The following is a 72,089-nucleotide window of genomic DNA, read 5'->3' as shown; positions in this document are numbered from 1 at the left end:
GGAACTGAAACGAACATGCTACCAAATTGACTACAGAGTTCTCAAGATAGAAACTAAAAATGGGAAACACATAAGAAGGATAAGAAAAAGATATTAAAAAGGACACAACATAAATTGACCCAATCCGGTTTTAACACTTGATTCCCTTGAGGACACAACATAAATAGACCTAATCCTGTCTTAATAATTTTTTCCTTTAGAAAGTGGAAGGTAGGATCAGCATAACATTCGGTATATCAAGCATTAATTAAACAGGTAATGCAGGAACTGGGCAGGTTTGTAAATCGGGTTAAAACAGCGCTGCAGCAGGTTCTTTTTTAGGGAAAGAAAGTTACTAGAATATTACACGTATATATAAATTCCATATGACCGTGAAGAGAATAAAATAAAGTTATCCGCACAATGTCCGTGAAGAGAAGATATTAAACTATAAAGATTACATTGAATCTTGTAATCTGTGATTATCTTCTAATATCTTCTCTTCACATATATTGCACGGAAACCTCGAGTTTCTTCTTTTCAGGGTCACCTGGAATTTATATATATGTGTAGTATTCTAATAAAAGCTATGGAACTTTAAATGACGAAAGTAAGATCAAGCTTGCATGTATATGTTGAGCAATTGTATTGAAATACCTACACCTGATGAAATCTTTATAGTGATCAAGCATATGAAACCTCTCAAAAGACTCGGACCCGACGGATATAATGTCTTGTTTTTCAAAAAAAGATGGCATATTATTGGTGATGAGCTAATTAAATTTATTCAAGACTGTTTTATATTTTTATTTTTCCCACTAGGCCTCAACTATACTTACTTAGATTTAATCCCCAAGGTTAAACATCCATCATCTCCAGCAGAATAAATGTACTAGAGTCAACTTCGTTTAGGTTAGACTAGAAAGTCTAGGAATGTTGAGACATTCAATTATTACCTTGAAGTTTCAACTACAATGAAGACATCATCCTTCCACTTGAGGTTAGTAATACTTAATTGACTTGTTTCCATTCCTACCGTTACTTTCAAGCCGTTTAAGATTGAAAATATAACATGCGAGGTTATATTTAATACTCTAGTATTAGACTTGGTCATTTCATTATGATCAAAGTGTCAAGGAAGCATACTTAATTATGAAGTATAACGTTTATCTTTTGAACTTCGTAAATGTGACATCAACATAATCTGTGTAACTCGTTACTTGATTGTGTATTGGATATTGGTGTGGTTTTCATATTAGGAAACTATGTTTGTTTGAAGGAAGTACATATAAGAAACTTGTTCGTAATCGAAAAGAAATCAATAGGCGTTTTGGTCCGGTATTCAATGAAGATCTATCGGATGACCAATCCGAACCTAATGTGGGAATTCTGGTAGAACCGATCTTAACTTATGTTGAAAGTTACTGTAGGACCGATCCCAACCTATTCTAGTATACATGGTAGAACCGATCTTAACTTATGTTGAGAGTTATGGTCGAACCGATCCTAGCCTATATTGGGACATGGTAGAACCGATCCTTGCTTATGTTGGGAGTCATGGTGGAACCGATCCCTACCTATACTTGGAAACTTGGTAGAACCGATCTTAACCTATGTTAGGAGTTTATAGTAGAACCGGTCCCAAGAGAAAAAACCGATTTCCAATATTCACATATTGCTTACGGTTTTGTGTGAGTTTGGAATTAGGGTTTGGTGAATAAGAAAGTTCTATTAGTCGACATATTTTGAACATGTATATAATTCTTATATTTTATTGTTCAAAGATATTCCTTGATACTCAAGTTGATCCCAAATCGAAATATTGAGAATTTTTTAATTAAGATTTTCGATTATGAATTGGATAACTCCGTGGGTCAAACACAAAATAACAACACTTTTCTCTAGAGAACTGAGCAACTGATAACAAATTCTGATCTATTTCTGGAACCAGTAAAATGTTATCTAACTTAAAGTCAACATTAGATGTGTGTAATATAGAGCTACCAGTTTGAGAAATCGGGAGTGACTTACCATTGCCAACTACAATTTTGTCTTTTCCAGTGTAAGTAGAAGTATTATGAAGTATAGCTTGATCACCAGTCATGGGACGAGAAGCCCCCAAATCAGAAATCCAAGTTGAAGAAGAGCCCGAAGGATCATCACTGATAGCAGTAGAATTAATATGAATACCACTAAAATTTTGTTCATTCTGAACACTAGCCACATTACAAGACTCATTAGTCAATGGAGTATGATACCTACAAAAGCATCTGCTAGCCAATGTCCTGTTTTCCGTCAAATTTGACACTTAACAATTGAAAAATCAAAAAATTGCTTCCTTGCAGCACCATCTGAAGCATCAACAGTAGAACCAGTAGAGCCAACACCACTCTTAAAGGAAGGTAGACCGTTCTTTGAAATTGGAGCACCACCCTTAGCATTCTTGAATTTACTCTTGCCATTTTCCTCCATTATTATTATGTCTTCCATCGAATGCTATAGGATTAGAAGAATAAAAATTAGCAGTAGTGTCTAAATGTTGATCACTAAGCCACTGTTTATGAGTCAATAAACGAGCTTTCAATTCACCATAAGAATATGAAGTTTCACGATTTTGAGCAACAACCACAAAAGTATCATACTCTCTCCCTAACCCATTAAGAACATACATCATAAGATCTGCATCAGAAACCCTGTCATTGATTGCTGCTAAAGAATCAATAATTGTCTTGAGATTGTGCAAGAAAACATAAATCGATAGAGACCCCCTTCGTAAACTATGTAACTGATTGCGGAGCATATTACGTCGTGCACCAAAATGAGATTGAAAACTAAATTCAAGATATTGCCATATTTGACGAGCAAACGACATACCTAATACATCTCATGAGATAGTTGGGGTAAATGTTGCTTTTAAAAAACTCACTAAAAACCGTTATGCCTTTTTCCAATATACCCATCTCGAATTAACACTCATAACACCATTAACGAAAAATTTGAGGGAGGTTCAACAGTTTCACCACTAACATAGCCATAAAGATTCGTAGAGATCAACACAGACTCAATTTGATCACGCCAAAGAAAGAAATTGGTGTGATCTAGTTTCAACGAGATGAAATTTCCAATATTATTGAAAGGTAAAGGAAAATAACCTGAATTTTCATTTATAGAAGCATCTGCAGCGGAAGAAACGTAAGCACCTTCTTGATTACAAAATTTTTGTGAATTTGAAGTATTATTCATCATTCCTCAAGTACTAGACATCGATCTGAATATGAAGCTTGATATTGATTATTGAAAAATTATTGAACAATAGATGGAATAGAGATTTCAAAGAAATCAAGAAATAAGAAAATAAATCAAAAAGTGAAAGAATGGTCATAAAATTATTGAATAGGTATTTGATCTTCGTTTTTGTGATTAAATCACAACTCTGATTTGAAAAAAAAAATTGAAACGTATTGACTGAGATGAAAAATCCTAGATCGACCTCAATGATACCATGAAAATGTTATAGAATGAGATGTATTATTACATAATAGAATAGTTTCGGTAATTTACAATCACATAGAAAAGATATTTATACATTGATCTTATGACAACTAGTTATAGGCAAGTCAACATGACTTGACCAGTATATATCCTAATAAGTGCCTTTGTTGTGGTATAAATGAAAATGTACTTTCTTTGACCGTTTCTTATCATAGACGAGTTACAACACAAGTGCAATGGTGGAGAAGAGCTTTCTTTGACGAACCGATTAAGGAATGAAAATTGAAACCGATAGTTTTTGCGCAGAAACTTATTCCGGCAAGAAATTTGCTTGATTCATGGATCCCCTTCCAGCCATGAATCTGTTGAGGATTGGTCCCACACTACTTACCTTCCTAGACTAGATCCTCCTTATATGCATGCGGACCACTCCACTCATAGCCAATTGATTTTGAGTTGGAAGCCCAAATGCGAGTATGGTATCAGAGCTAGGCCTAGACCCTGTATGTGAAGTAAGTCCATAAGACCCGACTAATAAAGGGGGCATGCACTCATACAGCGGTCCACATGTCAGGTACGCCCTACATGTGGAGAGGCCATGTTGAGGATTAGTCCCACATTGCTTACTTTCCTAGACTAGATCCTCCTTATATGCATGAGGGTCACTCTAATCATGGCCAATTGGTTTTGAGTTGGAAGCCCAAATGCTAGTAGAATCATCTTATGTTGTCCCCTCAAACTTATTGGAAAGAAAAATATCCTGAAGCTCATTATTTAGATGATCTCAAAAAATATCATGGAAAATCCATCTGGCCCTGGTTCTTAATACTGAATCAAGGACATGATTATAACCCATTTGATAAGTAGCTCTCTTAAATTACAGCCCACTCATTATTGTTGTCCTGCTAATAACGTTTTGTGAATTAACAGTTCATATATCTATATTATAAGGGACAATGATGTTTTTCCAGATGGACGGTTATCTACATTTGTGATACATAAAAGACGGTCTAGATTTAAGTTTTCAATCTACATTTTTTGCATATAAAGATGGGTTGAGATTGAGCCCCAGATTTAATATTTTCCATCTACATTTTTAGCATACAAAGAGCGATCTAGATTGTGCCACATATTTAATAAATTTTTTAATTTCCTCTCCACACTCTCACAATGTCATTTATTTGGGAGTTACTTTTCTCATTTAATTAATGTGAAACCGTTTCTCTTGTTCTAAATTAAATTCCCTTTTAACTTAATACCTTTCATAATCAAAACCTACATTTTTAGCATATAAAGAATGGTGGTGCCTCATGCCTAAAGTTTTTGGTCATATATGCAACTTGATTTCTTTTTGTTTCTATTCATTAATGTTGTATTTTGTGATCTGGATTTTGTTTCTTTGTTCGCAGTTAAAAGATATTTAAATGTGATTGTTCACTATTCATTTTTACTTCTATATTAGGTTTCCTAATACCCATATCATTTAATTTTTTTTTTTTTTGTGTTGTCCAATTTAACTTTGACTTCTTCGGCCAAAATCAAGAAGAATTTCATGGAGTGAAAACAATTAACGAAGAAAGCGCCGATTCCATTGTTATTTCCCTTAGAATTTTTTTTTTTTTGACTATATTGTTACTTCTACTGGAGAGTTTCAGCCTCTTATTTGGATTATGTCATGTACATGTTGGTATTAAATGGATTGGAATTTCTGATTAATATTCTTTTTCTTTATATTATATGAACATTGAAATTACATCTCTTCATATGGTGCAAGCATATCTTAAATATTTATGTTTTTGTTTTCTTTTTTGGGGAAATGACATAAAAAATACATTTCTCGAGAGACAACCATTTTGGTTTTTGGTATATTGTTTATGGTGTGATCGTTAGAAGCCTTCGCATTTGATTTATAGAGCATTATTGTTTAGGACTCTGACAATAAGAAAAAGTTTTAATGACACGAAATCTGAAGGGAAGCCGTTTTTAAGATCCATATTTTCCCACCCTAGATCCTAAGACTCCAAGAGGATGTGATCGGTTTTGAATTATATTCGATGAAACAAAATGTATTAGAACATGAATAACCATTAATTGACCATCTTATGCTTACTGATACCCGTATGAGGATTTGATTCGCACATCCTTCAAGTAGGATTTTAAAATAGTTAGAATGATCACAGAGCACCCTCTCATGTGCTACTTCACAGTCTTTGGTTGAAATCTAATGGTGTCAATCAGATTTTCACGTATCGCTTGAAAAATTTATGATTAATGAGAGTTTATTGAAAATTTCCATACACCAGGAGCATAAAAGAGGACTACAAAATACCCTGGAAATACATTATCTCCTCCTAGGTTGACCGCCGACGGAATAGGAATTTAAAAAGGCTACCATAATTGGAACACGTTTTAGGTTTAACGGTCGTTCAGTACCAATAGAATCTAACATACTGCACTAATTTTATTTGAAGGTTACACTAATGAACCCAAATGGAAAAACTGGTAGAACTATTAAAGCAGTGACAAAGGAAGCCTAAAATCGAATGACGGGAAAAGATGAGAAACCATGGGATTTCTTTGCTGGGAGACACGAATGTAGTTGAGTTTTCTGGATTAACGTATACGAATTGGCACTCTAATCTAATAATAATATTGTTGGAAATTCACTTTAATTATAAGTAGGAATACTAAAAGAACCACAGTAAATCGAAATAATTGAAATGCATTCATAGACATCATCGAATGATTGCAATAGGTAGAAAGGGTAAGTGATAATTTGGCGGTATAGCAATAATACCATCACATTCTACAACTTCAAAAACATAAAAACAATGGCGAAAAAAGGTTTTATTGCCAATTTCATTGTTGATTGATCGACCATCAGGTCCATCACACTAACAACTAATGATATAAAGTAACATGCATGATACAAATTCATAGTATTGTGAAATCATGACAATAACAATGTCTTAGTGCACTTTGAACTCCTAAGAAATATGATCTACTATTATATAACTAATCGAACAAGTAAAGCAAACATTCTGAACCAAAAACGGCACGGGTCATATATATATATATATATATATATATATATATATATATATATATAAGAATATGTGTACAACTTTTAATGAAGAGAAAGACGTTTCTACTTTTACTGTTTACCTATATCCTTGTATATACCCAAAAAAGCTATTGCTAGTTTGCTACCCCTTTTATCTGAATCGGTAGTTTTCACTTATAGCTTCAAGTACAGGATTATTCCTAGGTGTTCTATTATTAGAAACTATCCATTTTTCGTTTTTCTTTCTATGTACTACGTTACTATGTTAATTCTAGATATCCGAATATGAACACTAGTGACTTGTCCCTCGGCCGTGACAGAGGGGCAGTCGACGTCGTCACAAACGATTCGCAGCCTATGCATGTGCACCTAAATTCAAGTTGGTGGAAGTATTAAAGACACTACCCCTAGACCTCTGATATCTACACAAGTTCTAACTCTTAACTTACAAGTTGAAATTTGCTTATTCCAATTTTTTTGGAAAAAGTTTGAACCCAATATGAATTATAAAAAATTAATTCGGTCAAAATCATAAAAAGGTATGGGACCGGCTTTTGCTTGGTCGGTCAAGGTAGCATGCTCGTGTCACCATGTTTCCCATGACTCAATTCTGAGAATTTTGATATTTTCTGGTGCGCGTTCGAACAATATTTTGGATTTTCAGCAGAGTTTGATCTTGACTGAAACTCTCGATTTTGCTTGAATAAGCACGTAGAACTTTTGCTCGTGCGACCAATATTTTGAGAATATTAAAATAGTGATATTTTAATATTTACCGTGAGAAGCCTGGATGGTCGTGTGACCATTTGACTTTTTGGTCTTTTGGTAGTTTGAGCAATATTTGAGAAATATGGAAAAATTAGATTTTTTCCTCAAACGAGGGAGTTTCATGAGATGAGAGATTAAATAATAATAATAAAATAAGGAATTAAAGAGGTGCGGGACCGCCAATGTGCCCGGTCCTTTGCTCTTCGTTATTTTATATTTTTTAATTATGTGAGGAAATACGGAGAAACTAAGAGTTTTGCTCAAACGAGGAAGTTTGCTCAAACAAAGGAGTTTTCATGAGACAAGAAAAATAATAAAATAGGTTAAATAAAAATAAAGGGAGAGGCGGGACCGGCCACGATGGCATGACCGGCCGGCCGGCTGATGGGCCTGATCCCGTGCGCCTCTTGTTTATTTTATTTTATATTATTTTCTTTCTCTATTTTGCATAGGTTTCCTCGTTCGTCCATATTTTTGAATGCTCGTTTATGCATTTGGGTGCTCACTTATGCATATTTGGGTGCTCGTTCGTGCATTATTGTTTAGTACACTCACACCATTTTCTCGGGGCTGGCCTAAATGCCCGAAAAATGAATATCTATTACTAATCCATGGAATTCAGCTGAGAATAAGTCATGCAACAGAGTAATGAGATAGATTGAAGATCTATTACCAATTCATGGAATCCAGCTGAGAATAAGCAATGAAACTGAGTAATGAGATAAAATAGATTATTTTCTAGAAATTCGATGGATGAATATTGCGCTAGAATTAGTCTATGCTCTATACTAGCATGCAATATGTCTAGGAGCGTTTATTCGAGAACCGAGGTATGAGATGGTAGAGACATCATACTCGTTCTGAATATTAATTATGTATAGTCAGGGAACATTGAGACATCCTGAAGACGTTAACGCTCTATACTAGCATGCAATATGTCTAGTAGCCGTCCCATTATTAAGATTCTATACATACGTATTCTATATAGTTAGGGAACATTGCGACATCCTGAAGACGTTAACGCTCTATACTAGCATGCAATATGTCTAGGAGCCGTCCAATCATTTTCGATTCTATATAGAAGTGTTGATGAAATATGCGAAGTGTTTAAAGCTCAGTTGAGAAGCTTTAAGAATCACATATTCATGCATGCTCTGAGAGGTTGTACACTCGGTGAGAGGTTGTGAAATGAGCTTTCACGTATGAATCCTAAAATATGAATCTCCCATACATGTTTGAAGTCATGTCAGAAATTGCAAAATCACGATTTTACGATTTTTAGCCTTTGTTGAAAATCCACCATCAACAATCACCTATTAGTTAGTTGTTCCCATGCTAGAGCTGCCTGGAGAATGGTTAACTTAGATATTGATCAAGTCAGAGCCAACTGCATCTCAATTATGGAATGCTGGCATTTCTATTCAGAATGATTGGAGGAATACTCATGGTTGGCTGTTGGGTAATTTGCAAAGAAAGATGCAACTCTAACCCCTTCATCCAATGTTTCTAGAATTAATTATCATTAACATATCTTTAAATCCTGTTGATACTACAGTAGATACAATTCAGTAGTTATACAGGAAGATCCTTTGATGTTAAAAAGTTTATGCAGATGTCTCATTTGATAATGTTACTAATGAGATTGGCAGTGGTATGGTGCTTACTTCTTTTGCAGGTCAACATATTGGAATCAAAGGCACCTATGCAGTTGGAGTGATTGATGTTGAAGCTGGCGAGTGCATGGATCAAAAGCTTGAGTATTGACAGCATTCACCTGGTAGCTGATGCAGAAGTTGCTCAGTCACCACTGACAACATCTATGTCAAATGGGAAAATAACAAGATCCTTAATGAGATCAAAACTATTTTATCTTCTTTTGGTAATTGTAAGGTTTCTTTTGTTAAAAGGGATGGCAATCAACTAGCAGATGCCATCTCCAAGAAAGTCAGGTCTGATAAACCATGTGTAGAAGAGTACAATGTCTGTTATCAAGGCACTCTGTGCCTGAACCTCATTAGTTATTAATAAAATCGTTTATCCAAAAAAAAAAAAAAAACAGCCTTAGTATCTCAACATTGAGAGAGATCTTGTTTTATCAAAAATAGAAAGAAAAAATAGTTACATGTTCAACTCTTTACTGATATATTTGTCTAATGTGTATAAACTGTTAAAAGAAGACTAAATAGGTCGTCAAAATTTGCTATGGTTTGATAACAAACAAATATTCAAAAGAACTTACTGACAAAATGAGTATTAGGAACAGGTAAAGGTATGGACCGAACAGTTGGAAAAGGAGGTTGGGATACGGGGATGTGTAGGGGAAGGGTATAGGGTTGCTGACCTCCACTGGATATCAATGGTGGTGGAGCTACACAAATTTGCAATCCCTGCATTGCTCCAGTAATTCCTAGAAAAAAATGTAATACGAAGTTATCAGTCAAAACCTCTATCCTAATCTTTGGTGAGTTTAAGAATAAATCTCAAAAAATATGATAACAACAATAATAAAAATCTGGACTCCATGACCCATCTTGTTCAATAGAAAGGGGACCCTGTAGCATCCATAACTTGCAGCGGCATTCCCTTACTTTATTATCCTTGACATCTTCATTGACCCGAATGAACACTGAATGCCATGAAGTATTTACTCTGACCTCGAAAAATAACACTTCGAGGATCCAACAGATATTGACTAGGTTTTAAATTCTGCGGAAAGGTGGTAACACCTCCTTTCAAGTCTGACTATCTTAATAATAAGTCAGATGAATTTCTTACGGACCAGCATGAATACTCAAACACACAAGAATTTATGATGTTTCATGGTGTGAAATTCCATATAACAAAATGTATGATCTACCAATTAATCACATGAACTGATAGCAGAATCGACGACTCGTTCAGCAGTTATACTGGAGGCTAGTTCATCTCAGTTGTCTATTAATACTGATCAGCACTATTACGTTCCAGATTCAAATTCAAAGCAGAATCATTTATCATTTTGTAAGAATTCATATACTTTCAAGTTTCAACTCAAGGCAGGTTTACCTTGTTGCTTCGGCAGATGGGTCTGAGGGTGAGAAAACAGAGCATGTATGGAGGGAGCTGTGGCATTCTGAATTATATCCTTTAAACAATAACGGCAAGTTGAAACAGTCAGTGTATATCCAAAGTACAAAAGAAGCATTTCTAACTTCAAAAGTTAAGTTAATAATGCGAAGGTACAATATATTTTTTTTCATGGTGAATATTCACGTCAGGTGACAACTAACATTCTAAGTCGCTGGTACTCTGTCGAAGTCATGAACAAGAAGAAATGAAGCAAACTGTTCATTACTTGGTTTTAAATGGGTACTTCCACGAGTATATGTTCACATTCTCATCGTATTAAAAGTTGAAACCTCGTCTACTTTTATAGATTTGCAATATTAGTTCTTCATAGACCCAGTATGATTAACTGAAACCAGCATTTACTCCACCAAATATGAGAGAACCCCATCAGACACATACACCTATTTGCCTCCTCCTAACTTCGTTTATTGTAAACTAGTTTTCTCGTAGTTAGATCAATCAAGGAAACTGGCCAGAAGTAAACATTAGACAAGAGCCATTTGCATATTCTATGGATACTTAAGATTTGTAAAATTAGCCAGTAATATGGTACCATGTTTAGATTATTTAAAAGCCTTTGTGTCTTACATGTGAAAAGGGATGCACATAAACATGTTGTCCCAGTCGGCTAACGAAAACCTGAGAAAAAAAAAGAATAAGAAATCACAACCATCATTCAATGTCAAGGAGCAATTTAATAATAAAATATGTGTGACCCTCACACTTTCCCCTCCATAGAACACATTTACAAGCAATTTCAAATACTCACAGATTGAAAATTTGGGTGAACATATGTAGGTCCTTCTTGGAAAGGAGCGTAATGACCACCATATCTAACTGGCTGAGGCCTGCTAGTCACATGCCCACCAATCTAAACCAGGAAAAAGAACCAACAACAGAATGGGTCAGATAAATAATATAACCCTGATCTGTGAGGCAGAATAAGCAACAAAACCAAACTGAAAAGTAACTTATAACTGATAGGATGGACGAACAGACAAAATCGTAACACATGATTCAACTCAAACCCTGATAAAAACGGGATAAACCATTACTTACTGGTTGAGGATACTGAGAAGCATTGACATCATTTACAGCCACTACATTGTTGTAATGGACAAACTTTATGGGTGAGGATGAATGAGGTGCAAATGGGTTGATTCCTGCGTCTGCCTGTGCACCAGCAACTGGTACTACTACGGGGCTATTTTGGATGTAACCGGATCTCGTAGTTGTTACTGCTGCAGGAGGAGCTACCGATCTGGGGACGGAGAGTACCGGCAAAAAGGTTTTTGCCTCTGGATTAAGCTTAAAGTCCTGAACATGTTGAACGTTAAGTTCAAATTACAGTATTTTATCTGGTTAATTGTAAATGATCTAGTTAAGAAGCAAGTCCAATGACAGGATGAGCTCCAGTGAGATCAAAGGAAACCTGATCTCCAACAGGAAACCTGATCCCCGATTGTCAATCTGCCGTCATGATCAAAGTAATAGACAACGGCCGAACAACTAATTATATGCTCTTATGACTTTCTTCATCCAGTTGAACAAAATCCAAGGCCATTTCAAGTCCACAAGGCAGTCTACCAACTGGCCTATGTAGAAAAGTAAGAATGCTACATAAAGTTTTAACTTTTTGGCCTTACCTTAGAATTTGTGTTTACATCTGCTGAAGCAACTGAGACAGTTGGAGATGCCAGATGGTTGGCAGATGACTGCATATTTACATGTACAGCTTTTGTGGAAGAGGTTGAACTTTCTGGAGCATCTGCCACTACTCTCAGCCTCTCACAATCATGGAGGTCTGGCTGGCCGTCAGAAGAGACATTACCAAGAGATAATTTACTGTCTGCAGGTATGCTAGCTGATATCCCCAGAACCCCTTTATAAGCAAGTACTAGCTGAGGAACTTTAGTATCTGTAACAATTGAGAATATTGACTCACTTCACCAATTAAGCTAAAAAGAATTAAAAAAACTGAAAAATAGCACCCAGAACATTTTTTCAGGAAAGAATGAATCAGAACATGTTGTTAGCTGCCTTTTAAGAACTCAATTAAGGGGAGATGTAAGGTGGAAGCCATATGTGCACCACAGAAGTCCACGTATCCAAACTAATGTAAGTGAAAGCAGGACAACTTTTAGCAAAGAGCTTTGCTAAATTACACGGTATGTTGATTGGGCTTCAATTCTCCCTCACAAACCTTGCACTACTCAGGAGTCATCCTTATACTCTATGAACCGGGTTTTGTACTTCTAACTAAAACAATACTCAGAACCACAATGTAGGATGTTCTTTTAGTCTTAATGTGAAAATTTATAACCCTGTGAAGTGCAACAAATATGGGAATGATTGTTGTAGAGTGTGGAGCACTGACCATGAATCTACAAAAAAAAAAAAGGTTAAACTTTAGTTTACTGGAAATAATATATATTGACAACTAACTCTTACTTCAGCAAACACTCGACCTTATAAAAATCTATCCAAATTAAATTTGATTCAACATACCGTTTTGCTCTTATGGGCCTCAAACTTCTGCACAGATCCCTTTTCTTTCAATTGTGGCTCGTCTTCCCCAACCTGACTGCCAGCAGAGGATCAACAAAAAAAGTAAGCTTGAATAAGATTACGAGATATATGACGTCACAAAAAGACTAAGACTTGGAAGATTACAAATGTTGGTACAAAGTGTTCACAGTTAGCTAGGTGTCACTACTGTTGAGGGTAGAGAACCACCAGTTGGTAGCTCCCAAGAAATTTTGACAACAAGATATTAGTATTATAACCAACAATGAGCAAAAAAGAAGAGCCATCAGGTATTGAAAATTCTCACCTTCCCCCAACTATGATAACTGGTTCAGTGAATCTTTCTTCTATCTGCAATAACAAGCAAGGGCACATATTTAGCATACACAAGCTAAAAGGATGCCTTTCCGGTTTCAGACAATACTATGAAAGTATAACCCCCACCTTATTAGGATGTCCACCATCAATTTTCTTGCTTTCAAATTCCACTGCAGTACCCGCTGATTTTGCAGCAATTTCTCTTCGGATTTGCTTGTCACCAATATCACCATGTGTCAAACCATAACCAGACTTGTCTTTATTTTGGTTGGAACCCCTACATTAATTGATTTTGAAAGAGATGAGAAGAAAGGTCTTCAATGGCAAAATGGAGATTCTGCTGCGTAACAACACTGACATGGATGCTAGTATCGGTGTGTCCGACAAAGTCACCTCAAAATGACATACCTGGAACAGGTTGCTGGACACTTGACAACAAATAACCAGACCATGGAGATAAATATTTTAAGTAAATAAAAGGATAAATAGCTAAGCTTTACACAGTATTGGTGGAGGAGAGACTCTTAAAGAGTTGAAAACATCAAAAAAAAAAAAAAGGTAATTGATGTTTCATTTTATATATGTTCTTATGAAATCCTGAAGGGCAATGAATGCCATGTCCACCAGTCTCAGAAACGGGTAACAGTGTCGACATGTGTCGAATAAGGCAAATATTTAGGAAATGTAGTTCTCACATAGGTATGTTGTTAAACAATCCATCATGAAAGTTGATCCAAGTAAAATAATAGAGATTCCGAATTATGAGGTACAAAAAAATCAGAAACAATCGACCTGAACAAGAACATTGAGCATAGAGTTACATGAATCAGCTAAAATGTAATTAACCAACTGAACAACTCTAATTATCTTGCGCTAATGTAAACATGCATGACTAAATGAGTTGTCTAATAATCTCGCAAGAAAGTTTATTAGCATGAAACTAAACTTTGAGATCGAGTATCAGTACTAATCATCAACATAAAACTGCAAATTGCTATAGTAGTAATTCCGATATGATCCATACAATTACCTAAGTTGGCTACTTTGTTTCCTCTTAGCTGGAGCAGGCTTGGTAGATTTTATCATCTGTAATTCATTTCTTAAACATTCTGAGCGCCTGATAGACCCACTGGCAGCTTCAGCATCCTCAGCGGCAACATTGCTAGAGATTCCATCAGCTGGAAGCATAACTCCCTATCACCAACATGACAACATGCAAATCAGATTCAAATAGAAAGTTACACTAGAACCAAAATACAGAATACATAAGAAACAAACCTTAGCAATTACTTGGACAAGATCACCCGAAAGTATAACAAGTGTGTCTATAACAGACCCATGAGCCAAACTGGTACACTTCTTCCCTTTCTTAATCATCATCGCTTTCTTTAGAACAACGCCTGAACAACTACAACAAATTAAACAATCGTTCTTGCGAGAATGCTTACTAAATCCCCAAAACATAAACTAACAGTACAATGAATCTTAACATAAGATTCATTAAAAAGATTGAGTAATAGCATTCAGGGATCAAATCAAAAATTAATTACCCTAAAACAACCTTAAACACTTGGAAATCAAAAAAATCCAGACCTAATTGTGTATTATAATTGAAACCAAGAAGGTATTCCAATATCCAGATTAAAAAATAATCAGAATAGATAATAGACTTAGAAATGGTGGAATGGGGTACCGTAATCCTTTTCAACAGAAGCAGTATGAAAGATGCCTGAATAAACAGAACCATCCTTGACTTGAACTTCAACTTCAAACCCTATAATGCACATAGTAGTGAAAAGTAAAGCATCGTTAAGTGAAGACGAAGACATTGTTGAAGTTCCCTCTGGCAGATCTCTCTCTTTGCAACCCATAACACTCTCCCTCTCCCTCTCAAGATTTCTATTCAGCTTCGAGAAAGTTGGTTTCGAGACTTACAGGGATCCGAGTATGGGCGGATTTCTTTCTTTGTATTGCCTTTCTTGCTTTAATTTGCCTAGCATTTTTAGGGGCCACTCAAAAGGAATTAGGGGCTATTTTTTTATTCCCATCCATTGAAGGGTGTTAAGGGGTGTCTTAAAATAGAAATTGTTTGTATTGTCCTTCACCTTTATACTAAATCTAAACTTATATCTTTTATTTTCATAATCATATCATTCCTCTTCTTTTCTTTTTTTTTCTTTTGCTTAGCATTCCTCTTCTTCTTCTCTTTCCTACCCATTGAAGAAAAAAAATTCATCGTTTTAATTTTGATTGAAACCAAAGATCGTCGATCAAACAAATTTTATGATTGATTGTTTAAAATTAAAACCCAAAATTCATTAACTTTAAAGTTGAAACTTAGAACATCAAAAAAAAACACGACGTAAACAAACAAAACGGATAGATGATAGTAGTTGTGATCCAAAATTAGGATTTGATTACTTGAAATCAAAAAAAAAAATCTGAAAATTTTCTTGGATTTACAATAGCAGAAACATAATCGGTAGATAATAATCTATTTTACCTACCGATTATGGTTGATGTTCTTGGATTTACAGTAGCAGAAACATAATCCATAGATAATAATCTATTTTACCTACCGATTATGGTTGATGTACCGATTATTCTTGATTCAAAAAATTCTATTTCTCTGTACTAAAAGTTAAGTACAATCGGTAGATAATGAACACCATTAAGGCATTAACTACGGATTGTGAAAGTATAAAATTTTGAAATTTTATTAAGTTTTGAAATTTTGAATTTGGGGCCATGAACACAATCGGTAGATAATAAGTATCACTTATTAACACAATTTACTGTCGATTATGGTAGTACCAAAATTAGAAAATTACAGGATTTTGGAAAAATCTCATTTTGGGGCCAATGTACATTCAGAAGTTAAATTAACACAATTAACTACTGATTATGGTAGTACAAAAATTCAAAAATTGAATATATTCGGAGGTTATAGTAACACAATTTACTACAGATTATGTAAGTACCAAAGTTCGAAAATTGAAGGATTTTGGCAACATCTCATTTTGGGGCCAATATACATTCCGAAGTTAAATTTACTATCGGTTATGGTAGTACAAACATTAGAAAATTGAATATATTCGGAGGTTATAGTGACACGATTTACTACCGATTATGAAAGTACCAAAGTTCGAAAATTAAAGGATTTTGGCAACATCTCATTTTGGTGCCAATATACATTCTGTTAGAGCATTGCTCGGTCGAGCTCGCACGCGTTACTATCTCAAGCTTGTTGTCAAGTTTAGTTGCCAAAACTATAAGTCTTGATTTCTAGTATACTTATAGCTAAGTCTCGGACTAGGATATAAAGTGTAGTTGAGCTCTAGACTCCATGACGATCATCATACAGAGACGAAGAACTACTCAAGGAACTGGTGGAACTTCATCGACTAAAAGGTGTGTGGAGACTCGAACTTATCTATCACTCAAAAGTCTATCTACTCTATCTCCTATCTTGAGAAAAAAGTCGTATTTCTATATAGACTTTGATTATACACATTTGCTATTTCGAGCCGAGTTTATCTCGCTTATCTATTTCTCAAAATATGTGTTGGTAAGCTTTCGCTTTGGCCAAGTTCATCTTTACTATTGACGAAAGTCATATTGGTTTCAATTACTTGAAAATCGCTTTGATGAAAAATAGATTGTGAACAACAACTATATAATGTCCTCTAAGAATGTTTCAATGATTGAAATGAGAGTTTAGAATATATAACATTGAATGGATATAAACATTGTGTGACAACTGATACGTGTGTAAGTCCTTATTCCTTGAACCAAAGTATGCGTACTTTGCTGCTTAGGAAAACCGGAACTGAATCCGTGTAACAGTACATGCACTGTCGGAAGTTCACATCCCGCGAATTTCTACTGGAGTTTGTGAACTGAAAACAAACTTATTCCGGGTACTTAAGTTCGCGTACCAGTATGCGTACTTAAGTGCGTTAGTTTCTAAAAACGATTATTCGTGAACTTAAACTTATATAAAGTTCATGAATTAATTCGACTGAATCAAATCGTTTTTGCTTCAATTGTGTCTTGTATACTTCTATGAGATCTAAGCAATTGATCAACTCTATAACTAGTTCTCTTGAGTCATTTGAACTATTTATGGTGAAGATGAATATGGTTGATATGAAAATGCTCATATGGCTAACCATTTGGTTAACTTCTGTTGAACCAACTAAGTGTACATGTTTATGTACGGTTACACAAACCTAAATAAACGTACATTTCATTTTTGTGTAACAAGCTAAGTTCGATCTAACGGTTGAAAGATATTAGCTTGAATCTAATCAGGTTTTCATCTAACGGTGAATATTGAATACTTTGTTATCAAGGTAACTTAGATTGAAAACCCTGATTTGTATTAGATAGAGTCGTTTCTCCTTTAACCTTAGGTTTATATCGAGACCCTGTAGGTTAACGACTTGAAGACTTCATTGGGATTGTGAAGCCAGACCCAACTATTTTATCTGTAGTTGGGTGATATGATCTTGTTGTTTCTATCGTATTAAGTCCAATCGTAAGATTGGCTTGAGATTCATTTCTCCGATAGGCAAGATATAAAATAAGTCACAAACATATTCGTCTCATCGTTTGTGATTCCGCAATATCTTCTTTCGCTAGTCGATTAAGATTATTGTGAGGTGATTGATAATTCTAGGATGTTCTTCGGGAATATAAGTCCGGGTTCTCAATTGGTTCCTGTTCACCTTAATTTATCAAAAGACGAAAAAAAACTTGTAGGTATTTTTGTGGGAGACAGATTTATCTATTACTGTAGACTTTTATGTGTGATACAGATTTGTTTATTAAAGTCTTCGACTTTGGGTCGTAGAAACTCTTAGTTGTGGGTGAGATCAGCTAAGGGAATCAAGTGTGTAGTATCCTGCTGGGATCAGAGACGTAAGGAGGGCAATTGTACCTTGGATCAGTGTGAGATTGATTGGGGTTCAACTACAGTCCAGACCGAAATTAGTTTGTAGTAGGCTAGTGTCCGTAGTGGCTTAATACAGTGTGTGTTCAATCTGGACTAGGTCCCGGGGTTTTTCTGCATTTGCGGTTTCCTCGTTAACAAAACTTCTGGTGTCTGTGTTATTTCTTTTCCGCATTATATTTTGTTATATAATTGAAATATCACAGGTTGTACGTTGAATCGATCAATTGGGGAATCCAACCTTTGGTTGTTGATTTAAATTGATTGATCCTTGAACATTGGTTTTTGGTACCGTTCAATTAATTATTTTGTATTCAATTAGACTCGCAGATTTCTATTTTCTTGAGTAAGTATTGAATCGAGAAAGTGATATATAACTCTTTGATATACTTTTATTAAGATTGAGTCTTACTGTCTAGTTGATTCTCTTAAAAGTATATTGGAGGTTGTCCATACAGATTGCTAAGAAAAATATTGGGTGTGGTTGTTAGACCTCCGCTTTTTCAATTGGTATCAGAGCAGGCAAACACATTAAATGCCTTATAAGTACGTATTTGTAGCGATCTGACTCTATGGACAGGAATTCTATCTCCATAAACGTACCACCAGTCTTCGATGGCTCAAACTACTTATGGTGGAAAATCGCTATGCGTGCTTTTCTTCAAGCTCGTGATTTTCAAACATGGGTACGTGTTTTTAATGGATATGATCCTCCGGTTAATACATAAGGCCTTGTATCTATACCTAAGGATATTGGTAGATATAGTCCGGAAGAAATCCTTGTTGCAAAGCAAAATTCTGACGAGTTAAATGCTATCATACATGCCATTACCCAAAATCTTCAGCACCATGTGACTATGTGCACAAAGTCTAAAGAAGCCTGGGATATCTTAGGAACCGTATTTGAAGGAAATACCAGTGAGAAAGAAGCTAGGCTTCAAAACCTAAATTCTGATTGGGAAAACCTTCGTATGGCAGATGAAGAATCATTTGAGTTTAATCACAAAGTGTCTGAAATTGTTAATGCATGTTTTGCATTGGGTAAGACTATTCATGAAAAGGACATTGTGATGAAAATTCTCAGATCATTGCCATTTAGATACGATTCTAAGAAGCGTTCCATTGTTGAAGGAAATAATCTCGCAACGATGTTCAGAAATACTCTGGCTGGGAAGTTAAAGATCTTTGATCATGAGCATACGTCCAAGTCTAGTAAGGATGTTGCTTTCAAAGCACTAAAGAACACTAAATTACTTGATAAAAGTAAAAGTGTTTGCATCTCTGAAGATGATCTTTCTGAGGCTGATTCATCAGATGAAGATCTTGACAAGTCAGTCTCGTTGATCACAAGACAGTTTAGGAATCTTCTTTTGAAGAGAAGTAAACGGTTCTCCATAGATAAATCCAGGTCACCAGATAAACCCCATAATCGCGTTCCTCCTAAAAATAGGGATAATGATGAAACTGATGACGAGGATATGCCTTAGTGCTTTAAGTGTAAAGGTTTTGGTCATTTTTCAAATGAGTGTCCAAATCGAAAGAAATACATTGGGAACAAAGGTCTTGCTGCAACTCTTGATGAAATGTCTAACAACTATGATTCCAATGAAGACGAAAAATCAAGTGTTGCACTTCTTTGTGAAAATATTATTTTGATAATTGTAGAAATACATACATCAATCTTGATATTCTTTCAGAAGAAAACTCAATCAATCTGGAAGATAAAATTGACCTTTCTACTGGAAACTCTTTGTGTAATGTTTCAGGTTCCACTATGTGTCTAGCAGCTTGCACATATCAGATGCCTTAATTATATCAAAGGTTGATGTGCTCGTATTGTTCACTCAAAGGTCACGAACTATCAAAGTGTTACAAGTATAAACACAAATTTAGGCATGTCAACAAACTTCAACGAAGAGCAATTCGATTAGCAAACAAGCTCAAACTTGCTCAAAATACCACCGAGGTATGTAAGATTTTATCTTCGTCTGAGAAGTTAGTTTCCAAGAATAAAACAAGACCATTGAAAATAAAGTTGTGGTCTAAGAACTATGAGAAGCAGGGTTCTATGAATTCCGATCAAAAGGGATATGATGAACAGATTATTGTTCATCCCAGCACAACTTAAATTGTGTTGGTAAGTGCATCTTGTCTCATGTACCTGATTAAAAAGAGACAAGATCTTGCACACCTCAGTCTTTAAGAAAAGAAAATTCTTTAGTTGTTTTGGTATTTTTCTTTTGTTTAAACAAAGTCTGGAATTCACGTCTCTTTTCACATCTAATTGATTTTGGAAAGGACTTCCCTGATTAGTCAATAAAAAGAGGGTTAAAACAGACAATTCTGCCTTTTATAGGGTTGAGAGTTGTATGTTCATGAACCTGTGTGTATAAAAGTCTCGTAACCCTACATATCTTTTTCCTTCCTTAAAACTTCTTTTATCTTAAGACTGCTTGTTGAGTTAAATTGTGATTTCCTCTCACAAAACTGTACACTCATGAATACTCTAAGCATCATGTATTCTGATGGAAAAGATGTTAATATGATTTTTAAGCCATCAATCATGAAGGAAAAAGAAAAATCTCGGACACCTCCGACCTTGAAAAGAAAAAGAAGGAGTGTGAGGAAGCCAAGAGTTGTTCCTTCAAATTCTCAAAAGTTTTCTGATGTTCTTGAAGTGTTGAAGGAGACGCGAAAGGAGATTTAACAGATAAAGGATTTTTTACTTAAGACATATGAGATTCAGAAGGACCTGGTTCGGTATCATTCAAGAAGGTTTATTGATATTAACTCCTATTTTCATGAACCTCATATCCCAATGGTTGTTGATGGCAAGGAGTTCGGGGACGATAAAGAATTATTCAAAGGTCTTAACATCTAGTAAATCTTCTGATGAGAATTTTATTTCTTGTGTTTTTTAAGAAGAATAACTAGAGTTTGGAATAACCATTATTGTGATTACACATAGCTATGTCCAACTTTTTTCATCTTTATTGTTTTTAGGTTTATTTGTTTGAATTCTAAAGTTGTTTGGAAGATGATTTTTGCAGTATTAATCTTTATGGTTTTATATATTGCAATGTGTTATGGGATATGTGTGTTTGCGTCCGTGAACTACGATTGTCCCATACTTTGTCAAAAGTTAAGTCTTTCATATGTCGATATGCAAGTATTGATAAAAGAATGAATGAACTTTTGACATTACAAAAGTTTTAAGCCTATTGTATGTCATTATGCAAATATTGATGGAAGATAGGATGAACTTTTGTTTACGAGGATTATGTCTATTGTATGTCATTGTGCAAATAGTGATGGAAAATAGAATGAATCCTTGTCTATTCCGCATTATTGATCTTCCCTGATCCATATTTTTATTTATATACTGTGCGGCTCCGTAAGTTCTCTTATGTTGAGCATTTCCGATTAAATTAATCATGGATTTTCTTGTGGTTAATTTAATTGAGTATTTTAGATTGAAATTCATATTCGTATGTAATTTTTTATGTCCAAAGAAATCCTTCTTTTCGAATGACATTTTATGGGGGAGAGTTCTTAATTGAACTTGTGCTTGATTGCCAAATCTTTGTGGGGAGTTCGGCTATGGAATATTATAGGGGTTATCTTGTATCTTTATAAACTCCTTGATGAATGCATTTAGCTTCGGCTATATGATGGCATCTAAAAAGTTGATATCTGCTTTCTTTCGGTCATGAAATGTCTCTATGGAAATTTCATTAGGATCCCGCTAGTTTTCGTACCTTTGACAATTTTATTGACAAAAAGGTGGAGAATTAATGTGTAGTTCACACTACAAATACATATGGTTTTCGGATCATTATGTAAAGGGGAGTGGTTTCCATGTGAGATGGAGTATTGACTAGGGGGGTGATACATATCACCATAGTATTGTTGTCGAAGTTGTGATACAATTGAACTTTGATGTTGTGTAATAATACTATGACATTGTCTAACAATGATTGGGAACTCGTGTTTTCTCATTATTATAGCTACGGATTTTCAACAACGATGACGCTAAACTTACAACCTTTGGAATTATTGGAGTACTTGGAAGTGACGAAGATTTTGAGTAGTGTTGAAGAACCAGGGAGATCATGCATGTGGAAGATAAGCTAAAAAAGTTTATTTATTTATTTTGTATTCCATATGTATTGATAGTTTTGTGACCAAAATTGACAAAAGGGGAGATTGTTAGAGCACTGCTCGGACGAACTCGCAAGGTTGCTATCTCAAGCTTGTTATCAAGTTTAGTTTCCAAAACTATAAGTCTTGATTTCTAGTTTACTTATACCTAAGTCTCGGACTATGATAGAAAGTGTAGTTAAGCTCTAGACTCCATGGTGGTCATCATACAAAGACGAAGAACTACTCAAGGAACTGGTAGAACTTCATCGACTAAAAGGTATGTGAATACTTGAACTTATCTATCACTCAAAAGTCTATCTACTCTATCTCCTATCTTGAGACAAAAGGTGTATTGCTATATAGACTTTGATTATACAGATTTGCTATTTCGAGCCGAGTTTATCTCGCTTATCTATTTCTCGAAATATGTGTTGGTAAGCTTTCGCTTTGGCCAAGTTCATCTTTACTAGTGATGAAAGTCATATTAGTTTCAATTACTTGAAAATTGCTTTGACCGAAAATAGCTTGTGAACAACAACTATATAACGTCCTCTAAGAATGTTTCAATGATTGAAATGAGGGTTGAATATATAACCTTGAATGGATATAAACATTGTGTGATAACTCATACTTGTGTAAGTCCTTATTCCTTGAACCAAAGTATGCGTACTTTGCTGCTCAGGAAAACCGGAACTGAAGTCAATGTACCAGTACGCGCACCGTCGGAAGTTCAAGTTAATTTGTACTTATACCATGGCCTTTTGTACTTGTATTTTTGTTTTATCTTATTTGTTAATTTGTATTTTATTTTTTCTTATCGCAAAAAAAATGAAAAAAAAAGAGACAAGAGAAAATTTTGTTAGGTTTATAATTAGTTTTATTATTTTGTATTTTTTTTATTTTTATTGTCTCAATTAAAAGAAAAAAAAAAGAAAAGGAAAAAGATAAGAAAAAAAAAAGAGACAAGAAAAATGTGTTGTATCATATTTTGGTTTGTTTTTAGTTTTTTTCTTTCAATAAAGCTAGTGGAAAGAAGAAATATTCATAATGAAGTTTTAAGCAAAAATAAATATCCAAACAGTTTACAAAAGAGATCATATCTGAATTCCTAGTCTCGTGACCAAATAAGAGCCTTTCCCCGATAATCTCTCTAAGTGTTATAAAGTTTTTAGACCCCCAGCGCTTTTCGCCTGAAAACTGAACAATACTTAACAAATGGGAACATGGAAATCAGTATCACATGCAGAACATGATTTTTATCTTTTTTATCTCAGCACAACAGTGAGATTTGATCATTCAGAGGATGGTGTTTACAGTATAAAACACTAAAGCCAGGTCTCCTCACCCAAATCACTAGATTGACCACCAATAACCTTGATACAATATGTGTTCTCAGACAATACTAAGACCACCATCAATGTGCAGGTTACTTTACCGTAAAGCAAGCTTTAAAGGAGGAAAAAATGTTAAACAATTTATGACTCTAAGCAAACCAGTATCTACTTAAAAATGTAAGAATACCCGCGCATTTGGTCCACACGATCTACTCTAATTGAGCATAAATTATCTTATTACCTAAACACCAACTGAACAATAATACATACCCTAAACACTAAATTTGAAACAAGCAAACAAAAACCACTAAAACCTTAGATATTTTGATCCATAAACACATCATATACATACAATAGAAATTTATTAAAAAAAAAAAGATCACACCCTAAAATCAAATAAAGAGATAACATTATAACATACTCAGCAAGCACTCTATGAACTTCGGCCTTAAATAATTTGGGTCGTCCTCCAGAAAGACAATCATGTCTGTAGTCAATGCATGTGAACTAAAACCTTGTTCGATGCAGTAAACAGCGACGCCATCAGATTTCTGTCAAATATGGATAAATAACACTTAATTTAAAGCTGTAAAAACTAGGATAAATCATAAACAACACTTAATGTTTGTGAAAACCATCAAACTACTTACTTCAACATTATCAAACGATGGTTTCACAGCTTATCATAGTTTCTGCAACTATTAGGATCTGGTTCCCAAAATTCATCATAGTCAGAATCTCGTAAAACTTGAGTCAGCGAAATTACCCAACCCCCATGAACACAGTAAGGTCGTTCACCATCTTATTATTATTATTATTATTTTATTTTTTTTCTTTTCTTTTATCTTATTTGTTAATTTGTATTTTATTTTCTCTTGTCTCAAAAAAAAAATGAAAGAAAAAAAGACAAGATTTTTTTTTGTTAGGTTCATAATTAGTTTTATTATTTTGTTTTGTTTTGTTTTCATTTTGTATTTGTTTTCTTTTTCTTGTCTCAATAAAAAAAATAGAAAAAGAAAAAGAAAAAAATTAGAAAAAGATAAGAAAAAAAAGAGACAAGAAAAATGTGTTGTATCATATTTTGGTTTGTTTTTAGTTTTGATCTTTCAATAAAGCCAGTGGAAAGAAGAAATATTCATAATGAAGTTTTAAGCAACAAGAAATATCCAAACAGTTTACAAAAGAGATCATATCTGGATTCCTAGTCTCGTGACCAAATAAGAACCTTTCCCCAATAATCTCTCTAAGTGTTATAAAGAGTTTAGACTCCCAGCGCTTTTCGCCTGAAAACTGAACAATACTTAACAAATGAGAACAAGAAAATCAGTATCACACACAGAACATGCTGTTTTATCTTTTTACTCTCAACACAAAAGTGAGATTTGATCATTCAGAGGATGGAGTTTACAGTATAAAACACTAAAACTAGGTCTCCTCACCCAAATCACTAGATTGATCACCAATAACCTTTATATAATATGGGTTCTCAGACAATACTAAGACCACCATCAATGTGCAGGTTACTTTACCGTAAATCAAGCTTCATAGGAGGGAAAAAAATGTTAAACAGTTTATGACTCTAAGCAAACTAGTATCTACTTAAAAATGTTAGAATACCCGTGCATTTGGTGCACATGATCAACTCTAATTGGGCATAAATTCTCTCCTTACCTAAACACTAACTGAACAATAATACATACCCTAAACCCTAAATTTGAAACAAGCAAACAAAAACCAATAAAACCTTAGATATTTTCATCCATAAACACATCATATATATACAATAAAAATTTATTAAAAAAATAAAAATAATAAATCACACCCTAAAATCAAATAAAGAGATAGGATTATAACATACTCAGCAAACACTCAACGATCTTCGGCCTTAAATAATTTGGGTCGTCTTCCGTAAAGACAATCATGTCTGTAGTCAACGCATGTAAACTAAAACCTTGTTCGATGCAGTAAACAGCGACGACCATCAGATTTTTGTCAAATATGGATAAATCATAAGTAACACTTAATTTAAAGCTGTAAAAACTAGGACAAATCATAAACAACACTTAATTTTTGTAAAAACTGTCAAACTACTTACTTCAACATTATCAAACGATGGTTTCGCAACTTATTATAGTTTCCGCCACTATCAGGATCTGGTTCCCAAAATTCATCATAGTCAGAATCTCGTAAAACTTGACTCAGCGAAATTACCAACCCCTGTGAGCACAATAAGGTCGTTCACCATCTTGGTTAGAATATAACACATCAAGTACACCTTCATGACAATGTCGAACATGTCTCCTTTCGCAACCCTCGTTGTAGACTTTACAACATCTCAATCCATTTATCACATTTTCGTTTGGGTTGAAAGATATTTCGAGAACTCTGATGAACAAAGGAAATTTTTGGAATTCAAAATTTTACCAAGAAAAACGGGTCGTGCGCGGGTCAAACGGGCGAAGAAGATGAACTCGTAGAACAAATGTCAGGCGATCTAACTGTGTCATAGAAGAAGAGCCCATAAAAACTCAGCGACGCTTATTGTCGTTGCAAAAGAAATTATTTTTGTAGGCCACCACCGTGGGCACGATCATCTAGTATAAACTGATCTTCAACAACATCCATCTCTTCTAATGAATTCACTTGTTATACCTCCATACCTAATTTCTGAAGAGTGAAAAATGACCTAATTTATGAAGAGTGAAGAGTTCTGTAGAGTTAGCGATTATTTATATGGGAAAATTAGGGTTAGGCCCCCACCCATGGGTTACCCATAATATGAGGCCCATAGTTAAAAGAAATTTAAACGCATATTCGACCCATACCCGGTTAGTATCCTTTTCGTTAGCCTATTTAAATTTTTTTCATCTGTAAATAATTCTTTGCATTCTCATCACTCTGTAAGAAATTAGTAGGAAAACCAACAAAAAGAGCAATGTTTAGCATTCTGGCGAGCTCTAGCTTGACATCCTTTTAAGATTACCAACGAAATCGGTATTAGCTAGTAAATGTGTCTGCAAGAATTGGTATGTGGTAATTTTTAGGGTGAAAAATAGATATAGGTCTGTTTTTTCCAGGGTTACAACCATAGGCCCGTATTTTTGAAATTTGCAAATCTAGGCCGGTTTAGACCGTTTCATTGAAAAAATGGCAAACGGTGGTTATCCATTGATAGGCATCCTAAACACCTTGATATTTATCTATTTTTTATGTTTTCTTTACGTGTTTTCTTATAAATCATGCATCTTATGTTTACTCTGAGTGTTTAGGTACTTTGAAGTCATTTAGAGCAAAATAACGATAAATTGCCCATTTTGAGCGTAAAGAGTGAAAGCATCATTTCATCTGCACACGCGCTATTGGGAGCATAGGAGGAATACGGACCGGATGTTATTCTCAGGTGGCCCTTATCCAAAACTGTAGTGACTGTATCAATTTCAAATCCTACACTTACCCTGAAATTCATATAGAAATTAATTCTCTTATCACTCTGTTTTTTCACTTATCCACCTGAAACGAAGAGAGAGACGACGGCAATATTATGAAGCTGAGAAATCGAGAGATTTAGAGATTCATGAACCAGAGAAGATATTGAGTTGGTTTTGACCGGGAAGTGATTGTGTGAAGCCAGAAACGAGAGCTGGATTTATTGATGGTTGAATTTGAGAAGTAGAGAGGAATTTAGGGCTTCTGCTGTAGAAAGTGATGGTGGAGTTGCTGTTAATCGATACGATGACGCAACTGGAGCTTGGGGAATAATTGAAGAACAAGGTGAACAGTATGAGTTCAGAGAAGATTAAAGATTGTTGTCGTTGGCTGAGAACAGATCGAGAAGGAGTCTAGGGTTGAAATAATGATTGAGCTGTGAAGTGGGTTTGTGTTGAATATCAAATACTTGCAGGGAACTGGGAGCAAGTAATTGAACCAGATAGAAAGAATACGATGTCCAGTCGAGAGACATATTAATTAAGTGCTTGAGAAAAGTCCCAAAAGAGTTTTGCTAGCTTTATGCAATTATAAACCATGGTCTGAGTGAGTCTTGGGGATGAATGAAGGGAAGAAGAGTGTATGTCGTTGCTTGTAATATTGATAGTGCAGATGAACTGTAGGTGGTTTGTTTTTTCATGCAATTGGGTTGTTGTTGCAGTTCCAAATGGAGAAGATGTTGAGAAGATGTGGCTTTTGCAACTGATGATATTATGAAATGGTTGCTGCTGTTGAGTTTGAGCTTCAAGGATTTGATGGAGTTGGTGGAACTGCTTAAAGCTTGAACTGATGCAGTTGGAGATGAATGCAAATGGGTTTTGTGGTGTTGTGAAGCTGCAGGAAGAAATGGTGGCAGCTGAGATGCAAGTGCTGGTTGCAATGCAACTGGTGATGGTGGGTTGTGATGCAGGAATGGTGATGTCCAAGGGAGATGAGTTTGTAATTGTTATGGAGTTGGATTGCAAGGCAGGATGGAGATTGCAGGTGGGGTTGTGAACTGATACTTGAGTCGGGTCTGAATTGCTGAGGTAGTGCAACTGGAGATTGTGGTGGATGTATGCAGAAGAACAAGGAGATGGAGTGCAGGTTAGATAGCTTGTCTGAGTTGAAACTGGTGTTGCAGGGAGCAAATGGGACTGAACTTGGATGGCTAAGGAAATGGTGATGTTTGAGATGTAGAATAAGAATGAGTTGCAGCTGCACTACGGCACTGGCAGGGGGAATGGCTGTTATGTATTAGTCCTGGGCAGAGATGCAGCTGGTTACAAGTGTTGCTGTGATAGGAGTTGAAGTTACTGTTGCAGTGAAGTTGAGTTCTGGCAAGTACATGAAGGTCTGCAAGGTAGATGGGGCTGAGTACAAGACATGGTAGATGGTTTGAATTGGTTCAGGTGATGGGTTGGTGGTGAGCTGAAATTGCAGGTTGTAATGTGGTTGTTGCAACAGTTGGTTATGATGTGCAATGGTTAGAATGAAATTGCAGGTGCGGTTCTGGTGGAGTTGAGTACAGTTACAGGGAAGATGGCGGTGATTGTCTGAAGTTAAATGGGTTTTGGTTCAGTTGGCTGAATTGGTGTTGAGAGCTGTTTGCAACTGTTACAGTGAGTGATTATGGGGTTATGCAGGATTGAGTTGAAATGGAAAGACTGCAAAGATGGAAGTGATGAAGTTGAAGACATGTGAGTAGTTGAGCACCAGTTGGTTGTGGTTATATGAAGTGCTGTGCATATGGCTTGGTGATGCAGTGGAAAGCTTAGTCTGCAGCTGCAATGAAAGAAGGAAGTTGCACGGCTAGAATGGAATGGTGTGAGGTTATTGAGTATTTAGATGTATGCTAGGAATTTTACAGTGAAGAAGTATGGCCAGAAATTTGGCCGGAAGTCACACAGAAACAGGGGAGACTCGACTGGTCTCGGAATCAGACGAGTTGACTCACCAATTCCGGTCTGACTCAGATGGACTTGGGCTGTTTTTACTGGGCTTCACTCATGGGATGGTTCAGCAACACTTTTGGACGTGACCTAAATTTAGAGATGGAAGATGAAGTCAGAGAAAGTATGTAAAGGAAGAGTTCTATTCTATTATCTTTGCTATTACTTTTGTTTTAGGGTTTTACAACATGAAAGATTTTCTTTTTCTTCTTGTTATGAATTTCATGAATATGAGCTAGATTATTATTATTGGTTATGGAATAATTGGATTTCATATAATATGATTTTTGATATGATAAATTAGTTTTGTCTCCATATTATTGATTATCATTCACTATTTATATTGTTACATGATTTTAATGCTTGTTTGATAGAGTCGCGAATCGGTTGAGTTTGTTTTCAATTCTATTGATAGATTAGAATTCGTTATATGCAAAAATGATAAATTCTTGATTACAAGTAGCATGAATATGGTTATAGCCTGTAGTGATGCATCCTTGTAATCATACGCGAGCCATAACCTTTGTTAAATTGAATTAGTGCGCGTTTCACGTTCAATTGCATTGATTAGCCTTATTTCATGAATCTTAATGCTCTCCGGGAATTAAACTTGATTAATGCTTTTACACGTTAGGTTGTTTTCGTGGTAGAATTCATATTCACATATTTTAATGTGTTTGTTGATGAAATCAGAAAATTAGCGGGATATTCTCGCGAACAAGGTATCCTAGGGCTTTTGATAATGAGAGATTAAATATCAATTCTATTTATTATGAAATGAACATGTTTGTGAATGAAAACGAATCCTTAACCAATATCTTTACATCCTTGATTCGATTTATTTACTTTTAGTTGTTTGCTTTTATTTTAATTTTAGTTTATAAAAATTAGAAAAATCCCCCTTGTTACTTATAAGAAACAGAAATATATTGACAACCCAAGACCTCTCTGTGGAAAATTTATTTTTGACGCATACGACAACGATCATCCACCTTTTTGGCACCGTTAGTATACTAGAAAAAAACTTTTAAGCCCTTCGAATGATTAAATTCGTCGTGTTTAAGTTTAAATCATCGATTATGCACAGCCACCCGGTGTTGACTGTGTAAATACGTGTACATTGTGCACGTTATAATTTCTGCCACGTGTTAGTAAAAATGTGGCCCCCACAGTACCCAACGGCAGGATTATCTCCAATAAAAGCATATCTTCTTCTCTGTCTCATATTCTTCTGTCTTTTTTTCAGTCAGATCTAAAAATGGTTGGTGGTGTTCATCCTTCATCAAATTGCAGCAATATCCGCATCAAGGTGCAGTGTGATATGTGTGACAAAGAAGATCGTGAAACCAAGATTTGTCCATGGGTATATTCAAGGTGCAAACATGTACTTTGTAATGGAGTAAGAGCATTGTTGAGATCTAAAACAGATCAAACAAATGGAAGGGCCTTCTTCAAATGTTTGAATCCCACCTGCAACTACTTTGAATGGTTTGATCTTGCTTCTTCTCCAACTACATCACTTCAAATCAAGCTTCCAAGACTATATAGCTGCATTGCCTGTGGAGATAAGAACTATTGTTTCAATAATTGTCCATTAAACAATCAACCCTGCTTCAAACAAAACTGCAATTCAAAGTTAGAACTAAAGGTTTGTAAGAATCAAAACAATCTCAACATAGCATACCTGGTATGTAAGAAAAAAGACTGTGATGATTTCAGATGGGCTTCAGATGCACTTGTAATTGAAACAAAAGATACATTGAAAGGAAAAGTACTAGAAATATATAATGAGTTTAAGAAAAATCTGAAAATGTAATGAAATCAGAAGTTGTGATTGAACATTTCATAATTTGTTATGCAAAAGAAACTGCATCCATTCAAAGTTTCAAACTTAAACTGCACCAATCCAAAGTTTTGTCACTTCTACACAAAAAGAAAGATAAACTGCATACATATCTTCTAAACAAAATGAAACCCAATCAACAAAACCAACTCAGATCTTCATACACTTATTTGTTTTTTTCTTGCTCTTTGGATCTAACACTGTAAAGGTGACTTTGTTGCTAACTGAACCAACCTGCTTGAAATTCTGATTCAAACATGAGGTTTGAGAAGATCCAACTTTTGTTGTTGCCTTTCCCTTAACACCTTTTTCATATCTTGCAGCAGCTTGCTTAGATGATTCACCAACACAACTCTGGTTATTGGATTTGGTCTCAGTTCCACCCCTTACACTGGTACTTTGACCTGTAGATGAACCATGAACAACTTTTGCAGCTTTCTTGTTCCTCTTTGATGGACCAGATTCATAAGTTGTGTAAGTATCTCCATCAACACAGTATATAGCCTTTGGTACCTTTGGATTAGAACCAACCGCCCCTCCAGCACAAGTCTTTTCATAGTGACCTGTTTCTCCACATCTCTTGCATCTTTTAACCTTCTTTCCTTTGGTTGAGGTTCATCATATGCTCTAATTCTTTTTCCCCTTGGTCGACCTGCATTCCTGATGTTCACTGGAGGTTTCATCATTTCTTTCAATGTTGTCTGGATAAGAAGAGGGAAACAAAAAAAAAGTATAATATATAAATGAAAGGCTGAAACCCTAAAGGAATCAAATATGGATACTATATTTATTGCACAACAAATGATAATGACAAAAGCATGTCTGGTGTACCATTTCATAATATTCTGGGCCCAACAATAGGTTGAACTCTGGAGCATCTCTTGTAGCTATCTATCCACAAATATTGGTCACAATACCTACAACAATACCCAACATGTAAACAAAGAAATGAGTTAGGACAAAGAAATGGAAACAAATATTATAAGGACAAAAAAATGAAAATAAATGCAAAGAAAAAAAACCTACTCGGCCCAAACATTTCTCAATTGCTTTAAGGCACATACAACATGCTAGCAGACAAAACCCCTTAATTGTCATTCCATACATATACAGGTCTTCTTTGGCAAATCCACAACAAATATGGCTCCATGACAACTTGTAACCTCATATACTTTCCCCCTAACAGCACCCCAGTTGAAAATTAGTGGTCAAGTCACACATCTTCTCAATCAGCTTCATTGCCTTTGGAACTAGGTCACCATCCTTCCATTTTGCAGCCTCCTCCTCTTGTCAAAAAACCCCATCACCAGTTGTCTATACATCAAACCCAGCTTGCAGATTGGCTTGTCTCTCAACTTCTTGGCTATATTGTTGAAGGATTCTGAGAAGTTGTTGTTTATGTGCTCACATTTTCTAGTAGGTGTAAAATGAGCCCTAGACCAGGTTTCAGGCCTTTCATCTATGAGAAATCTTGCAGGCTCATGACTCTCAACTGTGATAGCATCCATATGTTGCTGAAAAAATATTACATTAAAGTATAACTTGTAAGTATGGATACTATAATAAAGGCTGAAAAAACATTACATTAAAGTATAAGATGTAAGTATAATAACATTAAAGTAAGGCCTTAAAGTAATGAAGCATTACATTAAAGTGTTTGATCTTATAACACTTGGCAACATTCCAAAAATGAATCTGAATACTGAACCCATTGTAGTATTTATTAAAGTTAGCCATCAAGTGCCTACAAAACCAACCAATGATTAACAACTGAAACATAAAACAGAACAAAACAAAACGAAAATAAAATGATTAAAACAGAACAAAACAAAAAATAAAAATGAAAATAAATCACTTCACTTGATACATTGTCTGCGCTCAAACAAGGGAAAATAATAGTCAATAGCTTCTAAAATCCCCTTCTGCTTGTCAGAGATGAAGGTAAACTCAAAATCATAACCAAGCAGCTTCTGCAAATCCTCCAAGAATATCTTTCAATTCTCTATTGTCTCATTCCTGCATACCATTATACCTAATGGAACTAATCCATTTTGACCATCCAATCCAATTGCATGTAACAACACACCACCAAACTTCCCATTCAAATGGCATGCATCCATACCAATAATATTTCTACAACCAGACATAAAACCCTCTACAGTGGCTTTGAAACAAATAGTCATGGACAAGAAAGTTGATAAGACGAGGGTACCCAAATATACCTCAATCTAAAAAATTTCCACCTATAAGTCCTTTCTCCGAAAGTGATTGTCTATGGACTAAGTCGAGACAATACAACAAATCGGTTCACACTTCGTGTGATCGTCTATGTATACGAGATCTAGACAATACAACAACGAAGTATGTTTACTTGATAAAAGGTTCGGACTTAACCAAACACAATAGGATTACTTATCAAGTAAATAGGAATTAATATTTGTGTAATTTACTTTAAATTATAATAACAACAATTATAACATCGGAAAATACAAGTAAATGACACAACAATATTTTGATAACGAGGAAACCGAAAATGCAGAAAAACCCCGGGACGTTGTCCATAATTGAATACTCTCAGGATTAAGCCTCTATACAAAATCAAACCAACTTCGTATAGTTGAAACCAAGCAACTAAACCTATATTCACCTAGTTCCGTCTGTTTTCCCACGCCTCCGACCCGTAATAAGTCATGTACTTGGAACAATTTCTTTGGTTCGTATTCCAAACAGTAAAGGAACAACAAATATGTTTGCTATCAAATCTCTTCAACCAAGTGATGTGAGTTCGACAAAGGCTCTTATGTTTATCTCAATAAACTCCTTCGCCAGGTTCTTAGATCTATCTTATTATCAAATACCAAGGTATCTGTTAAGAATTTGCAATCAATACTTCTAATCACAAAGAATTGTATTGATGCCGATCTACACAACTAATCAATCTAATAAACCACAAGGATAAACCAATTATAGTTGGATCCTCTTATACCGAAACAAGTATTGTGCACACCAAAGATTATGAATCCCAAATCAGAAATCTTCAAAGTCTTCTTTGTCTTCAATAAACACCTGCATACAATCAACTTGAATCTCTTGTGATCAATCACGCACAGAGCGGAACCTGTTAACAATGGATTATCACAAGACGTCTTTAGATCTCCAAACAGTCTAAAGATCCCCGTCAAAAATTCGATCTAGTTTGAGTGAATCTTATATCAGAAGAGAAGATTCTCAAGCATAAACAAATTAGGTGCAATCAAAGTTCAACCACCGTTAGTCAATCAAATCAATCGAAAACAAAAGATAAACCGCAATTATCTAGTTTCCCACCAACGGTACTAATATAGCTTCTCAATCCCAAAGAAGTATTTAAACCGAGCGGCCGTAAGAGATTTCTCCTAATTAGGTTACTCTCCTCTCCGAATAGGCGGCTTCACCAGTAGCAGCACAACTGAGATAGTTCTTGTTGTACGAATGATTAGTTTGCTCGAAATGCAAACTTTCATATTTATAGACCAAGGAAGTTTGGAAACCAAGGAATTTCCAAAACCGTATGCAATATATTCCAGATTCGGTTTCCATAGTTCCTGGAAATGCTTTGTCCAAAATATTGACCGAAAATCTCTTGGAAAATATACAACTAGTAAATGCACATTACTAATTTTCATTTTCCTAAAATAAAATTAAAAACATTAAATAAAAGATTATCAATTTATTTTGTTCGATCCAGGATTTTCTTCCTTTAGATATTAAGGAATAACTTTGAACAATTAGAGATTACCGTTACTGCACATGTTGAAAGTATGTCGACATCCTTACTTTGTAAGTCCTCTTTCATACTTACAATCTTGAAACCGATTTGCCTCACTTCCAAACAAGTTTAGAATCTGTTCATCTGACTTTCAAGAACTATGTGATTGATCAAGAACACTCAATCACCAATCATGGGTTTAACGGTTCTACCAAAACAAGTTTCGGTTCTACCTCCATTTGAGTATTGTGCATAGTCACGCTAGCTTTCCAAAATTCGGTTGACTAGGTACTAGGATTGGTTCCCCACATATATATGGCATCTAACTTGTACTTGCTGCACATGTCCATAGGATCGGTTCCCCTTTGCCTAAAAACGTGTTGCACATGTCCATAGGATCGGTTCCCCTTTCTGCTAAAAACTTGCTGCACCTCATACAAGGATCGACTCCCCTTTGTGATAGGTTGCACCTCTTACTAGGATCGGTTCCCCTTTACCCAGAGTCGGTCATACTAATAACACAAAATCGATCATACCATCTCAGGTGATTATTTAAGATCGGTTTCACTAATAAAAGTCATACCAATACAAAAGTCATGCCTTTGTGAATAGTTTTACCAAGAACATAAACAAGTCATGAGCGGTTATACTAATCACACATATTGGTAATTCAAAATATATGCAATGAATAACAATACCGATAATGCCTGGCGATTTCCTTTTCGATTCACGAAACAAGTTCATGAATTTACTTCCTTAAAACAAATGTAAAACATTGTTTCCTATGATGAAATCTTCACCTTATACCCATACATAATCACAATATCATTCAAACGATTATGTTGATGTCTTATCTACAAAGTTTAACGGTTAAGCAACAAACCTCGTATTGTATTCCTTAATACTATGTCTAACTAGAGTGTAATCATCCATGCTTCGCAGTTTTATTTTCAATACGCACGACTTGAAATATACGTTAGGGAATGAAACAGTTCAAGTGAAATATCACTAACCTCAAGTGGAAGGATGATGTTGTCATTGTAGCTCCTTACTTCTTCACTTCTTCAAGTCTTCACAATACTTGTAATGTCTCATATCCTAATACTTTCAAGCTAACCTATACGAAGTTGACTCTAGTACATAATCAAGCGAATCTTAAAATAAGTTTTGGCTCACTAAAATATGGCAACCAAACTTGACATACCAACGCTTGGTGGGTTCAACCGAACTATGATCTAACAATCTCTCGCTTTGTCAATTTTAGTGACAAAACTCTCACGTCATATGGATAAACAAATTACAAGAATTCATTACACATACACTTGATTCCCGAATTAAACAACACATTAATAACCTGTATACGTTCAATCCATAAATGTCGTTGTTGACATTATAATAACAAATCTAATACTCCCCCTAAAGGTAAGATAGGTATAGATTTTTTATCAATCCGCGCGTCTTTGTTATTTCCTTTGTAGTCTATATAACTACAAGTATATGATATGTTACTCCCCCTTAGTCTATGATTTTACTCTTTCGTTGGATAAACGTTTAAGCACCAATATCCTTTCCCTTAGTGATACCAATCAATATAAATCAATACCAACATCACTTGTTTACTCCATATATTTCTACCCCTTTTTGTCACAAAATGATAACTAAACAAAAAAATAAAGAACAAATCGAAAGGATCTTACAAATCTCAAAATAGATGTAGCGCAACCAAAGTTAGCAGCTGACTAATCTAAGAGATTAACTAAATACAGAGGAACTAAAAATCTAAGTTATAAACTTAAGCATTCAATTAAGAAATTTCTACAAAACCTAACCCAAAAACTATCCCCTCTCTGAAATATATATACAACAACTACTCTCAAGTGATACATATACAATAGTTATTTGGTTTACAAAAATAATATACAACATAATAAACATAGTAGAAGTTAAATAATTACCGGAGTCAACTCCTCGAAGCTTTCGCTGAACAACTCTGATCTGTCTCTGAAACTTAAAGTGGGAATGGGTCAGCACATCATCCCTAGAAGGGTTCCAAGCAGGAATAACATTTAACTTTAAAGAAATCATGAGCAAGATTTGGAAAATAATACATGTTTTCCCAAACATCACAGTGACTAAGTCACTGAAAATGCACAAACAATGTACATGGACAAACTCCTTCTTCAAACAATATATATTAGTGATGTCGGGTTTTTCCACACCTACATAGCTATATTGATGCCGGGTTGTTCCACACCTAATAAGCATAAAAGCTGAATTCATGTAGATATAAATGAAGGAGCGTATCCTATATACCACACGTGGAAATTCTTATTTCCCATAACAATTCATAATGACATACACTACAAGTCCTTTCCAATTCGTGGAAAGATTCAAAGAATCAACAAAACAATCATAATACAAACTAAACAATGTATGAAATGCACAAATAGACAATGCACGCGTTTGTGAAACATAGGATTTTGTAAAAGAAACAAATAATGGTTTCAAAAGAGTTAAAAGTATTCCCACCTCTTTTGATGACAAGCCACGCCTACCTCGAGATCCACGATCCACTGGTTCGTCCTTTGAATCCATCGTTGTTAATATAGACTAACTGTTAATAACACAAGAACTCTAAGAATCTAGCCAAAATGGCTAACACAAGAATCATACAAGTCTTTCTAGTGATTCTAAGCCCATTTAAGGTTCTACACCTTTTATTTATCTATCTTTAGCAACTCAAAGGTTTACTAATTCAATTAGTTTGGTTCTATAGTCTATTAGCTAACTCTTACGATTATCTACAACTTTGTAGAATAAACCAAAGGTCAATTCGGACCATAAGGGTCCAATAAATCAACTATGAACACTAGCCCTAAACCCAAGTATACTCACCAATCCCATTACAAAGATATGGCCCAACTAGGTCAACTAACGGTCACTGACGGTCAAAGGTCAACTAACAGTCAACGTTCAAGGTCGGATCAAGGTTTAGGGTCAATGGTCAAAATTAGTCAAAGAGTTAAGTCGGGTCCAGGTCTACTGAGTCAAGCTGATTCAATTCAGGTTAACAGGGTGAACTCAGTTCAGTCAGATTGATTGAATCAAATAAAAGGTTAAGTCAGCTATGACTTACATGTCTAATTCCATTGATCTAACAACGGATTTCCATTCTATCAGATTTGGTGAAACATTTTCACTAAACAAAACAACAACTCAAACATTTATCTTAAATAAACTTCACAACTCAAGTACAACAATAAACTGAGTTTACCTTGATCCGCAGTTGCAGGCTTCCATTACGGCTACTGCTAAGCAACACTATAACTATTCTCTTTCTCCCAATTCACTTTACATATACCAGTTCATAAATCCTGTAATTTCCACATCTAAGCTTCAACTCAGACCACACTGTCTGTCTGCATCTATAAAGATTCATCCATTCTAAATTTGCTCAACTAGCAAACGCATAATCCAATTCTCATAACTTTCAACTCCATCCACAACATCACCAATGCATACAAACAGTTTAACTCCCAACCTCAATTCGAACTGTAATTCCACATCCATAAATAGCTCATTCTTACTTGCGATTCAATACAACAACACCACAAGAAATCCAATGCAAGCACTCCAACAGTAACACTACTAAACTTCACTGCCAACATTAACACATCTTCAAAGCATCCAAACTCAGATCACCTAAAGCACCACTATTCACTGTAACTCCACTGCCACAGTATACCCCACTATCATACCATTGATTTTACATTACACTACACCAAATTCTGGGATTAGAAACATAATGAAGTCGTTACTAAAACGGGTTGTAACGGCTCTTGCCTGTTGCAAAAGTGGGTGTTACATGTTTTTTTAACGGCTTTGTGGCCGTTACGAATTTTGGTTGCAACGGTCCTCGTAACAGCTGTAAGCCGTTACGAATATTCCACGTGGTAACAGCTCCTTGCCGTTACGAATGTTTTTTATAACAACGCTGTCGTACCGTTACAACGTGGCACATTGTAATAGTTTGCAGCCGTTACAACGTGGAATATTGTAACATCTAAGAGCCGTTACGAACTTTTTGTAACAGCAAAAAAATTACTGCCGGTCAACCTTGACCAGGTCAATTTTGACCAGTTCAAGGCTAACCGGCAGTAATATTTCTGCCGGAAATACACCGGAATTCAAATTTATTTAACCTGCATGAACCTTTCATTAAGTTTAATCATACAGTATCACCCATTCGATAACAATAATTTCTTCTATTCTTTCTACATTCATTCAAGCAGTTTAGAACTTGGGGAGAGTACCAAAATTCTTCTAAGTATCAAATTCTAAGTTACAAAATTTACTAAGTTCAATGAAACTTCCTACATAGAACTTGGGAGAGTACCACTAATGACTTCTTTATTCTCGAACCTTTCCGATCTCATAACAGAACATCATTAAATTAACCTGCAAACCGAAAAACGATAAATAATGGTTATATACTATAAGGGAATGCACTCAAACATCATTCAGCTAGCTAGTTATAGTACTAATTATCCATGTTTAGAACACTCCATCCAATAATAATAAAATTTGCGTAAAAATAGAAGTAGATTCACCAGATTAGTTAAAGAATTAGAAGTAGTCCCCCCAAAGCCTTCCAAATGGCCTGAAATACAATCAGCCATGTAAAATTAGGTATCACATTAGTATCCTGTTATAAATATATCGAGATGTCCCCATCAGTTTCAAAACCAACAATATGGAATTTAAGCAAATTACAGGCAGAGAAACCAGCTTTACCTCTTGTCCATCAGGGCCAACTTCTTTGACTTCACGTGTGAGGGAATCAAGAATGGTACCAGGATCAGCCACGACCAACTTGAATGCCTAGTAAACAATAAAATATCAGATTAAACTACACCAAATCTATATAAACTCCTGGATATATTGAATTGATAAAATTGAACACTTGAGCAGATAAGTCGAAATATATAGAGATGCAATTCTAAGTAGCCTCAACCGTCTCATGTGCAAGGATTAACACAGAAAGGACACAAAGAGTACTATACAGATCAATTCTAAGTAGCCTCAAATTCTCTGTAAACTTTAGAGGGATAATAGGGTAAGTTATCACCTTTCCATCGTTTGGAACAACAATATGGTCTGCACCTTGACTGAATGACATCGATTCTCTTGTGCCTGATACCTTGGGAAATTCAGAAATCTACAAAGCAATCTTCTCACCATTCATACTTGTTGCACCAGTCCTCATATTTGCCAGTCCCTGTATTACAGATCCATGAACCTTACCTGCAACAAAATCACAACAAATAGTTATTAGATTCACATATACAAAATAAAAAAAAAGGGTGATAGAATTGAGAAATGAGACATGGTTCTCAGAACTTCATTATAATGCTCAAAAGACCCCAAAGAAGCACAAGCATGTGCGAGCAGAAAGTGACCAGTTAGCTGCTTAATTTAAACAGGCTCTGGAAGATGCCATGTCTATTGTTGACTTCATGGTCGTAGCTCAGTTGTTTACTTGTAAGGTTTTCTTCAGCACCTCCGCAGCCCTCCCCGCTTTACCAGGTGAATCTGGTCATAAATAAAAAAAGTTGAATGAAGAAATTATTCAGATGACTGAAAACCAGAAGATACGATAATACAAGGAAAAACAATGCATGTACGAAGAGTTTAGTACAACCCTAATGGCAACATATAACCCAGAAGTTTCAACAGATCATATGTTGAGTGAGTCTTTATAGAAAGTTGTATTATCAACGCTAAAATTATGGATATTGTGAGGCATATACTTGATAGAAAAACACTTTAGACCGATGATTAATCGGAACTAGGCAGAAAATTAACAAAATCCACCATAAACCTTTATAAACTAGTATGACGGTAGAAGTAAGCCACTGAACTAATTAGGAAGCACATGTGAAAGAAATGATTACCGCTCTCGTGCATAGGAATATTGTTAGTATCCTTACATTTTTCTGTAGAGGTTCTGGAGGTCCAATGTTCAAGGGGACGTATAACAAGAGCTCTTGGATTCTCCCTTGGAATAAAAATGGCATCTTCTTTTGGTGTGCTAGGAGCTTCGTTATCATCACTGGAAAATGGTACCTATAAAAACAAAACCAAAAAAAACAAACTAATTGTTAGTAAGAAAATACAAGATTGGGTGCTCAAAATAAAACAAATGTTACAACTGATAGGAACCAAATCCAATCTTACCCTTGCGCCGTCGTTCTTAGGATTGGATGTCCTAGCAGGTAACCTAATCTTTCTCTGAGGGTTGCGTAGGCTAAAAACAATCAGATTTCTTTTATCTGTTTTTCCAACAACCATCAGAGGATATTTGACAGAGAGTCTGTAACAACATTCTGGAAGCTGTTGTGTATGGATTTGCGTTTGCTGCCTACCTAAATCAATCAATTAGCGAAAAAAAAATATTAAAACACACATTATTAAAAAATATGTTTAAATTATAAGGAATAAGTTAACCTAACTCTTACTTGATAACCTTATCCCAGCTTACTGTAGCCAAAAGATTCATCTCTGGTATCCAAGCAACTGCTTTATGGTTCAACATCATATATAACAACAGTCACAGGCTGACCACCAGATGTCAAAGGCCATATCTTTACTTGTTTATCAAACCCTTCCAAGAAAACATTCATTCCATAATCTTTCCAAGACAAACACAAAACCTAAACCAGATAAATATACCACCATTCAACACATTAAAGCAACATTTCAACCAAGAAAGCAAGTAACAAAATAGTCAAAATGTCACTACCAGTTGGGCATCAGCTATTGCTGCTTTTGCAAAACTTCCTGTATTAGTTCTTAATCTTTGTATTTCCCAACATCTAACATGTAATTTCCATCAATACATCCCAAATTTGAGCCTTCACTCGTTCATTATTTAACAAAACCACACAAACATTAAAACTAAGGGTAATTTAAATCGAAAAACCAAAATAAACCTGATTATCCCATGAAGTAGCAACAATATAGTTGCCTTTAGAACTAAAACATTGACTGTATATAGAATCTGTAGGTGGTTGAACAACCTACAAAATCAAAACATCGAACACACAGTATCAGACTTCACCATCATCCATAAATACAAACCAAAAGAACAACAATAAAAAGGATTATTAGAAAATAAATTACCTCATATGATTTGTTAGGGTTTTGATTCGTAAGTCCATCGATGCCAGACATTGTGTTAACCTATGCTTCAGAATCTACTTAACCCCCTACAGAACCACCTCCCCCTGAAGCTGTTGCAACTCCTCCAGAGAACACCAAGCCTCAAATACCAACACTACTACCAGCCACACTAAAACATAGAAAAGAAGAAAAAAAAATTTATTAAGTACCCAGATCCACATATCTAAACCCTAAATCAGCAGTGGAAAAAAACGTAAATTAAGAAATTGAAATTAGAGGATGCAATAATGTTTGAATACCTTGGAAGTAAATATTTCAACATCATTCTCATCACAAACCTGAAAAATTGAACAAACCAAAATCAGAAGAATCAAATTTAATGAGAAAGGAATCTTTTTAGGGTTAACAGAAATGAGTGAATTCATAAATATTAATACCTATTTACTTCAATGGATCAATTCGATTACAAATCTGAACAATCCGATTACAGATTTGTTTTACTGGGTTTCTAGGGTTTATCTTTTCGATTTCAGATGAACATATTTTGAAACCTTAATACAGATCTAAAAATGATGAACAAACAAGAGATTTTTGAGAATAATCGTGAGAATCGTGATTTCAGTTCACTCCTAATACAAATCTAAGCTTTTCTTGGCTAATAGTTTCACTAGGGTTTTTGTGATTTCAATTTAGGGTTTGAAGAGAAGAGAGGCAGAGCAGAAAAGAGAAGGAGAAAGAAAATGAGAAATGAAAAAATTCGATTCATCTGCATCTAGTATATTCTCTAGTATATCACGCATGTGAATGGCACAGGCAGGGTAGGAAATATCCCCTAGCATAACCCATATTGGGCGAAAAAATAATAGTAAGCGTGTGAATGGCACACGCACAAATTCCAAGTGTTACGATCCAGGTGTGACCAAGCGTGTGAGTGGCACGCCTATAAAAAATTTAGTAACGACCTGGCCCTATTACGAATTTTTTTAAATTTAGTAACGGCTTTATCCTGTTACGAAACTTTTGTAACTGACACTTGTAACGGCCCATAAGCCGTTACGAATTCCTGTTACTAATCCGAAAATTTGGTGTAGTGTTAATATCATTAAACTCTTCTCTAACAACATCATTAACATCACTAGAAGATCATTAACTTACATCAACTCAGTACACTTCATCGCCATCAATTGTAGCTCAACATATCACTTAGAACAAACCAACATACATCTGTTATTGTGACACAACTGCCAACACTACTAGCTATCCAAGTTCACTGCTTTATACACCAAGTCCTTCTCCATGTAATACCTTTATCCTTGCCTTCCAGACTTCAACCAACCTCAGCACCAACTACAACTTCTTCTTCTGAAATCCACTACAGTCCATGTAACTTATATTCATCGTTTCAACCATAACGACATCATCACTAATTGCAACTATACCATATCCCTGTTATAAATTACATTCATCTAACCTCAACTCCAACTCCTCAAATACAGACCCATCCCATGTTCTTCAACTCATCACCAAAATATCGTCAAAACATTAACAGTTCAACACCCTTATTTCTTAGTCTGAATATCTCAATTACATGAACCTCAATTCCCAATTTAGGGGAGAACACGAGGAACCCTAATTTCATATGAATCAAAATTAAACTTCACAGAACATCTCAACCTGATATTTGACTAGAACCCATCTCTAATCAATCGAGATATAACAATTTCACAAAGAAGAATCAATCAATTACAAAACCCTAATTTACCTTTATTTTGATTCATATTCAGAACGAATTCGTCTCAATACTTCATCATTAACCCTTTAGTTTTATATTCATCAGCAACCCGATCGTCTTATCTATTTCTCATGAACATCAATCAACTCCAGAAAACCCTAACTTTAATTTGCAGCTGCAACACTTCTTCTCCTCCCGAGATCAAACAACCACAGAAACATCATCACCTTAGGATCAACATACTATCGAGCTTCTAAGAATATCTCACAAGAAATAGCCCAGTTCTCTCGAATTGAGAATCGGCAGAGAAACAAAGAGAAAGAACCGAAGAAAAAGAAAAAAAAAAGAAATAAGAAGAATGAAGAAGAAATAGAAAGAGAAGAAAAGAAGATTTATCTTCTCGATCAGGGATAAGACCAACTACAACTAATAAATGCACCCTCCAAATTGATATGGGTATTCAGGGTCTGTCCAAAGAAAAAAAATACTATTTTACCCTTCATATCTATCCAATGATAACTACTTCGTCCAGTATCCGATTAATACGTTCGAGTAATCCATTCTGCATAAATTTTCGAGACCTATCCAACAGTACTAGTTTCGTATCTAGATCGTTGTTAGATTAATTCCTATTAATTAACGTTCGTTTTAAACTATTTGAGATATTACTGGCTAATACGTCTCTTGACTAGTCTAATAGCATTGACGAGCTTGAGGGTCTTTACATTCTCCCCACCTTATACATTTTCGTCCTCAAAAATCAAACCATCCTTCCAGTCTTCAAAAAAAACTCCCCACCTTATAGAATAATCCCATCTCTTGTCTAAGCGCAAACAACATGAAACAAAGCACAAACCCATATGGCTCTACGACTAAAATCTAAAATTTGTAGCTTTAGGTTAAATTACGCTGATTTAAGTTCTATCAAATAGAGAATTCTAAGTGTCTTAAAATAATTTCTATTTTATAAGATACATGTCTCTCTAACTACAAGGAAAAATCCTCCAGATCTTTCTAGGTGAAGTTGTATCTATAAGTTTACCAAAGAATTAAACCAAACTTCTATGATCGGTCATCTCTGAATGTAGTTGCCCTGTCAAGGTTGGCCAAGCCCAACAATGCCTTCCTACGAACAGAGAAAACACAACCTTCACTATTCCCCAGTGCTGGATTAACTAATTATTAATTTATTAAAATTAATTAGTTTCTAAAATTTTATCGTAATTGGTGTAAGTATTATAATTTATTTCGTAAAATATATAAATAGTTCACAACATTTTAAACGATTTAGTTATCTAAATTATTACATATTATCTTCAATGTATATATTTGTTTATTTCATTATGTGACTGGATATAAGTAAATAACCACTAACAATTTGTCATAATCGTTTGGTATTAATATTTTATTATCATTATAACATTTATTTCTTATTTCTTAGGCCGATAAAAGTTAATCGTAATTAAATTTTATATTATTGCTAAATAATCCTTAAGTTGTACTATTAACAAAAATTACATTTTGTTGTTACTATCCTATAATTATTATAATAATATTTTTATTATTAACGTCGATGGTCGAACTCTTATTCTAACTAGTCTTCCAATTATTATTGAGTCCCAAAAGTATGATTAACATTTATGTGATAATAAATTATTGACCCTACATATAAGTCAAGGTGCTTAAAAAGTATATATGTGACTTTCAAGATTTATCAATAAAACTAATCTCATTATTTTTAGTATTGAATTGTGTAAGTGTGCATACTTTTTAGATTAATTATTCTCAAATCCTTATTAGCTAAGGTTATGGGAGTACCCTACAATTTTTACTTAATTACACAAACAAACAAACAAACAAATCATCAATCAAATAAATCTTTTAATTATTGATGGTTTTTAGTGATTAAGATTTATCTCACAAACCAACCTAGTTCTAAACTAATCTGGTTCACTAACTAGCACTGGCTAATTCTATATTTTCCCATATAAGATTTAATAATGAGCTCTGATACCAACACTACAGCGCCCCCAAAGCTAGCAGCTGACTAATCCAAGAGATTAACTAAATACAGAGGCACTAAGAATCGAAGTCATAAACTTAAGCATTCAATTAAATGATCTTCTACAAAACCTAACCCAAAAACTATCCCCTCCCTGAAATATATATACAACAACTACTCTCAAGTGATACATATACAATAGTTATTTGGTTTACAAATAGAATATACAACATAATAAACATAGCAGAAGTTAACTAATTAACGGAGTCAACTCCTCGAAGCTTTCGCTGCGCAACTCTGATTTGTCTCTGAAACTGAAAGTGGGAATGGGTGAGCACATCATCCCTAGAAGGGGTGCCCAGCAGGAATAACATTTAACTTTAAAGAAATCATGAGCAAGATTTGAAAAATAATACATGTTTTCCCAAACATCACAGTGAAATGCCCAAACAATGTATATGGACAAACTCCTTCTTCAAACAATATATACTAATGATGCCGGGTTTTTCCACACCTATATAGCTATATTGATGTCGGGTTGTTCCACACCTAATAAGCATAAAAGCTGAATTTATGTAGATATAAATGAAGGAGCGTATCCTATATACCACACGTGGAAATTCTTATTTCACATAACAATTCATAATGACATAAATTACAAGTCCTTTCCAATTCGTGGAAAGATTCAAAAAATCAACAAAACAAACATATTACAAACTAAACAATGTATGAAATGCACAAATAGATAATGCACGAGTTTGTGAAACATAAGCTTTTGTAAAAGAAACAAACAATGGTTTCAAAAGAGTTAAAAGTATTCCCACCTCTTTTGATGACAAGCCACGCCTACCTCGAGATCCACGATCCACTGGTTCGTCCTTTGAATCGATCGTTGTTAATATAGACTAACTGTTAATAACACAAGAACTCTAAGAATCTAGCCAAAATGGCTAACACAAGAATCATACAAGTTTTTCTAGTGATTCTAGGCCATTTAAGGTTCTACACCTTTTATTTATCTATCTTTAGCAACTCAAAGGTTTACTAATTCAATTAGTTTGGTTCTATAGTCTATTAGCTAACTCTTACGATTATCTACAACTTTGTAGAAGAAACCAAAGGTCAATTCGGACCATAAGGGTCCAATAAATCAACTATGAACACTAGCCCTAAACCCAAGTCTACTCACCAAGCCCATTACAAAGATATGGCCCAAATAGGTCAACTAACGGTCACTGACGGTCAAAGGTCAACTAACAGTCAACGTTCAAGGTCGGGTCAAGGTTCAGGATCAATGGTCAAACTTAGTCAACGAGTTAAGTCGGGTCCAGGTCTATTGAGTCAATCCGATTCAACTCAGGTTAACAGGGTGAACTCAGTTCAGTCAGATTGAATGAATCAAACTAAAGGTTAAGTCAGCTATGACTTACAGGTCTAATTCCATTAATTTAACAACGGATTTCTATTCTATCAGATTTGGTGAAACATTTTCACTAAACAAAACAACAACCCAAAAATTTATCTTAAATAAACTTCACAACTCAAGTACAACAGTAAACTGAGTTTACCTTGATCCGCAGTTGCAGGCTTCCATTAAGGCCACTGCTAAGCAACACTATAACTATTCTCTTTCTCCCAATTCACTTTACATATACCAATTCCTAAATCCTGTAATTTCCACATCTAAGCTTCAACTCAGACCACACTGTCCGTCTGCATCTATAAACATTCATCCATTCTAAATCTGCTCAACTAGCAAACGCATAATCCAATTCTCATAACCTGCAACTCCATCCACAACATCACCAATGCATACAAACAGTTCAACTCCCAACCTCAATTCGAACTGTAATTCAACATCCATAAATAGCTCATTCTTACTTGCAATTCAATACAACAACACCACAAGAAATCCAATGCAAGCACTCCAACAACAACACTACTAAACTTCACTGCCAGCACTAACACATCTTCAAAGCATCCAAACTCAGATCACCTAAAGCACCACTATTCACTGTAACTCCACTGCCACAATATACCCCACTATCATACCACTGATTCTACATTAATATCATTAAACTCTTCTCTAACAACATCATTAACATCACTAGAAGATCATTAACTTACATCAACTCAGTACACTTCATCGCCATCAACTGTAGCTTAACATATCACTTAGAACAAACCAACATACATCTGTTATTGTGACACAACTGCCAACACTACTAGCTATCCAAGTTCACTGCTTTATACACCAAGTCCTTCTCCATGTAATACCTTTATCCTTGCCTTCCAGACTTCTACCAATCTCAGCACCAACTACAACTTCTTCTTCTAAAATCCACTACAGTCCCTGTAACTTATATTCATCGTTTCAACCATAACGGCATCATCACTAATTGCAACTATACCATATCCCTGTTATAAATTACATTCATCTAACCTCAACTCCAACTCCTCAAATACAGACCCATCCCATGTTCTTCAACTCATCACCAAAATATCGTCAAAACATTAACAGTTCAACACCCTTATTTCTTAGTCTGAATATCTCAATTACATGAACCTCAATTCCCAATTTAGGGGAGAACACGAGGAACCCTAATTTCATATGAATCAAAATTAAACTTCACAGAACATCTCAACCTGATATTTGACTAGAACCCATCTCTAATCAATCGAGATATAACAATTTCACAAAGAAGAATCAATCAATTACAAAACCCTAATTTACCTTTCTTTTGATTCATATTCAGAACGAATTCGTCTCAATACTTCATCATTAACCCTTTAGTTTTATATTCATCAGCAACCCGATCGTCTTATCTATTTCTCATGAACATCAATCAACTCCAGAAAACCCTAACTTTAATTTGCAGCTGCAACACTTCTTCTCCTCCCGAGATCAAACAACCACAGAAACATCATCATCACCTTAGGATCAACATAGTATCGAGCTTCTAAGAATATGTCACAAGAAATAGCCCAGTTCCCTCGAATTGAGAATCGGCAGAGAAACAGAGAGAAAGAACCGAAGAAGAAGAAGAAAAAAGAAACAAGAAGAATGAAGAAGAAATAGAAAGAAAAGAATAGAAGATTTTCTTCTCGATCAAGGATAATACCAACGACAACTGATAAATGCACCCTCCAAATTGATATGGGTATTCAGGGTCTGTCCAAAACAAAAAGACTATTTTACCCTTCATATCTTTCCAATGATATCTACTTCGTCCAGTATCCGATTAACACGTTCGATTAATCCATTCTGCATAACTTTTCGAGACCTATCCAACAGTACTAGTTTCGTATCTAGATCGTTGTTAGATTAATTCCTACTCATTAACATTCATTTTAAACTAATCGAGATATTACTGGCTAATACGTCTCTTGACTAGTCTAATAGCATTGACGAGCTTGAGGGTCTTTACAATAGACTTGCAACCTATATAGTTAAGCACGAGGGTTCCACACTCCATTTTTGATAACCAATATCAAAACCAAAACTACAAAGTAATTTTGTTTTGATACGTTACCAAGGAAATGATTGGCCGAAGCAATTTTCCCTAATAGTTTAGCAAACCAAAAATCAACTAAGCACCCTAGTTCCTTTGCTAAACCGATTGTACAGATACAATCGCTTGTTCGATAAGACCAAAATTAAGATAACTCTATTTTTCTCATCAGGTTCTAATTGTCCATATAACTTAGACCTTTAAATTTTAAACAAGACGAGTACTTGGTTAGTTAACTAGCATTTCTTGTTGAGGCATTCGATTAGACTTGAATAACCGAAACCTCAACTTTGATAAGTCTAACTAAGATCAAAATTAACTTAGTTTCTCTTATCCGGAATCAAATTGGACTAAACAATTCATCCCGTAAACCTTTTCTTACGTTAAGCCATAAAAAAATTCTTACAAACCAAATAAATCAACTTGCATAATTATTCAGCTCAACCGGAAGCAATTGAAACAACATAAGCATTAAAGCACCGCAATTGCACTGAAATTTTGTAAGCCTAAACGATTGATACCACACAATAAAGCAAGATAACAATAGTTTTTCTTAACCAGAACCAATTGAATCACACACACATCCATACACACATAATGGAATAAAACATCAATTGTACCGAAATTTTGGTAAGCAAAAGCAACAAATATATGCAATAAAATCAGGCTTTTCTTAAACAGGAAAACGATTAACTAACAAACTCGTTACCTCAAATTTCGCATCCTCTTCTCCAATATGTTTGCATCATCTTCCAGGGAGAATTGATATCGAAATATCATTATGTTGTCATCCTTATGCAAAAGAAAAGAATAACAACAACCAACCTTTACCAGAGAAAGGTTGAAAACCGGTTTTTAACTATTGCAAGCAAAAGTTGAAAACTCCGAAACACATATGCTTTTATGCTAAACCAAAACTGATTCAACACATTGTGACTTTTTCACATATTATTTCTATCGGAACCCCCATGATCCTTTGATAAAGCCTACCAACATGGGCTAGAACTTAATCCTGCTAAATCAAAAAGTCACCCAAACTATAAGGGTTCACAACATTATGAGATCGAATATCAAGGTAATAAAACCGAAATCAAACATCCCATAAACATACATAGCAATAATATAAAGCATTCAAGCACAGGCTATGTAAATCAAAAACTATCACAAGAAAAATTATAAATCAAATAATTTTATTCATAATAATAGTTTTATTCATAATAGACCTAATACAATCATTGAAAGAAATCAAAAATTGATTTCTATTATTCTCTTCTTAGTTCTTGTGAAGATTGCTTTCAAAAACTGGATTTAAATTCTTCTGAACACTTCCTTTTTCAGTAGACAATCTGTTCATCTCAAACAGTTGAGAATGAAGATTAGCTAGTAATTCTTTTGAATCCTTTATCATCATCTAATGATATCTAATGCAACCTTTAACAGCAAGAATCTGTTTCCTTAAAGAAACTTGAGAGTTATCATGAAAAGAGACATTATGAGTTCCAGTCATCACTGATGCACAAAGTGCTAAATCATCAAGAGATGACCCTTCTTTCACTGATTTCTCCATTGAAATAAAATAGTCTTCTTTCGGACAGGAAGAAGATATATAATAGATGAGAGAAAATCACAGAATAATTTGGTTTATGGAAACCGAAACTATTTTTCCCAAAAATAAAAGATATCCATTATTTTTCACTAAAGAAACAGACATGAACAACCTGCCCAGATTTATGCTTCCTCACAATCAAAATTTTGGGAAACAAGTGAGGATGCATATTTCAACACAATCAGTGTGTGTTGAGGTGAGAACTATTCCCACCGTAGTTAACAAAGACATCCTTAGGATGGCTTATAAACACAATAGACTGTGTTTCCTTTTGTTATTTCTTTCTCTTGTAATCGCAAGAGTTTGGAATTTCCTTTTTAGATCTCATAAACTTACCAGTCTTCTTTATTCCCTCGCAAAGTGCTTTGATAAGTTTATTTCCAAAGAAGATTGCAGTATGATTATTTCTTTCACAAGAAGAACTTATCAAGTTATCAGAAAAACTATTTCCTGATTCTTTTGGTTTTTCACCCAATTTTTCTTGTTCAGATTTTACCATACAGGTTTTATCTGAGAGGTATTTTAAAAGGTTTTCAAGTACCAGGCTTAACCTTTTATTTTCCTTAATTTCCAGCTCACGTTTTTCTAGGAGTTGATTAGACTCAAAGAATTCATCATTGTTAGAGTTGGACAGAAGTGCATAGTGCATTATACTCAGATATTTCTTCATTTGATTCTTCCTCCGGAATATCATCAAGAGTGGAGACATACTCCTTGTTGTACTTCTGAGTTCTTATGCTGGGACAATGTTTTTCCATATGTCTGAATCTGCGGCACTTGAAGCATTGTACTTCATCATTACCCTTTTTATGGCAAAACGATAATGTATCAGAAACACGTTTATCAATAGATAAAAGGTACTTAATTCATTGCGCTAAGTGGACAATAGTTGAGTCAAGCTCTTTTTCAACCGGTACCTTGTCCTTTTGGCAACGTTTCTCAGTTTGATTCTTTAGCAGAATTTCTCTATCAAAGATCTTTAACTTTCCTACAAGAGAGCTTCGGGAAAGTATAAAAAGATCTTTTCCTTATAATATGGCATGTTTCTTAGACTCGTATCTGGATGGTAACGATCTGAGAATTTTGCATACTATTTCCTTTTCAGGTATAGCCTATCCAAGAAAGAAAGATGCATTGACAATCTCAGAAAGTTTAGAGTTAAACTCCTTGAAAGTATCGTTATCATCCATTTTGAGATGTTCCCATTCAGATGAAAGGGAAAGAAGTATAGATTATTTTTCAGATTCATCTCCCTCGAGTACGCTCTCAAGAATATCCCACGCTTCTTTAGAATTTCTACAGGTCAGCACATGATATAGAAGATCATGACTAACTGCGTGTATGATGGCATTCAAACCATCAGAATTCTGCTTTGCAAGAACTATTTCTTCAAGAGTATAAGACGCTAAGTGTTTAAACCTTGACGCCGAATAATCCATCGGTCGTTGGTATCCTTCTTCGATTAATAACCACGTATTAAAATCTCGGGATTGAAGAAAAGCTTTCATAGCCGATTTCCATAATGGGTAGTTTGTCCCATTAAATCTTGGTGGTACGTTAACTAAATCACTCATTAGATTCATTCTTATAGTTTGGATCGCATAAAACACAGATTGTTAGATCTTTTCGTGTTTGCTCGCTCTGATACCAATTGAAAAGACGAGGGTACCCAAATATGAGAAAGCGGGGGTCTAACAACCACACCCAATATTTCACTTAGCAATCTCTATGGACAAACTCCAATATACTTTTTAGAGAATCAACTAGACAGTCAGACTCAATCTAGATAAAAAGTATATCAAAGAGTTTATATCTCAATCTCTCGATTTGATCTATACTCAAGCAAATAGAAACCTGCGAGTCTTTATCAAAGAGAGATAACTTGGATGGTACCAAAGACCAATATCCAAGTGTCAATCAATTTTAATCAACAACCAAAAGGTCGGATATTCTAATTGATTGAACAACGCACAACCTATGATATTTCAATTATATAACAAAATATAATGTGGAAAAGAAATAACACAGACACCAAAATTTTGTTAACGAGGAAACCGCAAATGCAGAAAAACCCCGGGACCTAGTCCAGATTGAACACACACTGTATTAAGCCGCTACAGACACTAGCCTACTCCAAACTAACTTCGGTATGGACTGTAGTTGAACTCCAACCAATCTCACACTGATCCAAGGTACAGTTATGTTCCTACGTCTCTGATCCCAGCAGGATACTACGTACTTGATTCCCTTAGATGATCTCACCCACAACTAAGAGTTGCTACGACCCAAAGTCGAAGACTTTAATAAATAAATCTGTATCACACAGAAAAGTCTACAATAATAGATAAATTCGTCTCCCACGAATATACCTATGAGTTTTATTCCGTCTTTTGATAAATCCAGGTGAACATGAACCAATTGATAATCCAGACTTATATTCCCGAAGAACAGCCTAGTATTATCAATCACCTCACAATAGTCTTAATCGACACAGCGAAAAAAGATATTTTGGAATCACAAACGATGAGACGAAGATTTTTGTGATTACTTTTTATCTTTCCTATTGGAGATAGAAATCTCAAGCCAATTATTACAATTGTACTCGTACGATAGAAACATCAAGATCAGATCACACAACTATAAGAAAAGTAGTATCGGTCTGGCTTCACAATCCCAATGAAGTCTTTAAGTCGTTAACCTGGTTTAGAAGAAGAAACCAAAGGTTAAAGGAGAATCGACTCTAGATTAGCACAACTAGTATCACACAAAATGTGTGGGGATTAGGTTTCCCAGTTGCTAGATTTCTCCTTTATATAGTCTTTCAAATCAGGGTTTGCAATCAATGTTAGCTTGGTAACAAAGCATTCAATATTCACCGCTAGATGAAAACCTGATTTAGATTCAAGCTAATATTTATCAACCGTTAGATCGAAAACATAGCTTGTTATACACAAATGAAATGCACGTTCATGGGATTGTGTAACCGTACCCAAACTTGTATATTAACTGGTTCAACAATAGTTAACCAAATGGTTATCCATATGATCACTTTCATATCAACCATATTCTTCTTCACCAGAACTAGTTCAAATGACTCAAATGAACTAGTTAGAGAGTTGTTCAATTGCACGGAAATCTTATGTACTACACAAGATACAATTGAAGCAAAAACAATTTGATTCACATGGATCGGTTCATGAACTCTATAGCCACGGTTTGCGATTGCATTCCTTAGTTTAGAAAGATAAGTTCACTAAACATCATTTTTAGACATAACCTACTCAAGTTCGTGGACTGGTTTCGCGAACTTAAGTTCCCGGATGGAGTTCACAAACTCCAGCAGAAATTCTGGGTTTGAGAACTTCGCCAGTTCAGGGACTGGGTTCGTGGACTGAGTTCGCGGACTTAGCTCACCCACTTCTACGGTTCACTTGATCAAAAAAGTTCGCAAACTTCGGTTCAAGCAATAATGACTTATACATATATGTGTTTCCATAATAATTCTTATATCCTCCAAATGGTTATATAGTCTAAACTCTCATTTCAATCATTGAAACATTCTCAGAGAACGTTATATAGTTGTTATTCACAAACCATTAGAGCAATTTTCAAAGTGATTGAAACATAACATGAATTTCATCACTAGGTAAAGATGAACTTGGCTAAAGCGAAAGCTTTACCAACACATATTTCGAGAAATAGATAGGCGAGGTAAACTCGGCTCGAAATACCAAATGTGTATAATCTAAGTCTATATAGCAAAATGACTTTTGTCTCAAGATAGGAGATAAATAGAATTTTGAGTGATAGATAAGTTCAAGTCTCCACATACCTTTTAGTCGATGAAGATCCACCAGTTCCTTGAGTAGTCCTTCGTCTTGTATGATGATTGCCATGGATTTCTTGAGTTCAACTACACTTTTTATCCTAGTCCGAGACCTTAGCTATAGTAGACTAGAAATCAAGACTTATAGTTTTGATCACTAACATTGACAAACATGCTTGAGATAGAAACGCATGCGAGTTCGATCGAGCAATGCTCTAACAAAATATACCTCAATCTAAAACTTTTCCACCTATAAGTCCTTTGTCCGAAAGTGATTGTCTATGGGATGAGTCGAGACAATACAACAAATCGGTTCACACTTCGTGTGATTGTCTATGATACGAGATTGAGACAATGCAACAACGAAGTATGTTTACTTGATAAAAGGTCCGGACTTAACCAAACACAATAGGATTACTTACCAAGTAAATAGGATTTAACGTTTGTGTAATTTATTTTAAATTATAATAACAACAATTATAATTGCGGAAAATAACAGTAAATGACACAACAAGATTTTGTTAACGAGGAAATCGCAAATGCAGAAAAACCACGGGACCTTGTCCAGAATTGAATACTCTCAGGATTAAGCCTCTATACAAAATAAAACCAACTTCGTATAGTTGAGACCAAGCAACTAAACCTATAGTTCACCTAGTTCCTTATGTATTCCCACGCCTCCGACCTGTAATAAGTCACGTACTTGGAACAATTCCTTTGGTTCGTATTCCAAACAGTAAAGAAACAACAAATATGTTTGCTATCAACTCTCTTCAACCAAGTGATGTGAGTTCGACAAAGGCTCTTCTGTTTATCTCAATAAACTCCTTCATCAGGTTCTTAGATATATCTTATTATCTACTACCAAGGTAATTGTTAAGATTTTGCAATCAATACATTTAATCACAAAGAATTGTATTGATGCCGATCTACACGACTAATCAATCTAATCTACCACAAGAATAAACCGATTATAGTTGGATCCTGTTATACCGAAACGAGTATTGTGCACACCAAAGATTATGAATCCCAAATCAGAATTCTTCAAAGTCTTCTTTGTCTTAAAATATTCTTAGATCTTCAATAAACACCTGCACACAATCAACTTGAATCTCTTGTGATCAATCACGCACAAAACGGAGTCTGTTAACATGGATTATCACAAGACGTCTTTAGATATCCAAAAAGTCTAAAGATCCCCGTCGAAACTTCGATCTAGTTTGAGTGAATCTTATATCAGACGAGAAGATTCTCAAGAATAAAAAAACTAGGTGCAATCAAAGTTCAACCACAATTAGTCAATCAAATCAATCGAAAACAAAAGATAAACCCCAATTATCTAGTTTCCCACCAACGGTACTAATAAAGTTTCTCAATCCCACAGAAGTCTTTAAACTGAGCGGCTATAAGATATTTCGCCTAATTAGGTTACTCTCCTCTACGAATAGGCGGCTTCACCAGTAGCAGCACAACTGAGATAGTTCTTGCTGTACGAAGGATTAGTTTCCTCGAAATGCATAATTTCATATTTATAGACCAAGGAAGTTTGGACACCAAGGAATTTCCAAAACCGAAAATATTCTCAAGATATGCAATATATTCCAGATTCGGTTTCCATAATTCCTAGAAATGCTTTGTCCAAAATGTTGACTGAAAATCTCTTGGAAAATCTCCAACCAGTAAATGAACATTACTAATTTTTATTTTCCTAAAATAAAATTAAAAACCTTAAATAAAAGATTCTCAATTTATTTTATTCGATCCGGGATTTTATTCCTTTAGCTATTAAGGAATAACTTTGAACAATTGAAGATTAGCGTTACTGCACATGTTCAAAGTATGTCGACATCTTTACTTTGTAAGTCCTCTTTCATACTTACAATCTTGAAACTGATTTGCCACACTTCTAAACAAGTTTAGAATTGGTTCATCTGACTTTCAATAACTATGTGATTGATCAAGAACACTCAATCACCAATCATAGGTTTAACGGTTCTACCAAAACAAGTTTCGGTTCTACCTCCATATGAGTACTGTGCATAGTCACACTAGCTTTCCAAAATTCGGTTGACGAGGTACTAGGATCGGTTCCCCACATATATATGGTATCTAACTTTTACTTGCTGCACATGTCCATACGATCGGTTCCCATTTACCTAAAAACGTGTTGCACATGTCCATGGGATCGGTTCCCCTTTCTGCTAAATACTTGTTGCACCTCATACAAGGATCGATTCCCCTTTTGATAGGTTGCACCTCTTACTAGGATCGGTTCCCCTTTACCCATAGTCGGTCATACCAATAACATAAAATTGATCATACCATCTCAAGTGATTACTTGAGATCTGTTTCACTAATAAAAGTCATACCAATACAAAAATCAAGCCTTTGTGAATAGTTTTACCAAGAACATAATCAAGTCATGAGCGGTTATACTAATCACACATATTGGTAGTTCAAAAGATATGCAATGAATAACAATACCAATAATGCCTGGTGATTTCCTTTTCGATTCACAAAACAAGTTCATGAATTTGCTTCCTTAAAACAAATGTAAAAAATAGTTTCCTAGGATGAAATCTTCATCTTATACCCATACATAATCACATTAGAATTCAACTGATTATGTCGATGTCTTATCTACAAAGTTTAATGGTTAAGCAATAAACCTCGTATTGTATTCCTTAATACTATGTCTAACTAGAGTATAATCATTCATGCTTCGCAGATTTGTTTTCAATATGCACGACTTGAAAGATACTTTAGGGAACGAAATAGTTCAAGTTAAATATCACTAACCTCAAGTGTAAGGATGATGTTATCGTTGTATCTCCTTATTTCTTCACTTCTTCAAGTCTTCGCAATACTTATAATGTCTCATATCCTAATACTTTCAAGATAACCTATAAGAAGTTGACTCTAGTACATAATCAAGCGACTCTTAAAATGAGTTTTGACTACTAAAATATGACAAACAAACTTGACATGCCAACACTTGGTGGGTTCAACCGAGCTATGCTCTAACAAAAGTGTTGTTTGTAGTTCCATAAGAAAAAGTAGCTACACTGCCTGGGTTTCTTTTCTATAAACAATGTTAAATGAACATTTTCAGGGTTTGTTCTACTTAAAAAAAAAAAAAAAAAACTTAGAGAAAGTGTTGTATCTTGACCATTTCACAGAATGCAGGCACTAGTTGGTAGCTCTTCTCATAACTGCCATGTAGTTTCTCCAACACCTTCACCCTTGCTCTCCATGCAGTATGATACTTGATATTAACCCTTCTGGCTTTGTTGAACTGAGTTGCTAAGTCATTTGTACATGGTACTGGTTCATTGATGCCAAGTTCAGTCTTCATTTTCTCATAGTACCATTCAGTTACATATTTTGGGTTTTCAAGCTTGTTCAAGTCATCTTTGTCACCATTGCATGTATGAGTGACATTGACCTCTAAGTGTGAAAGTTTGACCTTCACCTTTCTTGACCATGTCATAAATGAACACTGGACATTCTTGAGTCCTTCAATGAATGCACTTGACTCCCAGCTTGGTTGTAGAAATCTTAGTAGCAAATGGCTGGTGTTTGTTCATGACACAGAAGTTATTCACATGCTTGTAAAAAGACTCTTTACTCATAAACTTACTTCCAACTATGAGGTCATTTGGATCCAATGGCTCTTCATATTCATCTGGGAACATTTCTTGAACATCTTCTTCCTTCAAGTGATCTGCATATTCCTTCTCAAACTATGAATTATCATGAGTAACCCCACTGCACTCATGCCCATTAAACTTAGACTCACATCCTTCAGGCTCAACTGAAGTCTGCTCCACCCCAACATGTTCATCTTGACCTGATCAAGGAAAACAAAACACATAAATACACAACAAATGTAAAAAAACAACAAATGTAAACATACACACTACATATGTAAACAAAAAATATTACCGGTAGGTTCCTTTTCAGACTCAGAATCCAGTAAGTCCCCATAATGGTCCTCTGCAATTAAACAAAGAAAACAAAAATATAAAGACAAAATTAGTAACAAATGTAACTACATGATTTGTAAACATAAAACATCAAATCCAATTTTAAATAAACAACAAACATAACAAACAAAAAATGTAAACACAAAGCATTACCTTCTTTGTCATTCTCCACCTCAACTTCACCAAATTCTGGATCCCCATCAACACTGTCAACATCATTATCACCTTCACTCTCAGTGTCTACCTTGTCTGCTAAAAATACCCATTCTCAACCTTCTTCAAAAACTTCTTGTACTCCATACCTTTAAACTCTTGTTTATATCCAGGGACATTGTTGATATCCTCATCAGGATGACACTCATCCTCTTCAATATTTAGTAGTTGAACTATAAACTCATTACTCTTCTTATATTCTTGACTCAACCTGTAAATATCTTCAACTACACTTGCTTGTGTTGTAGCTTCAACCCAGAAATCATGATTATACACTTCTTCTTCTTCTTCTTCTTCTTCTTCCATACTTGCTTGTGTTGTAATTTGAGGAACAAATTCTTCTGGTTCAGGCATGTTTTCAGCCACACTTGCCTGTGTTGGTTGAGTTTCTTCACAGAATTGAGGAACATATACATTTGATGCAGGTATGTCATTATCCACACTTGATTGTGTTTGTTGAGTTTGTTCACATACTTCTTCTTCATTATCTGATATATCAACAAACAACTTCTTCTTACCTTTTGTTGCAATTTGCTTCTTAAACAATGCTGCTATCCTTGGACTTCTTCTTGAACTTCTAGGTGTATTACACTTGGGTACTGCTTGAGTTTCTTATTGATTGTTCAGGTGTTGCTGCTTTCTTTGGTGTATTTCCTTTGGATACTGGCTTCTTTTGGGGTGTCTTCTTAACTGGTTTCATGTACTTGTGTGGAGGAATTGTACCACAAACCTCACCATCCTTACTGCTCTCCAGCACTTGCATATGAACCTAACTCCAACCATTCTCATCAAATTCTGCACTATCCCAAATAGACTGGAATTCTTATTCTTCAAACAACGACATTGGATTACAAGCATCCCCTGACCACAATATGTATATGCTTTCATCACCCTTCAGTCTCAAGTTTTGGCCTGATCATGTCCTTTAACCTATCAAGACCCATATATTTTCTAGCACAGTCCCTAAGCTCAAAACTATGGCAAGTTCCCATCACATTTACTTTAAAACTTCTGAAGGGCATCATGTCATCTTCAACATCATTCCTAGAAGATAAATCAAATTATAAGCCAAAGCAAATCCAGTAATATAGACCATAAGAATCTAACAAAACCCCATAAGCAAATGAAATCATTAAGGAAAAACCGAATCCCTGGAAATCTAAGACAACCTTGAAAATATAACACAAACCCTAGAAAAATCGATTCAAATTGAAACGAAAATCAATAGATTGATCTCAAAATCAAACAACCTAATCGAAAATACCCATTGAATTTTTATAAACAGAAACCCTAGAAATCTAACACAAACCCTAAAATCTAACACAAACCCTAGAAAAATGGATTCATAAAGCAACGAAAATCAACAGATTCATCTCAAAATCACTTAATCGAAAATACCCAGTGATTTTTTATAAACCCTATAAATTGAAATATATTCTAACCATAAACGAACGGGAAACAAATACAGTAATCGAAAATACCTTTTTGTTCTTGGTTTACTTCACCGTTTCTTTGTTTTCATTCTTTTATCCATCTTCACTTTAGCCTATGAATCTATCATACTTAGTAGTTTCTTTGATATATTAGGTATACCCATTTTTTTTTACTCAGTAACAGAAACCTGTGATATTGAGAGGCTAAAGTGAAAATTGCAAATAAGAAAGGAAAAAATTGTAGAGAACGAAAATGGAGAGAATAAGGGAAAATGGGGAGACTGAAAGCTTTTGTCTCTACTCTCTCCTCTTCCCGCCTCTAAGGTAGCACATATCTCATCTCAGCCGACCGAATTCATCGAGATCCATAGATATTGATGAACGAGTTAGATCTCATAACAATGTCGTTAGTTACGAAGTGGGAAACTAATCATAGCCATCCATTTTCCCCTCAATTCTCAGATGACTACCACGTGTCTTCGACAATTATGAGGTTGGACAAACAAAATTTCAGACGTTGGATCTCATAAAGTTATGTTAGATCAAGATATGGGGACAATATCATTACACTTGGCTACTATCTATTCTTTTCGATATGAGCCGTTGGATCTCATAGAGTTCTGCTAGATCAAGATATGGGGAAAATATCATTACACATGGCTACTATCTATTCTTATCCACCAAAAATATGACATGTGTAATAAGGGTAAACCGGTAATTTGAGTGTCATTAACTCATCTCATCTGATGAGAAATTGATCGTGTTGACTGAGAAATTGACAAAAGTAACGGATTTGGATAAAAACATGTATGATGATTAGTGCATTTCTCTAATTTCTTATATTTTGGAGTAGCAGGGTTCCAAATACAAACGAAATTTGTTTCATTACCATTGTAAAACAATAGACAAAACCAGACCTTTACAAGAACCCACCAATATGACACTATTATTCAAAGATTGAAGTGGGTGATCCAGTTCAACAACATCATTTCGATTTCACTCACTGGTGATAACAATGAATTCATAACTTATGAAGCGAATTAAATAAAAGTGCCTAATGCTAATGCCAATTAGTGCATAACTTGTAACACAAGAGTGTAGGGTTATCTCTTTGGATACAATGGTTAAGGTAAAGTTTAACAAAATCAGGGTTAGAAATTAGGATTATAAACAGATATAGGCCTCCTTTTCAACCCGATAGACAACCATAGGCCCGTTTTTTTTCAACATTTCAAATGTATAAGTTTCCGGATCATCCTGGCGCTATGCCTTAGGTTATGATTACAAAACCGACGATTACAAGTTGGTAACTATTGTAAAAGATTGGGATAGTTTTTCAGTCCATGTCTATTCTATAAGGTCAAATTCATGGGAAAGTTTTGACACAATCCATTGTGACTTGAGTTTTGTTATGTAAAAGTTGGGGTACTTTTTAGTGAAGCTCTTCATTGGTTAGCCCACAAGTTTCCCAAAGTTATAGTTACTTTTGATATGAGTGAGAAGGAATTCTAAGAAATCCAGCTATCAAAGGAACCTTTGGAGCATAACCATATGTTTATGAGTGTAGGGGTTTTGCGAGGGCACTTGTAAAGGTTGTTAAAGTTCGTGTTGAAATGTGGTTGATGCAGGATTATAAAGTTCGAGAATCTTGGAATAAACATTATACCATTACCTACGAGAGCATTATCAATGATTACAAATTGAGGCTGTTGTATTCTTTTAAAAATGACGGGATGTTATTCAGGGCACCCGGTATACTTGTTGCATATGATATGGAAGCGTTAGCGAACAAAATATTCGGAGTACATTGAACTTTAACGAAAATGAAAATTATTTTGAAAGCTTGGCTTCTCTCAACTCGGGTATTTATGTGAAGAAAAGGGGCAGGAGAGGAAAAAAAAAAGGAGGAGGAGGAGGCATGAGTGGGCGTGCTTAGTCCTTAGTATAACATATTTTGAGCTTTGAATTTTTTTTCTATGTTATGCACTAGTTTCCTATCTTTTTTTATAGATAACAACAATGGAAATCAAAATTGTGTTTTGTGACCTGTATTGACCAATACATCTTCCCATATAAAAATTTCTGTTTACTTTTTTCGGACCTTCTTTAGATGCAGAAACATCCATATTCCGTACTGATTTGCTTGTTCCAAATATATAAATGTGAGCCACATTCTGGTGCATGCAAGAACTAAAACATATATTTGTCGTGCAAGAACTTCGAATGCTATTTGGTTACTGTGTATTGCACACTTGCGTGACTGGGTTGGGTCTGATTCATCCCTTGAAAGTGCATTTCCCGTTTTTATTAAGTTAGATGCTTGTCAATGGCCTTAAACCCTTAAACTCCTCTCTCCACTCTCGACCTCTCCTTCCTTCCCCTTACACCCTAGCGCCGCCGTCATCCTCTCCTCTGATTTTGTCTTTGACAAGATCAGAGGAGAGGTGTTTAGATTAGATTTACATGTTTTTTCTTTTGTTCGTCGTTTTTAGATTTGGATTTTCTTCTTCTCTTTGAAGGAAATGGGTGATGCTATCCCTTCTTATGACGAGAAACAGGTGATGGTGCTACTTTTGGTTTAAGCGTTGGGAATATATTTGCGTTCAACATCTCTTATTTGTTTTTATTTTTTTTGTTTTGATAAATATTATTGAATCTCTTGATACTACTATGGCTTGAGGATGGTGGGTGCGGCGTTATTTCTTAGATCTATATATCTGATAGCTTCATAAGAAAAGGTGATTAGAAAATTTAGATGAGTTATCCTAATGGACATACTCATGGAAAATATAGATGAGTTATCCGGTTTGGTTTAGTTGAATCACCACCCCCCAAATCATGGATGTCATCAACGATATCCACCAAGTATGATTATCAAGAATATCAAGGTTGTGAAGGTTTCTTCAGCATAGGTCGGTATCTACTACCACAACAACAATACCCAGGTTAGAGTTTCATCACCACCATCAAGGTGATAACTTAGGGGATGTGCGGTGGAATGCTTCTGCTGGCTGGTGGTTAGTGGTGGTTGCAGCGGCGGTGATTTCATGGCCGTCTTTTCTCTTTTGGGGATTAAGGGTTTCAGCGTTTCAAGTAGGGTTTACAACTGGGTTTAGTCTTCCAACAATCCGGGTTGGAACTTGGACTTTTGTACTCGGGTTTAGTCTTCCAACGATCAGCATTGGGGCTTGGGCTTTTGTATTCGGGTATTTTATCTTTTAGCATATGGGATTTATCAATTTTGATAGGGTTACTTGGGGACAATGCTATTCACAGGTCGTGCAATTAGCATTGTCATTTGGGGATTAATTACAATTTGTCTTGTAATCCGCGTTTTCAGTTCATGATGGTTTTTATTTTGCTTGTAAATTCTTGAATCTTAATAAATTTTCCTTCTTATCAAAAAAAAAAAAGATGCTTGTCAATTGATCAGGGCCAGATGCAAAAATTTGAACCTGACCCTTGAGTAGAGAAGTCAGACTTGACAAATCTCAAGGCTAAACACTCATATATTATTCATATGCAGCTGGAACTTGTCAATTGCCGATGTTAGTCCGCAAAAGATTCAGCAAACAGCGAACAATGGGAAAGCTGGTGAAAAAGTTAATTCCTAGAATTTGTAACTCCTGACATTTTTCAGTTATCTTCTAAATTTACTAAGTTCACTTTTTTATGGCAGTGCATCTGGATATTGAATTTTGCAAAAGAAATATACAACAGAATCATCACCGGTACAAAAGAGATAATGAGAGAGCGATCATCCCAAGTGACAAGGTCATGCCATCCTGGCACTCACAGATGCAATTTCTTTTTTCCCGACCGGTTGGTTAGCATTCATCTGAAGTTCTACTGTAATAGTTTAATTCAGTGGAACCAATTAATGTAGCTAGCCGTACGTACGGCTAAGCAAATTAGGTAGATCTGGGTAGAGCTAGGTTGGTTCCGTTTGCATATTCAAACCTGTCTTACGACATGGAGGCAACCGACAGACAAACACGGTAAGAAACAGAAGAGATCAAACAAGAATCCCAGTATTTATAGCTAATAAGGACAGAATTTAATGAATACATTGGCAGATATCATTGGCAGCTATACGCAGGGTATATTTAAAAACTGAAAAGATTTTATTTTAATTAAATATAGAGATAAGAACCTCTGGACACAAAACTTCGAGATTGCTAAAATCCATTCGGCCAAAATTTGCCAAATACTGGCTATTTTATTTGGATAAATCTTGCACGTCCAGAGACTCCACAACTGGTCAAGAATGCCGCACTCACAGCCAAATAGAACGGATCGATTAACCCGCAACCAAACAGAAAAAGCCATAAGTATTCAGTAAGGAGATCTAAGCAGACATTTGTTATAGCCATACGCCCATACCAACTCAACGGGATCGAGAATGACCACAAGCTGGTCTTCTTCGGAATTAAGATTTAGAAACATGTTTTTCACTGCTTAAATAGTCCAGATTCGAGAGTCCAAACCACTAAACTCAATGGGTCGCAGCAGTAGCTTAAAAGAAATTGCTACGGGATGGAAGAAAATTTGGAGCTTATTGCCATTTGTAATTTGGTGGACCATTTGAAAGGAGCGTAATAACTGACTTTATAATAATCATGTTAGAAGTTCTTCTCAGTTAATTACGACAGTTAAATGTTTGATGTATGCTTGTGCTATAAATTCTGATATTTTCTTTGGCATCTCTCTTTCAACTATCATTTGTAATTGGAAAGCAGTGATCCACTGATTCCTTTTCTGAGTTTCTTGTCACAGTTTTTATGACTAGAACTTCTCTTTTTTATAAAATTTGCCCTGAAATGAGTTATACGGTAATATAGACCACCTTCTTCCCACCCTGGCCCTCGCTCACTGTAGTGTAGCCTCTTTCACTTACTCTTGACGAGTAGTCATGAGAGTTATCCGAGTCATGCCTTTTATTACAGAAAGTATTAATGAACCGAGAAAAAAACCGAGAGAAAAAAACCGTCGCCAAATTCTCTCACAAATACTGTCCACGGCTGTCCTCCGCAGGGCCCACCGAGACCCACCCAAAAAACTTAGTCTGGCGGATTTGCCGTAGTCCGTTTTCTCGGTCTGTAAAGAATCATTGCTTTTATTATTCTGTCTCTTTCTCTCAGTCACTTAACTTTCGTTCTTCTTCTTGGACGGTGCCAATCTGCTACATCTTTGCTTGATATACGGAAGAGTTCTAAGTATCACATATCAAGAAATGCAAATGAGAAAAGATGAACCCAAATTATTTATGAAAAATTGGGTCAATTGCCCAAATATTTTTAAAAGATGATTCTAATGGACGAGTAAAAATTAGTATGGATAAAATGGACACAAAAAAAATAGCAAGAATGAATCTGGATTCATCCTGGCTTAAACTTAAAGAATACCAAGGGTGAAACTAGATGCATCCTGATGTAAATTAAAAATAAGAAAAAGTATTTGAAAATGGGTAGGATGACACTGTTTACATCCAGGCTATTTTTACATTCTCGTCCATTTAAACAGTATCAAATTTTATATGTCTTTTTCACCCAGGAATTGTCGTTATTGCGTTAATTGACCAATTTTGTGATTATTTATCGATAAAAGAAAAAAAGCTGAGCTCGAAACTCGTTAATACGAAATTCTTTATCGAGCACGAGTTTAGAAAAGTTACTTAAAAATGATTAGCACAAACAAGATCATCCAATCCCAACTTAATTTTATGTACCCAGATCATTCAATCCACTACTAAGTACCGTGGTGTTTACTTTTATAGTCCGACTGCTTAGGTGACATGACAGATCGAAAAATCACGACTCCGGTGGTATGCTCAGTAAGATGAAACTCCTCGATGCGCCACTCTCAATGCAATAGCTGGCTGTAAAACTTCAAGGATCGCCAGGTAAATGCACGTTCTTTGTCATTCTAATTAAGATTTTTTTGCAAACATGATATCGGAAACAGAGTTTTCATACGTAGCTCCTCAATATCCCAACTTATCCTTGTCGTACGAAGGGTGTAAACTCATAAAGTCTAATTCTGATGCATTTTGCATGCATCACTAACTTTTGAGTGCTATCCAGGCATAAAGCATGCATTGAACTTGCACATAGGCTATTACAAGCCTATTTCAGCTTCCTTATTTCTCTTCGGGATTGAGCTGAAAACATGCACTAATCTTGTTATGCCAATGATGCATCCGCGGGTTCATGTCATACTTGCCTTGCATCATCCTTGTGATGCAAATAGCTTATGCAAGATCGCCTAACTTGCATATCGGCCAAGTTATGTTTCTGGCGATGCCCAATTCGCAATTGGTGCAAGCTAACATAGAATGACTTGAAAGGAAGTATGACCATTTAGTGAATGGACTGCAACTACCTCATTAAATATGGTAACAATCATATCTTGTCTCCCGTTGCCGAGCCTAGATGATATGAGTTACCAAAATGTTGCAATCATCTCCTAATATATGATATGAGCAACAAAGTGCTAGACCAAAAATACTGCAACTCATTTCGACTGCCTATGTACCCCACGCTATAGACCGAATGGATCAAGCACGGATCTTAGTTTATCCAAGTCGATATTAGCAACTAAAGCCAACACATATTGCAAGGCTAAATCCAAGCCAAGCAAAGATCTTTACGTAAGTATATGTGTTTTCTAGATCGGGCCATGCAAATTATTGCAACGTTCACCTTTCCTTCGTTTTACATTGTTCTGATGCATTATTGGTTTAGAAACACAACAACAATGATGCATATGCATCATGAAGATCTCTTAAGTAAGCAACACGTCATATTGATGCTTTAACATCATATATGTCTTACCGTCCAAGCTTTATAACTTAAGGATGCATTTCCTCTTAATGCAACTTCAACCGACACTCCTTTCTTATATATGTCTTATTGATATTTATACAAATGGGGAAAATGAGAGAATGGTCATATGCCAATTCCACCAAATTTCGCAACAACGAATTGCATATAATTTCGATTCTCAGTCAATGATCCACTCGCGAATTGCATCATAGTGGTGCAATCTTGCTCTTTGTCAGCATTCCACTTTGACGATGTACCATGATGCTGATTTTTTGTATGAGCTAACATGTCCTGAACGCGAAACACAAGCTTGAGATGAAGCTTCATCTCATTCAATGATGCATATTTGAGCATGCATCGTGCGAAAAATACGGGTATTACATTTTTACACCCTTTAAACAATCCCGTCTTGGAAATTCAAAACATAAATTATTATGGACAAGCTTAGTCAGTTTGGATTTTCTAAGCAAAAAATAAACCATGACGCTCAGAAATCGCACTAGGTTTCTTCAATTTGTCTTGAATAACAATTAGGACCTTATAAGCATGTGTCCCATACCGCATACCTAGGTATCCCGAAGGAGTCCACATTGCTACTGAGAATATCGATCCCCTAATCATATGCATCACATCACATACTCAAGATTTTCAAAAGGATATATCACCGTAGGATCCTAAGTGCACCTCCCAGTACCTTAGCACTCATAAATCCCTAAAGTTCACAGTTTTGGCAAGGGCAATCAGATATGAAAAGCTCTCATAACGCTGGACTAAGTCTAACACAATTTCCAAAGTAACTAGCATAACGATTACTAATACTTTTTCCAGACAACAATTGACATACTCTTCCAACTTATTATTTTACTTTTCAAAGAAATATTTATAGTCTCATTATAAATTAACACCGAGGAGTCCAACACGCACAGTCCCTATTGTTATTACGCTTCTGATGTTATGCCCAGCATTTCGAAACTCCCAGATGCGTTATTTGTAATGCAGTGACCGGTTCGTAAAACTTCACACCAGTTATCAGGATCGGTCACACCAGTTACCAGAATCGGTTACACCAATACCAGGACCGTTTACACCAATTACAAGGATCGATTATACAACACTCTGTGATCGGTCAAACCAATTACTAGGATCAGTCACACTAATTACAAATATCGATCAGACCATCTCATGGTGATTACTTAGGATCGGTTATACCAATTAATAAAAACAGTCATAGAAAATCATAAGTCAGGCATTGTGATTAGTTATACCAAAGTTAGGATCGGTACTACCATCTCACACATATTGGTAATCCAAAGATTTGCAATGAATAACAGTACCAATAAGCCTAGCGATTTCCCTTTTGATTCATAAAACAAGTTCATTAATGTACTTCCTTTAAACAAATGTAAAGCATTGTTTCCTAGGATGAAATCTTCACCTTACCCATTCACATAATCACAATAGCATTCATAAGAATATGTCGATGTCATATCTACGAAGTTCAAAAGATAAGCTTTATACTTCGTAGTCTAATTGCATAATAATATGATCATACAAATATGACCATGTCATATCACTAGAGTATCATACAATACAATATATATATAGCATCACAATTATGTTTTCAATATAGCATAACTTGAAAGATACGTTAGGAATGAAACATTTCAAGTCAATATTAGTAACCTCAAGAGGAATGATGATGTTGTCGTTGTATTTCGCTTATTCTTCACATTCTTCAGGTCTTCGTAGTAATACTTGTATATCTGAACATTCCTAGTCTTTGTAGTCTAACCTAAACGAAGTTGACTCTAGTATATTATCAAGCGACTTTAGATGAGTTTTGAGTCTCTAAAATATGACAAACAAACTTGACATACCAACGCTTGGTGAGTTCAACCGAGCTATGCTCTAACAGGATGGCTATGTACCAAGTTCACATGCTTTTGCGAGAACGAATCTCATAAGTTACACCATAATGGTGCAATTTTAATCTCTAGTCAATGCTCGACTTGCTAATTGCATCATAATGGTGGAATTTCGGTCTTAACCAGCATCCCACTTTCACGATGCACCATGATAGTGCAATTTCTGTTCTGGGCCAACATGTCCTGGACGTGCAAAACAAGCTTGAGATGAAGCTTCATCTCATCCAGTGACGCATCTTAGAACATGCATCATGCAAAAAACACGTATGTTTACATTTCATCTCTTTGATTTATCTCTGGGCATATTGTATCAGTGCGCCTCAACTGCTGGAGATAATCGAACAAGAGGACCAGACAAAAAATAAACAAAACCTACCAGAAAGACAAATACAACTACTAAAATTTCAACTACTGGTAATTCCACGACATGTAAATGTCCGGCTGATACGAGAGTGAATTCCACGACATGTAAATGTCCGGCTGATACGAGAGTGACAAATACTTGCAAACCCCAAAGCAATCGATGCACGATACACCCGTTCCTAGCCTTAGCCTTCCGAAGAGTAAACCGACTTAAAAGGAAGAAGAATGTCACGCTTTCCCGAAAAAATTGTAATTTAGCCTATGTATTTTTTTGCACCGTTGACATCTTATCTTTCCACGGCCACACAAGGTTACACCGCTTCCATATATTTGTTCAACATCTACGGTTTAATCCCGTGTCACGTTGCAACTGTTTTTAGCCTGACCCAATTGCTTCCTATCTTAAGGTTGTGCATCATTTAGTCATTCTGCCCTTTCTTCTCTCGTTTAAAGCCAACATGTGCTGGTGTTTTGACTTCTGAGTAAAAATGTCGGTCTTTTCAAATATCCGTTGCTTTTCTAGGCTTCCCATCACTCAATGCCCTATTCTTTTTCCACTCTATGCACGTGGTGGGAGACGTTATTTTGACATTTAGACTGCCAACAGTCAAGGACGACGTCGCAACTCACCACCAAATTGAGAACGATCAAGAGCGTCACAATCGAATAAAAAAATTCAAAGAAATCACCTCCCAAAGCATGTTTCTTTCACTACTTAAATTCTTCCTAGTCCCAACCACTCAAAAGATAATCAATTCTATATAGCCTCTTGTGTACATTTTGTTCTAGTGATCATGCTGTGGCTCTTGTCGCATACCACCTTCTTCCCACCTAGCTAAGCCCTGCTCACGCCTGGTGCAATTTCTGCTGCATTATTATTCATTGAAGACAAAAACAAGAGTTAGAGAAAAAAAGGCATCGTATGCTGACAGAATTCATTGAATTTTTAGTTGACATTTTCATTATACAAGTTAGGAAATTCAACACGGATTCTTCTAAATGCTGACGGTGGTGGTGATTATTAGAAAAGCTGCAATAATTTGTGCTAATATATTGGAAGGATAATGCCCTCAACTAATCGTTTGTTTTTAAAGAATTAGATTGCAGTTAGGATCTGCCACTAATGTTTGCTCTCTGCATAAATAAACACAGAACACTACTGTAGTGCAAAGGGAGATGATCTTACGGATACCTGTAAAGGCATGGGCATTTTTCAGCGAGAAAAGAAAACGAGAATTCTTGATTTTAAAATACACTGACTGCAGTTATTCGACTAAAAAATGTCAATAAGGGGCGCTGCATATGGGTGTTCCATAAACTTGTAACACGACCCCAAAACTTGAACCAAAAGTCAAACATGTTTTTTATAACAATAAAAATGGAATAATTGAGATCCGTCTGAGTGAATTTCTCTCTTTGGCATGGGTTAATTAATCTTCTTTATGGAAACTAATTATTTACTTGGTTTGCTGATCTCTGCTGAATTAAACAATGTGAACAAAGTCTACTTCGAAACTGATTTAATCGGCTGCACTCCATATTTGCGGGGAAACTATTCAGAAATGTTAGGTGCTGTGGACTTTCGTATATGCTATTTGTAGATTCCTCTAATGTAAAAAGTCGTTATAAGGCTATGTACTTCTCTTGGCAAGCTCCTTGACAGTTTTTGCTACTTCTTTCGTCGCATACTCGCATGATTCTACAAAAACCAAATAAAACGATCAAACCGACCAAATAACTTAATATGATAACATAATCAATCCTATATTCTTAACCCCTTCTGGTTTGGTGGGGAGACTGGGGTCGGATGCCATTACTTGATTAAATTCTTAGTGTTTATTTGGAGTAGTACACTACTGATCATATATGTTCGTTGCAATTAATGCAGCTAGAGAGTGATGTCGTCTAACTAATAGGCCAAACAATTATTATGTTAAGAGTACAGTTGACTCAGGTTATGTTGATTGAGGTCGATCCATTTGGAGACGATTCCCGGCCAATATTTGTGATGTAAATCAAGGTATCATTCCGTTTTAATTTTTTTTTTAATCTTTTGCATATTCTACGGAATATAACGAGCCTAAGTCTTTTTTTTTTTGAAGCATGCCTAAGTCAACGTGTTCTTTGGTTCTAAAATACCAACACTGCTAATGGGGTGCCATTTTCATTGGGATGTAACAATATACATATATGACAAAAAAAAGTGTTGTTTTTGGGTTGGTACACCCCAAGCAAAATAGTACCCCCGTTAACAGCCTTGTACAATACTAGTGATATTTTTGATGGAGAGTTTTCTAACATGCTTAGAAAGACAAACTAACGATAGTTTAATCCTGCATAGAGTTGTGGTGCCCACGGTTGATAATTTCCTAATTACATGGAGTACTTCCACAAAAGAAAGTAATCAATTCTTCCATTTTAGAGCATTTCCATTGGTATTTTGGTATCTAAAAAACTCAGATATCATGTGAAATTTTAAAAGCTCTCACCAGAAGATCGCTTTCAATGATAATTTTAAGTATCTATATACTTGATTTTATTAAAAAATTTGCAGTTGTGTGGTCTTGTGATTCCGATACTTTTAAGTTTGTTTTTCCTACTATCATTTGTAGTAATTGGGAGGCTTTTATGGTTGTGTAATTCCCTTTACCTTGTGTGAAGGTTTCTTCTTTTTAATATAACATTTTTCTTCGGAAAAAAAAAATATTTAAATTGTATCGAGTTAGACAAAAAAAATATTTATAAGCTCGAGTGCGAGTCTATTTGACCAAACGGAGGTTTATCAACACTC

At 35.3% G+C, this 72,089-nt stretch overlaps 1 protein-coding gene and 2 long non-coding RNA genes across 7 annotated transcripts; all 3 read right to left on the bottom strand.

The window, feature by feature from the left end:
- Positions 1 to 8,880: 8,880 nt before the first annotated feature.
- LOC113348589 lies at positions 8,881 to 15,205 on the bottom strand. 4 transcript variants are annotated; one of them, XM_026592423.1, is made up of 14 exons: positions 14,949 to 15,205; positions 14,534 to 14,655; positions 14,286 to 14,449; positions 13,382 to 13,532; positions 13,245 to 13,288; positions 12,920 to 12,995; positions 12,789 to 12,795; positions 12,058 to 12,329; positions 11,471 to 11,728; positions 11,181 to 11,282; positions 11,000 to 11,050; positions 10,349 to 10,427; positions 9,645 to 9,710; positions 8,881 to 9,077 (listed from the first exon to the last, which is right to left on the bottom strand). In XM_026592423.1, exons 1-14 carry the CDS (start codon positions 15,124 to 15,126, stop codon positions 9,049 to 9,051), a joined length of 1,599 nt encoding a protein of 532 aa, XP_026448208.1. In that variant the 5' UTR covers positions 15,127 to 15,205; the 3' UTR covers positions 8,881 to 9,048. The 4 variants fall into 4 exon arrangements, with proteins under 4 accessions (XP_026448208.1, XP_026448209.1, XP_026448210.1 ...); XM_026592424.1 differs by having other exon boundaries at positions 8,884 to 9,120; XM_026592425.1 differs by having other exon boundaries at positions 8,884 to 9,084.
- A 24,955-nt stretch (positions 15,206 to 40,160) lies between these two features.
- On the bottom strand, positions 40,161 to 41,297 carry LOC113348588. Its single transcript, XR_003359719.1, has 4 exons — positions 41,213 to 41,297; positions 40,932 to 41,119; positions 40,685 to 40,820; positions 40,161 to 40,286 (listed from the first exon to the last, which is right to left on the bottom strand). It is a non-coding gene; the product is annotated as an uncharacterized LOC113348588 (long non-coding RNA).
- A 347-nt stretch (positions 41,298 to 41,644) lies between these two features.
- On the bottom strand, positions 41,645 to 48,681 carry LOC113348587. 2 transcript variants are annotated; one of them, XR_003359718.1, is made up of 5 exons: positions 47,179 to 48,681; positions 46,435 to 46,519; positions 42,176 to 42,214; positions 41,877 to 42,045; positions 41,645 to 41,773 (listed from the first exon to the last, which is right to left on the bottom strand). It is a non-coding gene; the product is annotated as an uncharacterized LOC113348587 (long non-coding RNA). The 2 variants fall into 2 exon arrangements; XR_003359717.1 differs by lacking the exons at positions 41,645 to 41,773; positions 41,877 to 42,045; positions 42,176 to 42,214 and having other exon boundaries at positions 46,231 to 46,519.
- Between the last annotated feature and the right edge of the window lie 23,408 nt (positions 48,682 to 72,089).

Source organism: Papaver somniferum, chromosome 2 (genome assembly GCF_003573695.1).
Source record: "Papaver somniferum cultivar HN1 chromosome 2, ASM357369v1, whole genome shotgun sequence".
Classification (NCBI taxonomy): domain Eukaryota; kingdom Viridiplantae; phylum Streptophyta; class Magnoliopsida; order Ranunculales; family Papaveraceae; genus Papaver; species Papaver somniferum.
The sequence above is the reverse complement of the archived record's forward strand: the minus strand, read 5'-3'. Positions and strand labels throughout refer to the sequence as shown.

Coding starts and splice junctions, on each gene's coding strand:
- LOC113348589 (XM_026592422.1), bottom strand. CDS start 15,126: ATGGGTTGCAAAGAGAGAGATCTGCCAGAGGGAACTTCAACAATGTCT. Junction 11,283..11,470: donor CTTCTCAGTATCCTCAACCA/GTAAGTAATGGT, acceptor TTCCTGGTTTAG/ATTGGTGGGCATGTGACTAG. Junction 9,711..10,348: donor CCATCTGCCGAAGCAACAAG/GTAAACCTGCCT, acceptor ATTTTTTTCTAG/GAATTACTGGAGCAATGCAG.